Below are 70,580 nucleotides of genomic sequence, written 5' to 3'. Positions count from 1 at the left end.
ACTCCAGCACGGAGATGTGAAAATCGCGCAGAGATGGAAAGGGGGCACAATCTGAGAGACATAAGGTGCTGGGCGCGGCAAGAGGCGCGCCCTTCTCCTCATTGGCCGAGCCTTGGTGTTTAAAGCAGGAGAGAGGGAGCGGGGCTGCTGTCGGGGCAAGTCGCTGTTCGTGTCGGTTCCTCCTCTCTCGACACTGAAGTGGCGATGGCTGGCTTCACCTTCCTCCTCGTTGTGTTGTGTCTCTCGCCAGGTAGGGCACGGGTTGTTAATACTGCTTGCCCGCAGCAGTGTAACCGAGTCGGTCTCTGTTTACAACCAACTGGGATATTGTTTGCGTTCTTTACGCGGGATGGGCTCGGAGGGCAGCCCCACCCGACCCCGTCCCAATTCCCTGCGGTCACCGGCTCCTTCTGCGCCGGGCTTGGCTTCGATTAGTGACTGCGGCCTAAGGGCCGGCCTGGCTTTGTAAAACTCGCTTAACATCGCCGTCTTTCTGCTATTTCTTTTGAAAGGAACTCCGCATCCTCTCACCGAATTGTGCCGAGTGTGGGTCAAATTCAGCTTCATCTCATCCTCGCCAGATTTATCCCGATATGAACCCAATCCCTAAATTCCTTCCCTCCGGTAAGCGCCCCGATGCCGGTTTAGTTGAATTTGTTGGTATATAATTATATGTCAAAGTGAAATGTTAATGGAATGCAATACAGCGAAGAGTGCAATCCACTGATTTATTTAAATCCCAGGCGCCCTGCGTTGATGGCTTTCTGATTTCACCTGTGAGCCGAGTGGCTCTCAGTCTAACCACGAGAGGTGAGAGATCTTCCTGGCAGAAACCTTTTTATCTGTATTTCATCTGCCGTCTTGATGGAAGGGTCTCGGCTGTTTAAACTGTTTATTCCCGACCTGCCGAACTCCTCCGGAATTCTGTTCTATTATTTGTTATTCTCGATTGACGGTATCTGCAGAATCCTTTGTGTCACAAAGATGAGAGGTGCACTTCCTCAAGGAGAGGGACATTTTTGTGTACTTTTTGGTGCATTAACGATGCAAGTCATTGTGAACCATCTGACATTGTTGGAGGAGGGTGGTTTGAAAAGAAAGCGGGATTTACTGTTACCTTGCAGTGTTCGAGATATATTGATTGATAGGGTATAACACCCTGACTGGAGTTTATATACAATTTCGAAAGTCGTGAGTTTTATTCTAAACACGAGATTCTGTCGATGCTAGAAATCCAGAGTAACACACGCAGATGCTGGAGGAACTCAGCGATTCGGGCAGCATCTGTGAATTAACGATGGACGTTTTAGGTTGAGTTGATGGGTCTGGGCTGATGCATTTTATTCTGGTGTTTTTAAAAGTGGCTGTGAAAGAAAGGTCAGAGTGTCTTTAGATCACGTGGTCCTGGTGCAGTCACACTATGGAATTGATCTATGTTGATCTGATCCTAATGCAGATCAGGTCTTTCTTAAGCGCGATGCTGTGGATCCCGCGATACCAGACTGTACGGAATGAGCTGCCACTTCCAAGCATGCATTTTGTAACATGCTGGGAGCATATCTGGCTTCCTTTTCCAATGACTTTTGTAATGATCACAATTAATAAAATGTAATTACTATTCTTCCTCATTTCAATGTATTAATTGTATTAATGGTAAGACTCTTGGCAGTGTGGAGGATCAGAGGGATCTTGGGGTCTGAGTCCATATGATGCTCAAAGCAGCTGTGTATGGTGCATTAGCCTTCATCAACCGTGGGATTGAGTTTAGGAACCAAGCGGTAATGTTGCAGCAATATAGGCCCCTGGTCAGACCCCACTTGGAGTACTATGCTCAGTTCTGGTCGCCTCATTATAGGAAGGATGTGGAAGCCATAGAAAGGGTGCAGAGGAGATTTACAAGGATGTTGCCTGGTCTGGGGGCATGCCTTATGAGAATAGGTTGAGTGAACTCGGCCTTTTCTCCTTGGAGTAACAGAGGATGAGAGGTGACCTGATAGAGGTGTACAAGATGGTGAGAGGCATCGATTGTGTGGATAGTCAGAGGTTTTTTCCCCAAGGCTGAAATGGCGAGCACAAGAGGGCATAGTTTTAAGGTGCTTGGAAGTAGGTACAGAGATGTCGGGGCAAGCTTTTTCACGCAGAGAGTGGTGAGTGTGTGGAATGGGCTGCTGGTGACAGTGGTGGAGGCGGATACAATGGGGCTGTTTAAAAGACTCCTGGATAGATACATGGAGCTTAGAAAAATAAAGGGCTATAAGTAACCCTAGGTAAATTCTAAGGTAAGGATATGTTTGGCACAGGGCTTATATTCTGCTGTAGGCTTTCTATGTTTCTATGAAGTCAGCAGGTCAGGCAGCATGCATGGAAAAGAGTAAACAGTTGACATTTCGGCCTGAATTGGATTCCAGCATCTGCAGATTTTCTCTTATTTGTGATTGGACTACTACACTACGAAGTCTCTTCCAGGGCTGCCAAGCCTGAAAAAGTTTAAATCTCCCTTTCGAGCTGATGAAGGGTCTCAGCCTGAAACAGCGACTGTACTCTTTCCCATGGATGCTGCCTGGCCAGCTGAGTTCCTGCAGAATTTTGTGTATGTTACTCTTTAAAGCATACTACTTCAGTAAAACACTGCAGACTTTCAGCTTTTCTAGTGTTGCGAATATCATGATCGTGGGCACCTGTTTTTTTTTAAAGTTGTGTTTCAGTTTCTTCACATTATTCAACTGGTCAGCTGTCCGAGCTGGAACCAGTGTCACCCAAGCAAGAAGTCCACTGAAGTGCAGCCAAGCTGAGAGGAGCAATGGCTGTAAGAGACGCGTCTGGAACAAAGCACAAAACACTGCAACTCAACCCAAAACTTCATAAATGCTGCCTGACCTGCTGAGTTCCTCCAGTGTTTGTGTGTTGTACCAATTCCCAGCATGTGCAGTTCCTCATTCTGTATAATGAATTTGGATGGGACTTGACAACAACCATTAAAAATCTCTAAAATTGTGAAGGAAAAGTTTTTAAAGTTCAAAGTAAATTTTTAATCGAAGTACATTTATGTCACCATGTACAGCCCTGTGATTCATTTCTTTGTTGGCATACTCAATAAATCTATAGCATAATAACCATAACAGAATCAATGAAACACCACACCAACTTGGCGTTCAACCAGTGCGCAAAAGACAAGACTGTGCAAATAAAAAAGAAAAAATAATAATAAGTAATTAAGCAATAAATATCCAGAACGTATGAAATATCCAGACCTTGAAAGTGAGTCTATTGGATGTGGGAATATTTCAATGATGGAGCAAATGAAGTTGATTGATGTTATCCCCTTCGGTTCAAGAGCCTGATGGTTGAGGGGTAGTAACTGTTCCTGAACCTGGCAGTGTGAGTCCTGAGGCTGAAGAGTGTTGCGTTCAATTCTGGTCTCCGTATTTGAGGAAAAATATACTGGCTTTGGAGATAGTGCAGAGGATGTTCACCAGGTTCATCCTAGAGGTGAGGGTATTAGGATGAGGAGAGAATGAGTTGCTAGAATTCAGAAGAATGAGAGGGGATTTTATAGAAACATATAAAATTATGAAAGTGATAATTAAGACAGAGGTAAGAAATTTTTTCAACTAGTAACTAGAAGACATAGGCTCGCGATTCGGAGGAATAAATTTAGGACAGAGATGAGGAGAAACTTTTTCCCACAGAGTAGTGAATCTGAGAGTCTTTGCCCAGGGAAAAGCTGCACAGGTCACCTCATGAAATATATTTTTAAGATGCAGATTTTTGCATAACAGGGGAACTAAAGATTATGGGGAAAGGGCAAGTAAGTGGAGCTGAGTACACAGCCAGGTCAGCTGTGATCTTATTTTATTTAATGACAGAGCAGGCTCAATGGGCCAGATGGTCTACTCCTGATCCTAGTTCTTGGGTCTTTATGAAAGGATGGCATTACACTTGTACACAGTTCAGGCCACCTGAAATCCATGCAAGCTTGTGAGACGGACCAAGAGGAAAGACTAGTTAGGAAGAAAAGTTGTGTCAACTTAACTGCATGTGTTCACTGTTTTCAAAACTTACTGAACCCAAACTGACCATTTGGCCATGGGGAAGGATCTCAAACTGAAATGTTGACTGTCCACCTCCCCTCCCTCCTCGGATACTGCTGACCTGCTTTCTTTCAGCAGCTTGTATTTTTGCAGGTCAGCAAGAGATTGTGAGAAGTTTCTGCCGCAGTTTGCTCCGTGCTTACTTTGTGTCTTGGTCTCTGGCAGAAACCAGAGGTGATGTGCTCCACTCTGGGACTGTGCAAGTCTCTGTCACAGTTTCCCCAGCAGGAAGTGCGCTCCAACACCATCCCTGAGCAGCAACCAAGCCTGGCCCACCTGCTTCCGTCTCATCTGTATCCTGCAAGCCGGATACCTCAGCAGGTAAGATGAAGTTTAATCAAATGAATTGGGATTGAATTCAACTCTTGAGGAAATGAATGAGATTATTCAGGCTTCCACCACTTGGTCATCATAATGGAAGGGTTTATTTCACTTCAGACCATCTGGGGGAGAGGCGCAGAGTGTGAGAGGGACTAGCAGTTCTGATTGAGGCACAGATGTTTTGAGTTAAAGGTTTGCTCCCAAGATTTGAGCAAGTAATCTAGGCTGCTACTTCAGTGTGGCACTAGCAAATTATGCCCAGGAAGAAGCTGAGAACAATTTTCATTGATTGCCCATGCCTGCACATGATATCATTCATATGCCTATCTAAGAGCCTCTTAAACACCTATCATACTTGCCTCCACTACCACCCCTACTGCTGCATTCCAGGCACCCACACTTTGCCTTTATAATTAAAAAAAAAGCCTGTCCCATACATTACCTTGAACTTGCCCTCTCTCTCTCCTTAAATGCATCCCTTTAGTATTTGATTTTTCAGTGCCTGGGGAAAAGATACCGGGTGCCTTCTCTATCTTTGCCCCTCGCAATCACAATCTTGCACATTTCTGTTAGGTCTCCCCTCAGCTTCCACTGCCGCGGAGAAAAATCCCAAGTTTGTCCAGCCTCTCCTTATAGCATGTGCCCTCTAACCTAGCATCCTGGTGAATCTCTTCTGCAGCTTCTCCAAAAACGTCACATCCTTCCTAGACTGGGGCAACCAGGATTGAATGTAATATTCTGGATGTGGGCTAGCTGGAGTTTTAAGGCTATAATATAACTTCCCGGCTCTTGAAGTGAATGCCCTGACTAATAAAGGCAAGTGTGCTATGCGCCTTCTTTAGCACCCTATCAACCTGGGTAGCCACTTTCAGGGAGCCTTGGACTTGCACCCCAACGTCACTCTCTGCATCAGCACTGTTGCCATTAACAGTATGCCATCCCTGTATACCATCAACATATACTCGCTGTTCTCTGTGGCAATCTTTCACAATAATTGCTAACTGTCTCTTTAAGAGCATTACAATTAACACTTGGACCTTGCTATATATAACTTTTTACAGTACTGTAGAGGTCTGTCTGCTCTGTATCAATGAGGGTCGAACTTCCCAATTAGCACCCACTACTTTCGCAAGCTTGTGAGTGTTTGTTTATCATTATTCGATTGTTAGATCTAGTCTTTGCTGGCAAGTCCAATGTTAGTTGCTCCTCATTGACCTAGATGTCAGTTAGGAACCAACCACATCGCCATGGATTTGACCACAATTTCCTAACAGATGTCAGTAATAACGGATGGGGTTTTACAATAACATGGTCACAGCTACTGATGCTAACACTCGGGCTTAATTACTGGAATTTTAATACCTCCCCTCTTGCACTGGTAACTTGACTCTGTCTTTGGATCTGATCTCTGTGATACCTCATCCCCCGTGACTGGAGGATCTGAGCTGGGTATAACTTAGCAATGCTGTATCCTCCCAGCCTCTCACTTCATTCTCCTACCCACCTTCCCCCTCATTGGATCTCACCTATCACCCCCCTTGCTTCTTACTTCATCCCTCTTTCCCCCAAACCGTCCACTTGGGCCCTCACCTGGCTTCACCTGTCATCTGCCAGCTGGTACTCCTTCCCCTGCAACCCTCCCCCAGCCCTGAAAAAGGGTTTAGGCCCAAAACTTTGCGTGTTTATTTCCCTGCATAGATGTCGTCTCACCTGCTGACAATTCCGAGTTGTGTTTGTTGCTCTGGATTTCCAGCATCTGCAGAAGCTCTTGATTCTTTGTTCCTTGTCCAAACATAATCTAATTTTTTTTTTACAGTTTACTGGAATTCAAAGGTTTCAAAGGTACATTTAATGTCAGAGAAATGTATACAATACACATCCTGAAATCAACACGTACAAACAAGCTGGGGGAACATCCTGAAATAAGGTGTCTCCGTTTCACAGTGAGACGGGAGACATAACAAACAACTCACTGGTTTACAGTGTTAAAAGTCCTTTGCGCCACTTTTTCCGAGCTCTGTGCCCAAAGATCTCGGGTCTCTGGGCGCGCAGCCTTAGATCTTTCATCTGCCATGACAAACCGACCTCCTGTCCGGACACCGACCTTCGATTTGCCCGTCCCCAGAGCCATGAAATCTTGACCCTCCGGAGGCGAGCTAGGCTCTTAGGCCGAGCCCTTGGCGTGCCGAATAACGGCCAGTCGTGAAACCCGAGAACAGGTCCCAGTCCCGCAAAGAACTGTAGTCGGCGTGTAACTCCAGATCAGCGTCTTCAAAAGAACTCTGAAAGAGAAAAAATGGAAATAGAGCTGTTAGGCATCATTAATCCTCCTAAGCTCCTCCTCCCTCTCTTGCTATTAATGCTGTAACACATCAAAAAGTTTACTTAAAAAAACTGCAACCCTGCCTCATAGTTCCTTCGTTGGTCAGAGATTGAGTTCAAAAGCCTTGAGGTTATTTTGCAGCCTTTAAATTTCTAGATAGATCACATTTGGGAGTACTGTGTTGTGGTCAGATACGGAAGCTTTAGAGAGGGTGAGATGAGATTCACCAGGATGCTACTTGGATTAAAGAGCATATTTTAAGAGAATAGGTTAAGTATGTTAGAGCTTTTCTCAGTGGAGCAAAGGAGGATGGGAGGACATGCATAAGATGATAAAGAGGCATAGATAGTGAACAGCCACAATCTTTCTCCCAGGGTAACAATAACAAGAAGACATAACTTTAATTGAATAGAGGGAAGTATAGGGGAAATATCAGAGGTAGATTTTTTTTTACTCTAGAGAGTTAAGTGCATGGAACGCAACTGTTGTGGGTGATGGTAGAGGCAGGTAAGTAGGGGCATTTAAGTGACTCTTGGCCATATGGATGAATGAAAAACGGAGGGCTATGTGGGAGGGAAGGGTTAGATTTATCGTGGATTAGGTTAAAATGTTGGCACATCTGTGCTGTACTGTTCTGTTCTATAAAATGGGAGAGGTGGTTGGTCACTGGGCCCTCGAGCCCACCCTCCTAGCCACTGTGATGTGGCGACTCAACCATCCTTCTGCCTTCGCAGATGCTGCCAGACGCATTAGTTCCTCCAGCAGTTTGGGTTTTTTTAATGGAAATCCTTGGCTCGATGGTAATGGCAAAACATTTTGGGATCTGATGTTCCATGTTGTCCTGGAATATCTGGTTGGTTGAATTACTTATTTATTGATTGACTGAGATACAGCACAGAGTAGGCCCTTCCAGCCCTTCGAGCTGTGCTGCCTAGCAACTCCAGATTTCACCCCACCCTAAGCACAGGACAATTTACAACGACCAATTAACCTAACAACCAGTACGTCTTTGGAACTTGGGAGGAAACCGGAGCTCCTGGAGGAAATCTGCACAGTCACAGGGAGAATGACAGGAGTTTAACGCATTCACTGGTACTGTAAAGCGTTGTTCTAACCACTGTGCCACCCCAATTTTGAGCTGCTAAATCTATTCTAAATCTACCTGATGTGTACAATAAGAGTAATGTAGACGCCAATGAAAGTTGCCTTCAATGTGAGGATGAGAGAGAATCCAAAACTTGCTTTGACTGTCTTTCTACTAATACCACCTTCGACAACTGTATCAAATGACTCTGTCATACATTCTCCCTTTAGGATAGCAGCCCAGTTTGTTAATTTTCCTTCAGTCAATACTTCTGATGTTTAAAATAAATTTATTACAGTATGTGTATGTCACCTTACGGTCCCTCTATCCTCCAAGTGCTGTTAATAATTGGAGTGGTAAGCCTAACAAATGTTAGTTGGCAGATACTTTGTCAAAAGCTTGTTTGCTGAGGTCTTTGAGAGATCCCTTCCCTGAAAACTGAAGCAGTGTTACTTCAGAATCTTGCATTAGAGACCTTGGAACATAGAAGTTCGAGAAATTTGAAAGAAGTACAGTTGGCCCTCCTTATCTGCGGATTCCGCATGTGCGATTTCAACCAACAGCAGATCGGGAAAACCCAGAAGTTCTCTCTCCAGCACTCATAGTTTGAGCATGTACAGACTATTATTTCTTGTCGTTACTCCCTAAACAATACAGTGTAGCAACTATTTACATAGGATTCACATTGTATTAGGTATTATAAGTAATCTAGAGATTATTTTAAAGTACAGGCAGTCCCTGGGTTATGAATGAGTTCCATTCCCGAGTCCATCTTTAAGTCAGAATTGAAGTCGGAACAGGTACATCTGGTCTTATTTAGCGTCAGTTAGTCAAATGTTTTTCTTAGTATATAGTATATATTTTACCTTTCTATGCATATAAAACTTAAGAAATATATGTATTTCAATAATTAAACCACTGCATTGCTTAGTAATAATTGTAGTTTTCATCACACAGAACAACAGCAAAGCAAATCTCTCACCTCCCTCTCACCCACGTAGCCGTGCATACACACAGACAATCCTCTAACTCCAGGACAGCCCATCTCTGGACCTCCAGCCACCAATAGACTCCCAGACACTGGACCTTTAACTTTGCTAATGGATTCGCATATCCAAGGCTTTGGCCGCCAGGGCTCATCTTCCAAACTTCAATTGACCTTCAGGCTTCGATCTTCTGTACCCACCCCAGGACTCGCCAATTTTGACTACTGAAGGACCCCAAGCACCAGGCCTCAAACTCTGGACTTGAGCCAATAAATCTCGCAGATTTCTACAGATGTACCGTGGAGAGCATTCCAATTGCCTACATCACCGCCTGGTATGGAAGGGAGGAGTGCTAATCCACAGGATCAAAATAAGCTGCAGAAAGCTGTTGACTTATTTAATTACTTATTTAATTCAACTATTTAATATATATACATACTTACTATAATTCACAATTTTTCCTCTGTTATTATGTTGTGGCGGCTCATTTCCTAGCGTATGCGAACCGACTCACAATTAGATAGCCTACGGGGGTTTGCGAGCACAGAGCTTTGGAGCCTCTTCGCCATGGGGGGCCGGTTGACAGAGGTTTAAAAGTGAGGCTGAAGTTTTCGAATAAAGTTTTTCCTTCGACTGCAGTTACCGACTCCGTGTCGTAATTTTAGCGCTGTTTGTAGCACACCGCTACAATTGGTGACCCCGACGGTCCAAACGATTTTTGGACCAGAAATGACCGACGCCGCCTCTGTTCATGCGGTTTCGTTGAAACTGCCGGGTTTCTGGACACAGCGCCCGGACCTATGGTTCCAGCAAGCCGAAGCCCAATTCCACGTTCGCCGGATCACCTCAGAAGACACCCGCTACTACTACGTGGTGAGCTCCCTCGACCAGGACACAGCGGCCCAGGTCGCGGAGTTCGTACAGTCGCCCCCGGCAGACGGCAAGTACACGGAATTCAAAGCCCTGCTCCTCAGGACTTTCGGACTCTCACGGTGCGAGCGGGCTGCCCGTTTACTGCACCTGGATGGCTTGGGCGACAGACCTCCATCGGCTTTAATGAATGAGATGTTGTCTCTCACCGACGGACACACACCCTGCCTCATGTTTGAGCAGGCATTCCTGGAGCAGCTGCCCGAGGACATACGCCTGCTGCTGTCCGATGCGGATTTCAGTGACCCCCGGAAGGTGGCAGCCCGGGCGGACTTGCTGTGGAACGCCAAAAAGGTGAGCGGGGCGTCCATCGCACAGATCTCCCAGCCACGCTCCCGGCAGCAAACCAGTCCAGGCCCGGCCGCAGAGCCCACTAACCCCCGGCCCAATGACCACTGGTGCTTCTACCACCAGCGGTGGGGCGCAGAAGCCCGCCGTTGCCGCCCGCCCTGCAAGTTCCCGGGAAACGCCAGGGCCAGCCGCCGCTGATGGCTACGGCGGCTGGCCATCGGGATAGCCTCCTGTATGTGTGGGATAGCAGGTCGGGACGCCGCTTTTTGGTCGATACTGGGGCTGAGGTCAGCGTTTTACCTCCGACAAGTTACGACACCCGCAGCAGGGCACCGGGTCCCCCCCTGAGGGCCGTGAATGGCAGCACAGTAAGGACCTATGGCACCCGTCAGGTGCAGCTACAGTTCGGCCCCAGCCAGTTCACGTGGGACTTCACACTGGCCGCCGTAGCCCAACCGCTTCTGGGTGCGGATTTTTTGCGAGCTCACAGCCTGCTGGTTGACCTGCCCAGGAAGAGACTGGTACACGCCGAGACCTTTCAGACGTTCTCCCTGGGCGCGGCCCAGTTGCCAGCCCCTCACCTCGGCTCCATCACGCTGTCCGACAACGACTTCACCAGGGTCCTGGCGGAGTTCCCATCGGTTCTGGCACCGCAGTTCACAGCAGCCATGCCCAGGCACGGCGTACAGCACCACATCCCGACACAGGGACCACCCCTCCATGCCCGTGCTCGGCGGCTTCCCCCGGACAAGCTCCGACTGGCGAAGGAGGAGTTCCAGAGAATGGAGGAATTGGGGATCATCCGGCGGTCCGACAGCCCCTGGGCTTCCCCCCTGCACATGGTGCCCAAAGCGACGGGGGGCTGGAGACCGTGCGGCGACTACCGCAGGCTGAACGAGGCTACCACACCGGACCGCTACCCTGTGCCGCACATTCAGGACTTTGCGGCAAACCTGCACGGCGCCCGGATCTTCTCCAAGGTCGACCTTGTCCGAGGGTACCATCAAATCCCGATGCATCCTGACGACGTCCCCAAGACGGCTCTCATCACCCCGTTTGGCCTCTTCGAGTTCCTCCGCATGCCGTTCGGCCTGAAGAATGCCGCACAGACGTTCCAGCGGTTAATGGACGCGGTGGGACGGGACCTGGACTTCGCGTTCATCTATTTGGATGACATCCTCATAGCCAGCGGCAGTCGTCAGGAGCATCTGTCCCACCTCCGTCAACTCTGCGCCCGACTGAGTGAGTACGGTCTTACAATTAACCCTGCCAAATGCCAGTTCGGACTTGATACCGTTGACTTCCTGGGCCACAGGATTACTAAAGACGGGGCAACCCCTCTGCCCGCTAAGGTAGATGCGGTCCGCCACTTCCCCCGACCCACCACGGTCAAAGGCCTTCAGGAATTCGTAGGTATGGTCAATTTCTACCGCCGCTTCCTCCCTTCAGCTGCCCGGATCATGCGCCCCCTGTTCGCCCTGATGTCGGGTCCGAGCAAGGACATTACCTGGGACGAGGAGTCCGCCGCCGCTTTCGTTCAAACGACGGAAGCTTTGGCTGACGCCGCAATGCTAGTACATCCCAGAATGGACACCCCTACCGCCCTCACAGTGGACGCATCAAACACGGCAGTCGGTGGGGTGCTGGAGCAGCTCATCGCAGGTCGCTGGCAACCCCTGGCGTTTTTCAGCAAACACCTGCGGCCACCCGAGCTCAAGTACAGTGCTTTTGACCGGGAACTGTTGGCGCTCTACCTGGCAATCCGGCATTTCAGGTACTTCCTAGAAGGTCGGCCCTTCACCGCGTTCACGGACCACAAACCGCTTACCTTTGCGTTTACGAAAGCATCCGACCCCTGGTCATCCCGCCAGCAACGCCACCTGTCCTACATCTCTGAATACACAACGGATGTCCGGCACGTCTCGGGTAAGGACAATGTCGTGGCGGATGCGCTCTCTCGCCCTACCGTTCATGCCCTTTCCCAAGGGGTAGACTTTGAGGCACTGGCAGAGGCACAGCAGGTAGATGAGGAGATTCCGAGTTACAGGACTGCAGTCTCTGGTTTGCAGCTCCAGGACTTCCCCGTGGGCCCAGGTGAGAGGACCCTACTCTGTGACGTCGCCACCAACCAGCCCCGTCCGGTCGTCCCCGCAGCCTGGCGGCGACGTGTTTTCGACTCCATTCATAACTTGGCGCATCCCTCCATCCGGACAACTGTCCGGATGGTTTCCAGCAGGTTCGTTTGGCACGGACTCCGCAAACAGGTCAGTGAATGGGCCAGGACGTGCATGCACTGCCAGACGGCCAAGGTTCAGCGGCACACCAAAGCCCCACCGCAGCAGTTCCATCCCGCCCACCGGCGTTTCGACCACATTCATGTGGATATCGTGGGCCCCCTGCCAGTGTCGCGCGGAGCGCGGCACCTCCTGACTATCGTGGACCGGTTCACAAGATGGCCAGAGGCGGTCCCGCTCACCGACACCACCTCCGAATCTTGCGCCCGAGCCCTGCTCGCCACCTGGATATCCCGCTTTGGTGTACCAGCCCACATTACCTCCGACAGAGGCGCCCAGTTCACCTCCAGCCTGTGGTCAGCTATGGCCAGCCTTTTGGGGACTCAGCTGCACCACACCACTGCCTACCACCCACAGTCGAACGGGCTAGTGGAGCGTTTCCACCGTCACCTGAAGTCGGCCCTCATGGCCCGCCTGCGAGGAGCCAACTGGGCGGACGAGCTTCCCTGGGTCCTTCTCGGCATCCGCACAGCGCCCAAGGACGACCTGCACGCCTCGTCGGCCGAGTTGGTATACGGCGCGCCCCTGGCCGTCCCCGGGGAGTTCCTACCAGCCCCGAGGGGGCAAGAGGAAGAACCCGCTGCAGTCCTGGGCAGACTTCGCGAGAAGCTCGGTAACCTGGCCCCCATACCCACTTCACAGCATGGGCGGCACCCGACCTGCGTACCCAAAGACCTACGGAACTGTAAGTTTGTGTTTGTACGAAGGGGCGGGCATCGGCCACCGCTGCAGCGGCCATACGAGGGGCCGTTTACGGTGCTCCGGAACAACGGGTCCACGTTCGTGCTGGACGTTGGGGGGAAGGAGGAGGTTTTCACGGTGGACCGCCTCAAGCCGGCCCATGTGGACCTGGCGCAACCGGCCGAGTTTCCGGCGCCTCGGCGCAGAGGCCGACCTCCCAAGCAGGTTCTGGCCCAGGCTGTGGACATTGGGGGGTGTATCGCCGGTTCTGGGGGGGGGTTATGTGGCGGCTCATTTCCTAGCGTATGCGAACCGACTCACAATTAGATAGCCTACGGGGGTTTGCGAGCACAGAGCTTTGGAGCCTCTTCGCCATGGGGGGCCGGTTGACAGAGGCTTAAAAGTGAGGCTGAAGTTTTCGAATAAAGTTTTTCCTTCGACTGCAGTTACCGACTCCGTGTCGTAATTTTAGCGCTGTTTGTAGCACACCGCTGCAATGTATTGCATTGTACTGCTGCCCCAAAGACAACAAATTTCACGACAAATGCCAATGATATCAGACCTGATTCTAAATCTGATTCTCTTCCAGGATCAGCTGCACGGAATGGGCAGGCTCCTGGCCCATTGTGTATTGTCCTGCTCAGTCCCATTTTCCTGCTCAGTCATCATTTTCTCCTCCAGTTACTCATCTCATACCTTTATGCATGACAGACACATCACAAGTTTTGGATATGTTGCTCATTTATCTCTCACGGGCAGTCAGAGCAGAAATAATAACTGGAAAAAATGAGAAATACAAGAGATTCTGTGAATGCTGGAAATCCAGAGCAACACAAGCAAAATGCTGGAGGAACTCAGCAGGTCAGGCAGCATCTACAGAGAGGAATAAGCTGTCGATGTTTTGGGCCGAGACCACTTATCAGGAAACCCCTTTGTAGAAACACAAAGAGACGAGAGATCCCTTTGTAGGGGATCTATTCTGAGCTTAACTTATTGATGCCACCATGAAGAAGCCATGCTCAATGAGTAGTTTGAGATGTTGTATATAACCAACAACTCCAGTTATTTACTTCAGATGTATCATGGAGAGTGTTCTGACTGGTTGCATCATGGCCTGTTTTGGGTTCTCCAATGCACCAGATCAGAAAAAGTTGCGGAACAATAGCTTCCCCAATGATATGTTTTGTAACTCCAAAAACTAACCAAAAGAAAAACACAGGATCTGGGAAATAGCTCTACTTAGTTTTACATTAGTGAGGTTCACACATATGACCTGGTGGCATAATGACGTACGTCATTCACATACTTTTATAGTGCCTTGAAAAAATATTCAGCCACCACAACTATTTTCACACTTTACTATCTCGTTTTCTAAATTTAAAATATATTGAAGTAGGATTTTGAGCTGATGTACAAATTGTGCATCATGCCAAATCAACAGAAAAATTCCAAAACCTGTCAATAATTTAATAAAAATTAAAACCAAAATTGTGAGACTAAAAAGTATTCATCCTCTTTGTAATTACTATATTAACTTTACTCAGTTGCAATATACTATATTACCTTACGAAGTCAACCAATTTGTTGATGTAGAAAATTAGATCACCTGTTTTCAATGAAGTAGTGAAGGCTATCGGGAACACTTCTGGCCAATTTGTAGCTGCATCCACTACTACCAAGATATTTGTGCCCGTGAATGGTCTGGCAAAATCCACATGAATCCTTTGCCAAGACAGTTAAGCTGTTCCCAGGGATGAAGAGGCACTGTTCTTGGCACCTCTGGATGTGTTGGAACCCCAAGTGGTATATGGCAAGCTGCTTGATCTGCCGATCTATCCCAGGCCACCAGTCAAAGCTTTGAGCCAATACTTTCATTTTAACCATGCTCAGATGACCGACATGTAACTCTTCCAATACTTCAGCTATAAGCTTGGATGGTACAACTCTCAGTCCTCACATAAGGTAACATCCATCAAGGGCAAGTTCATCCTGGCATGGTAAAGATGGGGGAACTGGAATTCCTGCTGTACATCCCAGCCACTTTGGGAAGCTGGAGGCAGTGGGGGATCCTTTCATCGGATCATTCCTGCCATGATAGGAAGACTTCCAGTTTGTATTAGGAAGAATACGTCAAAAGGAACATCTTTTTAAAAATTTTCACCTATTTCCGTTTCGAAGAGTAAACAGGACAATCCATCAGCGTTTTCATGATTAGTTATCCTCTTGAGTTCGACCTTGTAGTTGTGTCCTCCAAGAAACAGAGCCCATCTCTGTATTTGTGCTGCTGCTGTTAGTGTCAAACCCTTCAGCGGATTAAAAATGAGCACCAGCGCTTGATGGTCAGTAATGAGGGTAAACTCTCTCCCATATGTTTTACATCAACCAAACTCAAGGCTTCTCTGTTAATCTGTTCATAATTTTTCTTGGCAATGGTAGGGACGGTACCTATACCGTAAAGCGAGGGGTTACTGGCAAGCTTCACTGGACAAGGTAGATCATAATGTGTGAGTACAGTGTCTGATGTCACCATTTCCTTTAACTTTTGGAAAGCCACCTCACACTGTTTTGTCCATTACCAATTCTTCCCGATCTGTGGTAATGAGTGCAGTAGCACAGGGGTGGAGCACAGTAGCCAGGTTTGGCAGGAACCCATCATAGTAATTGACACATCCTAAAAAGAATCACAACAATTTTCCAACAGGGCAGCGCGACGCAACTTGCAGCGGCCACTCCGGAACTGATTATCTGTTATTTGTGAAGTGGGGTGCCGTGCGCAATCATAATCGATTGTAAACCGACGTGGGAGCACGGAGGAACATCGGGAAATCTCCAGGAAGACCTTCTTCGTTGCTGCTGCTGTTGTGAGGTCCGGGACTCTGCCGGGAAGTACAGGCCCCCAGTCCTCGGGGTCGCGTTACCGATGGCCGTTGGCGGGCCGTCTTAACACGCTCGGCAGAGGATGGTGCTTGGAAAAACTGTACCGGAGGGGATGGTCGGAGGCTCGGAGATTCAACGGACTCGGAGTCCGCTGCGGACAGGTCGTTTTCGGTGTGTGCTGCGTCTGCGAGGCTGAGTCGGGCGGCGCCGTGGAAGTCCATAGTGGGGGTATTCCCTTTTGCCGCCGGCATGGAATGGCAAGTCTGTCAGGATCCTGGGGACTTGTGGAAACTGTGTGGTGATTTCTTTTGAACTTATAGTCCTTTAACATCTTTGGACTATTTTTACCGTGTCCATGGTCTGTTTTTTTTTTATCAATTATGCAATTGTTTGCACTGTTGTAACTATATTTTGTAACTATGTGGTTTTGTGCAGGTTTTGTAGCTTTAGTTTTTGGTCTTGTTTTGTCTGGGGAGCTCCTTTCCGGGGAACGCGCTAGATGGTAGCGCAATATTAATACGCAGCAGCCTCTCCGGACTCTGGATTGGGGATTGCTAAACGTTATGTGGATTTTCTGGTGTAGTCTGTTTTGTCATATGCTTTTGTGATATCATTCTGGAGGAACGTTGTCTCATTTTTTAACTGCATTGCATTTGTGGTTTCTAAATGACAATAAACTTAATCTGAATCTGAACTGTAGCATGCCCTTTGGCCTTGGGGCATCCACCACTGCTTGAATATTCTGAGCACACTTGTGTAATTCTTGTGAGTCAATAGTGTGACCACAGTTAGTGATGCTTGTTTTAAAGAATTCACATGAGTTGTGTAGTGCTCTGAGCCAATAAACTTATCGTCTTTTTAACACTGTCTTAAGATTTTGGAGATGTTCCTTGTCATCCTTGCTGGTAACAATGATGTCATCCAGATAATACTGAGTGCCTGAGCAGCCTTGCAGCAACAGGCACATAGCTTTCCACCATTTGCAAATGCTTATGCTACTCCAAAAAAAAACTATTATAGTGATAAAGCTGTCGTGAGTGTTTATGGTGAGAAACACTTTGGACTTTTCTTCTATCTCCATCTGTAGGTAGGCTTCAGTTAAGTCCACTTTGTTGAAATATTTTCCTCCAGAAATGTTTACAAAGATATTCTCTATTGATCTGCTTTCAGTACTGGGTTGATAGTGTCCTTTAAATCACCACAGATTTTGACAGACCCATTCTTCTGGACCACTGGGACCACTGGTGTTGCCCATGGGCTCCACTCAACCTTGGAAAGAATTCCTTCAGCCTCCATGCAATCTAGCTCACTGGCTAATTTATCAGAGATGGTATATGGAACAGGACAGGCTTTGTAAAACTTGTATATGGCATTTTCATTTAACATTATTTTACCCTTGAAACGTTTGTGTTTTCCATTGCCATCCTTGAACACTGCTGTGGCCTTAGCCTCATTCAGTCCCTTTCTTAATTAGCTTTCAGTTGACTCCATTGCAGGGAATGCGGCATGCAAATGGTGGATGGATCTCCAATCAAGTGTAGTTGCCTCAGTCACTAATGTTCCCACAACACGGTCCCTCCTGTTTTTACCCCAAAAAAATCCCAATGTGGCTTATTGTTTGTTGTATTTCACTGTTACAAATGTCATTCCTACAGGAGTTATCTTTTCTCCAGTACAAGTTCTAAGTTGGATATCTGCAAGTTTCAATTCAGTATTTTTGAAATGCCATTCAAATTTATTTTATGGAATGACTGAAACAGCTGAGCCAGTGTCAGATTCCATATTAATTAATTTACTGTTCACTTCTGGTGTTCTTTTTCACTTGTAAATCTCAAAGTTACTCAGTCCTCTGTCACTCTCTACATTATGAGATTTTTCATCAATAACATGCAGATTAATTCTCTTTTTGAAACTGCCACTTGACTTTTTATCTTCTTCTCTTCCCTGTGCAGTCCATTTATTTTTGACTGCCCAACATGCTCTTTGTATGTGTCTTACTTTGTTGTATTTTCTGCAATTTTGCATTTGAACCTGCATTGGTCTGGTGTATGTGAGCCCCTGCCACAATGGCAACACAATTTGTTTGGCCAAACAGATTTCTGTTTAGACGGTGCAATTTTGTTCATACTCACTTTCATTCCTGCCTGAGTGATGTGCTAATATTGAAGAAAGTCACAAACAAAGGCCAAAGATCCAATATATGTCCACCACAATCTGAGAGCAGTAGGGGTAGGGGAAGGGGGGTAAGGGAGGGGATATATATAGAGAAAGGAAGACTGTGGCAAGGTGTGTGACCTCATTGGGTAAACCCAGTGCAATGTGCTCTGGTTATGTACGTACATTGTCTGAGACACTTCTTGGGTAAGTTTGTGCGAGAATCTCAACTATTAATTAGTCCTCTCAACAAGCATCATCTCACACTTATCAGGATTAAATTCCATCTACCATGACTTTGTCTCTCTTACCAAATGTTCAAAACTATCCTGTAGCCTACTTATGATCCTCCTTACTACGAACAACACATGGGCCACCTACATTCCTACTATGTTATTAATATACACTTAGAGGCCACTTTATTAGGTACACCTGTTTGTGAATGCAAATATCTAATCAGCCAATCACATGGCAGCAAGTCAATCCATAAAAGCATGCAGACATGGTCAAGAGGTTCAGTTGTTGTTCAGACCAAACATCAGACTAGGGAAGAACTATGATCTACGTGACTTTGACTGTGAAGTGATTGTTGGTGCAAGACAGGTTGCTTTGAGAATCTCAGAAACTGCTGTTCTCTTGGGATTTTCACATACAACAGAGAATAGTGCAAAACACAAAAAGATATCAGTGAGCGGCAGTCCTTTGGGCAAAAAAGCTTTGTTAATGAGAGAGATCAAAGGAGAATGGCCAGACTGGTTCGAGTTGACAGAAGGGCGACAATAACACAAATAACCACACGTTACAACAATGGTGTGCAGAAGAGCATCTCTAAACATAACACATCAAACCTTGAAGTGGATGGGCTACAGGAGCAGACCATAAAGGTAAGTACCTCATAAAGTGGCCACAGAGTGTGTTTAACAGCCTCTTTCTTCTTGTTTTCTCTAACTTCTCGACATAGATGAACCATTTGTCATGTTGTGTTTTTATACTTCACAGGAATATTTGTTTTATGCAACTTATCATCATCATCATTATGTGTCGTGTCTTATGGGTAATCATGGTGACTCTGATTGTTCTTTGCAAATTTTTCTACGGAAGTGGTTTGCAATTGCCTTCTTCAGGGCAGTGTCTTTATAAGATGGGTGATCCCAGCCATTATCAATACTCTTCAGAGATTGTCTGCCTGGCGTCAGTGGTCACATAACCAGGACTTGTGATCTGCGCCAGCTGCTCGTACGACCATCCACCACCTGCTCCCTTGGCTTCACATAACCCTGATCAGGTTGCGGGGGGGGTGGGGTGCACTATGCAGGTACTACACTTTGTCCAATGGTGTCCTGTGGGCTAGCAGAGGGAATTAGTGCCTTACAACTCCTTTGGTAGAGACATATCTCCACCCTGCCACCAAACCTACTAAAATCCATGTAGATCACATCCACTGCACTACCCTCCTCTATATGCCTGGTTTCCCCTCATGTTCGCTTTAAACTTCTCACCTTTTACCCTTAACCCATGACCTCTGATTGTTGTCCCATCCAATCTCAGCTGAAAAAGCCTCCTTGCATTTACCCTATCTATGCACCTCATAATTTTGTATACTCTATCAAATTGCCTTTCAATCTCTATGTTCTAAGGAATACAGTCTTACTATTCAATCTTTACTTATAACTCAGGTCATCCAGACCCTGCAACATCCTGGTAAATTTTACCTGTACATTTTCAACCTTGGTTACGTCTTTCCTGCAGGTAGGTGACGAAAACTGCACACAACACAATCCAAATTCGGCCTCACCAACATCTTATACAACTTCAACATAACATCCCATCTCCTGTACTCAATGCATTGACTCATGAAGGCCAATGTGCCAAAAGCTTACTTTATGTCCTAACAACATGCAATGCCACTTTCAATTAATTATGGACCTGTAATCCCAGATCCCTTTGTTTTACCACACTCCTCAGTGCCCTACAGTTCACTTTGTAAGACCTACCCTGGTTCATCCTACCAAAATGGAAAACCTTGCACTTGTCTGCATTAAATTATTTCTGCCATTTTTCAGCCATTTTTCCCTCTGCAAGGTGTGATAGCTTTCCTCACTGTCCTCAATGACACCCCCAATCTTGATATCATCCACCAATTTGCTGATCCAGTTAACCACATTATCATCCAGATCATTGATATAGGTGACAAACAACAATAAACCCAGCACCGATCTCTGCATCATACTACTAGTCATAGGCCTCCAGTCAGAGAGGCAATCATCTACAACCACTTTCTGAATTTTCCCACAAAGCCAATGTCTAATCCAATTTACTACCTCATCTTGAATGCCAAGTCACTGAACCTTCTTGACCAGCCTCCCCATGCGGAACCTTGTCAAATGCCTTACTGAAGTCCACGTAGACAACATCCACTGCGTTGCCTTCATTCACTTACTTGTTAAGTTCCTCAAAAAAACTATAAGATTGGTTAGACAGGACCTACTACACAGAAGCCATACTGATAATCCTTAATCAGTCTTTGTCTATCATATACTTTTATATCCAATCCCTTAGAGTACCTTCCAATAACTTTCCCACAACTGGTCACTCTCACTGGCCTATAATTTCCTGATTTATGTTTAGAGCCTTTTTTTAAACAGTGGAACAACATTGACTATCCCCCAATCCTCTGGTACCTCTTGCTAAGGATGAGCTAATTATCTCTGTTAGGACCCCAGCAATTTCTCCACTTGCCTCCCATAGGTACACCTTGTCAGCCCCTGGGAATTTATCCACCCTGATTTGCCTCAGCACAGCAAATACCTCCTCCTCTGTAATTATATAGGGTCCATAAATACAGATGTAAAAATTTACTTAAGATCTGCCCAATTTGTTTTGGATCCACACGTGGATTACCATTCTGATCTTCCAAAGGACTAATTTTGTCCCTTGCAATCCTTTGCTCTTAATATATCTGTAGAATCCCTTAGGATTCTCCATCACCTTGTCTGCCAGAGCAACTTCATGTGTTCTTTTAGCCCTCCCGATTTCTTTCTTAAGTGTCCTCTTGCATCTCTAATACTCCGTAAGCATCACAACTAGGGAAAGGTTGAATAGATTAGGAATTTATTCCCTGGAATGTAGGAGAATGAGATGTACACAAAATTATGAAGAGTACAGAATCTAAATCAGAATCAGGTTTATTGTCACTGACATATGTCATGAAATTTGTGGTTTTAAGGCAGCAGTACAGTACAATACAAAAAATACACTATAAATTACAATAAGAAAAATACATACAAGTTAAATGTTAATTGGATAAGGTTGATGCAACCAGGCTTTTTCTATTGGATGCAACTGGAATTAGAGGTCATAAGTTAAGGGTGAAAGGTTAAATATGTAAGGGAAACCTGAAGGGGAACTTCTTTACTTAGGAGGTGGTGCAAGTGTGGAATGAGTTGCTAGCAGAAGTAGTGGATGGGGTGTTGACTGCAAAGTGGATAAGTACATGGATGGGAGGGGTATGAAGGGCTATGGTCCAGGTGTGGGTGAATGGGACTAGGCAGAATACAGCTCAGTGTGGACTAGATGGGCCAAAGCGTCTGTTTCTATGCTGTATGACCCTATCAGTCAGTTGTAATTCTGACTAATAGAACTATATAGAGACTTATCAATGATTCTCATTCTTATCCAGTCTATATCTTCTTGAAATCTGTCACTGTCATAGTTCACTGCAGCTCCATGCTCTATGTCGAGTGCAAATTTGGAAATGGTGCCACATATGCCCAAATCCAAAATGTGAGAAGTCTGCCAAGCAATGATCCTGGGAAGCATTCCAAGAATTACTGACCACATTGAATAGCTGCAGGATCTGCAGTCTGTGCAGGAGAGACATCTGTGGTAGAAGTTCACCCTCAGGGTCTGCAGAGTGAATGTCTATACACAAAAAAGGCATCCAAAAATGCTGAATTTTTAATCCCTGTAAATAGCGTCTCCAAATATTTTGTCCTCTTTCTTATTTTTTGAGACATTTTTAATTCATGAGAGGGAATTGCATTACGCTAGACTGCATACTAATGTGAATAATTAAATACATTTGCAGACTTAATGTCTTAACCAAACTTGTTTTCCACAGCAAACCACACAAAATGCTGGAGGAACTCAGCAAGACAGACAGCATCTCGGGAGACAAATAAACAGTTGATATTTTGGGCCAGGACTCATTTTTCAATATCCTGCTGTCCACGTCTTTATGAGTTGAAACTTACACTTAGTGGCCACTTTATTAGCTACACCTATACACTACTTGTAATGCAAATATCTAATCAGTCAATCATGTGGTAGCAACTCAGTGCATAAAACTATGCAGTCATGGGCAAGAAGTTTAGATGTTGTTCAGACCAAACATCAGAATAGGGGAGAAAAGGGATCTAAGTGATTTTGACCATGGAATGTTTGTTGGTGCCAGATGGAGTGGTTTGAGTATCTCAGAAACCGCTGATCTGGGGTTTACACGCCCAACAGTTTAGAGTTTACAGAGAATGGTGCAAAAAGACAAAAAAGCACCTAGAGAGCAGCGGTTCTGTGAGTTAAGAAGGCTTTGTTATCAGAGATGCCAGGGCAGAATGGCCAGACTGTTCAGGCAGGCAGGTCAGTGACAGTAACTCAAATAAACATGCGTAACAACAGTGGCATGCAGAACGCACAACACATTGAACCTTGAAGTGGATGAGTTACAGCAGCAGGAGACCATGAATATACAGGAGGTACTTACAAGGGGTGATTGATAAGTTCATGGCCTAAGGCAGAAGGAGTCAATTTTAGAAAACGTAGCACATTTATTTTTCGACATAGTCCCCTCCTGCATTTACACACTTAATCCAGCGGTCGTGGAACATATGGACCTTGGACCTCCAGAAAGTATCCACAGATGGGTGATTGATAGGTTCGTGGCCTAAGGTAGAAGGAGATGAGTTATACAGCTCTTGTTACATGCACATGCAGGTCAGCTCTTTGACTGATTATACAGGAAGTTTGAAGTTAATAAACTCATCTCCTTCTACCATAGGCCACAAACTTATCAATCACCTCTGATGAATTATTAACTGATGAGTTATTAACTTCAAACCTCCTGCATAATCAGTCAAAGAGATGACCTGCATGTGCATGTAACGAGAGCTGTTTAACTCATCTCCTTCTACCTTAGGCCACGAACCTATCAATCTCCCATCTGTGGATACTTTCTGGAGGTCCAAGATCCGTATGCTCCACGACCGCTGGACTAAGTGTGTAAATGTAGGTGGGGACTATGTTGAAAGGTAAATGTGCTAGGTTTTCTAAAATTGACTCCTTCGACCTTAGGCCACAAACTTATCAATCACTCCTCGTAATAAAGTAGCTACTGAGTGTATTGTTACAGACAAATTAGCTATTAATCAAGACATTGTACCAGGTCAGAAAAAGTTCAAGCTAATCAGGAAAATTGACATGATTTTGTAAAGGAAAACATACTTGATCTTATTTGAAGAATGTCATGTGGTGGGTGAGGGGCAGGAAGAGGGAATTTGTAGGTTTGATATATCCAAGAGGCACTTGTTAAGATGCTACATCAAATATTAGTGAGGAAATTAAAAGTGTTGGTGTACTTGCAGTGTGAACAGAAGACTGCTTGGTTAAAGCTTATGGAGTGTTAGCTTTCATAAGTCGAGGGATAGAGCTTAAGAGTCACGAGGTAATGATGCAGCTCTATAAAACTCTGGTTAGGACACACTTGGAGTACTGTGTCCAGTTCTGGTCACCTCACTATAGGAGGATGTGGAAGCATTGGAAAGGGTACAGAGGAGATTTACCAGGATGCTGCCTGGTTTAGAGAGTATGCATTATGATCAGAGATTAAGGGAGCTAGGGCTTTACTGTCTGGAGAGAAGGAGGATGAGAGGAGACATGATGGAGGTATTCAAGATATTAAGAGGAATAGATAGAGTGGACAGCCAGCGCCTCTTCCCCAGGGCACCACTGCTCAATACAAGAGGACATGGCTTTGAGGTAAAGGGTGGGAAGTTCAAGGAGGATATTAGAGGAAGGTTTTTTACTTAGAGAGTGGTTGGTGCATGGAATGCACTGCCTGAGTCAGTGGTGGAGGCAGATACACTAATGAAATTTAAGAGATTACAAGACAGGTATGGTGGGGGGGTTATATGGGAGGCAGGGTTTAAGGGTCAGCACAACATTGTGGGCCGAAGGGCCTGTACTGTGCTGTAGTATTCTATGTTAACAGGAATGATCTATCCTCGGCCCAGTACATTGATGTAATCAGAAAGAAAGAATGCCTGTGGCTCTATCATTCGGAGCAGAGCTTGTGGAGATTTGGTACGTCACTGAAAACACTTAAAAATTTCAGCAGATGTACAGTGGAGAACATTCAGTCTGATTACATCAGAGCCTGGTATGAAGCCTCCAATGCACAGGATTGTAAGAGGCTGCAGAGGGTTATAGTCTCAGCTCGCTCCATTATGGGCATGGTCCTCCCCACCATATCTACAAAAAGCACCTCTTCAATGAGGCAGCATCCATCATTAAAGACCATTATTGTCATCAGAGAAAATTGCCTCCTCTTCTTACTGCCTTTAGCAGGAGGCACAGGAGCCTGTTGAAGGGACTCAGATCAAAACATCAACTGTTTACTCCCTTCCGTAGATGCTATGTGGTCAGCTCACGCCAGCATTTTGAATGTGTTGCACAAAAGCCGGCAGACACCCTCCTTGATTCAGAAATAGCTTTATCCCCCCTGACACTGAGTGGTCAATGAACCCATGAACACTACCTTATTATTCCTTTACTTTGCAATACTTATTTATTTTTGTAATTTATAGTAATTGTATGTCTTTGCATTGCATTGCTGTCTCAAAACAACAAATTTCACATCATTTACAATAAGTCAATGATTATAAATCTGAGTTTGGTTCTGAAAAAAGGCATAAATGGGTTCTTTACTGGGTGCCAAGGTGTAAGCAGCTCACCAATGCTATGTTTTCAACACTTTAGTATTTACTCATAGGACTTGGAAGAAGCCAGTAAAGCCACAGATACTAAATTTACTAATAAACTAATGATAGGTTAGTTACAAAGAATGCATAAAAACACCATAAAGGGATAAAAATTAAAACCATAAAACAAAGGAGCAGAGTTGAGTCATTTGGCCCATCAAGTGCCATCATGCTGATTTATTATCCCTCTCAACCCCATTCTCCTGCCTTTTCCATGTAACCTTTGATGCCCTGATTAATCAAGAAACTATCAACCTCTGCTTTAAATATACTCCATGACTTGGCCGCCACAGCCACCTGTGGCAATGAATTTCACAGATTCACATCCCCCTGGCTAAAGAAATCCCTTCTTTTTTCTGTTCTATATGGACCTCCCTTTAGTCTGAGACTGTGCCCCCTGTTCCTAGGCTCACCCCCTAAAGGAAACATCCACTCTATCCAGACCTTTCAATATTTGATAGGTTCCCCCCTCCAATCTTCTGAACTCCAGCAAATACAGGCCAGAGCCATCAAACGCTCCTCACATGTTCACCCTTTCAATCCTGAAATCATTCCCATGAACCTCCCCAGATGTTCTCCAAGTCCAGCACACCTTTCCTTAATTAAGTGCCCAAAACTATTCACAAATCGCAAATTCACAATGCAGTCAATATAAAGCCAATATAAAGCCTCAGCATTACATCCTTGCCCTTATATTCTAGTCTGCTCGAATTGAATGCTAACATTGCATTTGCCTTCCTTACCATAGCCTTAACCTGCAAGTTAACCTTCAGGAAATCCCACACAAGGACTCCCAGGTCCCCTTGCACCTCTGATTTTTGAATTTTCTTCTAATTTAGAAAATAGTCTACACGTTTATTCCTTATACCAAAGCGCATGACATCTGCCATTTCTTTGCCATTTTCCCAATCTGCCTGAGTCATTCTGCATACTTCCTGCCTCCTCAACACTACTTGTTCTTCCACTTTCTTTATATCATTTTCAAACTTAGCATCAATTCCATCATCCAAATCATTCACATGTAATATGAAAAGAAGCAGTTCCAACACTGATTCTTGTGGAATACCATTAGTCACCAGCAGCCACCAGAAAAAGCCCCTCTTATTTCCACTCCTGCCTCCTGCCAGTCAGCAATCTTCTCTCCCTGGTGTTACCTTTCCTGTAACAACATGGGCTCTTATTTTCTTAAGCAGCCTCGTGCATGGTACCTTGTCAAAGGCCTTCTGAAAATCCAACGTTCACTAACTTTCCTTTGTCTACTTTGCCTGTTATTTCCTCAAAGAATTCCAACAGTTTGTCAGGCAAGATTTCTACTTAAGGAAACTTTGCTGACTTTGGCCTATTTTATCATGTGCATCTAAGTACCCCAAAACCTTACCCTTAGTAATGGACTCCCAACATTTTCCCAACCACTAAAGTCAGGCTAACTGACCTATAATTTCATTTCTTCTGCCTCCCTTCTTTCATAAACAGTGGAGTGATATTTACAATTTTCCAGTCCTCAGGAATGATTCCAGAATCTAGTAATTCTTGAAAGATCACTATTAATGTCTTGTGGTGAACTACATATACCTGTCTGGACACGCCCCCACCCCCCCCACCCCCGCTGACTGCTCCTGTGGCTCCTCCCACGGACCCCGGTATAAAGGCGATTGGGGCCTGAGCCCTGGTCTCAGTCTCCAGGATGTAGTATGGTGCTCAATTGCTGCTTGTCCTTTCTTCCAGCCAATAAAAGCCTATATCTCGCCTCACGTCTCGGAGAGTTATTGATGGTGCATCATGTCTCCATAATCTCTTCAGATACTTTTTTCAGATGTAGGTGTAGTCCATCTGGTCCAGGTGATTTATCTACCTTCAGACCTTTCAGCTTCCCAAGCTCCTTCTCCTTAGGAATTGCAGCTACACTCACTTCTGCCCTTAACACTCTCAAATTTCTGGCATACTGCTAGTGTCTTCTAGCATATTATATTTGTGCATAATTGGATATGTGAAAAAAACCTTTGCTATCTGTTTTTATATTATTAGCGAGCTTCCCTTCATATTTCATATTTTCTGATAGCTTTTTGTTGCCTTCTTTTAGTTTTCTAAGAGCTTCCCGGTCTTATAACTTCCCATTCATTTTTGCTATATTTTATGCCCTCTCTTTAGCTTTTATGCTGCTTTTGCCTTCCATTGTCAGCCATAGTTGCCTCATCTTCCTTTTAGAATACTCCATCTTTGGAATGTATCTATCCTTCACCTTCCGAATTATCCCCAGAAATTATCATTCTGCTATCATTCCTGCTAGTGTCCATTTCCAGTCAATTTTGGCCAGCTTTTCTTTCATGCCTCTGAAAATTCCTTTACTCCACTGTAGTACTGCTATATCTGACTTTATCCTCTCCCCCTGAAACTGCATGGTGAATTCTGTCATATTATGATCACCGCTTCCTAAGGATTCCTTTACCCTGAACTCCCTAATCCAATTTAGTTCATTACACAGCACTCACTCCAGAACTGCTGATCCCCAAGTGGGCATAACCACAAGCTACTCAAAAGAGCCATCTCGTAGGTATTCTACAAATTCCCTCTCTTAGGATCCAGCACCAACCTGATTTTCCCAATCTAACTACATTTTGAAATTCCCCATGTCTATCATAAAATTTCCCTTTTCTATCTCACATTGTAATTTGTATCCAACATCTTGGCAACAATTTGTAGGCCTGCATTTAACTCCCATCAGGGTCTTTTTAACTTTGCAGTTTCTTAACTCCACCCACAAGTATTCTACATCTTCTGATCCTATGTCACCTCTTAATAAGAATTTAATTTCATTTTTTTACCAACAGCACTACCCAACTTCCTCTGCCTACTTGCCTGTCCTTTTGATACACTCCTTAGATGTTAAGCTCTCAAATATGATCTTCTTTCAGTCATGAATCTGTGATGCCCATAATCTTTAATTGTGCTACATTATATACTGTGTGCATTCAAATATAATGCCTTCATTTCTGCATTCATCACCCTTTTTGATTTTGCCCTCATGTTGTACTTCATCTCATCCCATTGACTGCAATTTTGCCCTGTGATCTGCCTGTCAAGTCAAGTGACGTTTATTGTCATTTAACTATATACATGTATATAATATAGATAGCCATATAATGTATATAGAAACAAGATAATGTTTCTTCGAACCAGGGTGTAAAGCACACGATAACTCATGAAGACACGGAAAAAGTCTACAGATGAATCACATAAATAATAAACTAAAGTGAATTAATTTTAAATATTGGTAAGTACAGAACAAATTAGCCAGTGGCACTTTGAATACAATGCTGCCGGGAGTTCAGAACCCTAATGGCCTGGGGGGAGAAACCGTTTCCCATCCTGACTGTTCTTGTTTTTATGCATCATAGCATCATGTCTAATGGCAGAATGTCAAACAGGATGCTGGATGGATGGGTGGGATCCTTAATAATGCTAAGTATGCATCAGTCCTGATAAATGTCCCTGATGGATGGTTGGGAGACCCTATGATCCTCTCATCTGTTCTCACAGTCCTTTGTACGGACTTCTAGTCCAATGCTCAGCTGCTCCCGTACTAGATGGATCTGCAGCTTATCAGGATATTCTCAATCATGCGCCTGTAAAACACAGTTAAGATGGGGGGTGGGGGAGCCTTGATTGCCTCACTCCTTGGGAAGTGGAGGCACTGCTGTACCTTCTTGTTCAGGACGCTGTTAATAAGGGACCTAGTGAAGTCATCTGTCATGTGAACTCCCAGGAACTTGCTGCATTTAACTCTTTCTATGGAGTAGCCATGTATTCGTAGCTGTATCCTTCTTCACAGTCTCACTACTCACTGCATCTACTTGTATACAGAGTGCCTCATCCTCAAGGTTCCCATACCCCTGCCAAATTACCTTAAACCCTCCCCAAAAGCTCTAACAAATCTGCCCACAAGGATGTTGATCCCCCTTGGGTTCAGTTATAACCACGTATACCTTCCTATACCTTTATAAATATATAAAGTATCACTTTATATACCTATAAAGTATGACTTTATATACCTGTAAAGGTATACTTTATATACCTTCCCCAGAAGAAATCCCAATGATCCAGAAATCTGAAATCCTGCTCTCTGCACCAATTTCTCAGCCAAATCATCATGTTTTTACCGTCACTGGCAGGTAGCTCAGACAGCAATTCAGAGGTTACTATCCTGGAGATCCTGCATATCAGGTTTCTGCCTGACTCCCTATATTCTTTCTTCAAGACCTCTCCCATTTCATAATGTTATAATGTTTCATAATGTTCATAATTTCTCCCATGTCATTGGTAGCAATATGTACCACAAATTCTGGCTGCTTACCCTCCACCTTCAGAATACTGTGGACCTGATCCAAGACATCCCTGACCCTTGCACCTGGGAGGCAAACACAATCCGGTGTCTTTTCACATGCACAGAATCTCCCGTCTGCTCCCCTAACTATCATTAACTGATCAAAGATCTGGAAAATGGAGTATAAAGGGGAAAAATATGAAATTTTGGTAAGAAAACATTTTAAAAAGGAATATTCTTTAAATGGTGGGAGGTTGCAGAGCTCTGACGTGCAGAAGAGTCTAGGTGTCAAAGTCAAATTTACGTACAGCACAGGTGCAATGAAAAGCTTACTTCCAGCAGCATCGCAGATATCAGATAGACAACATTCACAAGAAAGACATAAATCAGTGGTCACATTATTTATTTCAAAATGGGAAAAAATGTGATCTAAGTGATTTTGACCATGGAGTGATTGTTGGTGCCAGATGGGGTAGTTTGAGTATCTCAGAAAATACTGACTTTCTGGGATTTTTATGCACACCAGTCTCCAGAATTTAAAGATAATGTTGTGAAGAAAAACAAGAAAAATCCAATGAGTGGCAGTTCTGTGGGCGAGAACATCTAGTTCATGAGAGAGGTCATGGGAGACCAGTCAGACTGGTTCAAACTGACAGGAATGTGACAGTAACTCAAATTATTAAGTACCTAGTAAGGTATCCACTGAATGTATATAAAATAAACTGAAATTACACAAGAAAGGACACAATTTGAAGAAATAAAGGCAAAGTAGATGATTTGCAAAAGGTTATTATGCAGAACAGGTAATTAGGAAACCCAGTAGAAAGGTGGTCAGCCTAAGTTTGTATTTCCCCACAGTTCGGAAGAATGGGAGGTAATTTTATTGAAACATGTAAGATCCTGAGGGGTCTTGAGGTGGATATGGAGGTGTTTTCTCTTGTAGAAGAGTCTGAATTAGCTGTTTAAAATCAAGGGTTGCCCATCTAAGGTGGAAAGAAGATGGATCAACACACACAAGACTGGAGGAGCAGAGAAGTCCTTTTCTCTCTTCTTCAAGGGTGATACATGTGGAGCCTATTTTTAAGGCAGAGATTTTGGTTAACCAAAGGACTGAAACATTCCCCTAGTTGGATAGAAGTATGGAGATGAAGTTACGGTCAGATCAGCCATGGATCTAATTCATGTATTCCTATGCCAAAACAGCAGCAGGCAAGTACAGCTGGCCTGCCTACTCCTCGAATGAATAGAATGCAGGCACGACACAGTGCAGGTAAACAATAAGGTGCAAGATCATAACAAAGTAGATTGTGAGGTGAAAAGTCCAGTGGGATAGAAGCTGTCCTTGAGCCTTGTAGCATTGGAGCCTTCTTACCAGCCTCTGATGCAGCCCGTCAGAATGTTCTCCAACATACACAAATAGAAATTTGTACAAGTCTTTGGTAATGTTCCAAATCTTCTCAGCCTCCCACTAATAGAAATAGCAGTGAAATTTAGTACTGCGGTGTTTGAACTCTTTCAAAATAATGAGACGAAACATTGTTACCTGGAGGGAATATTTTCAGAAGAGGTACAAGAAGAGAGTCATGGAGAAAAGATAAAAGGTTTTTAGCAGGGCAACAGAAGAGATTTACTTATATGATCACAGGGATGAGGGGCTTCAATTATGAGGTGGGACTGTTCTTTGAACAAGAAGAAGATCTAGTAGAGTGATTTAAGATTATGAAAGCAAGTTTGTTGATGGAAACTGCTACAGATGATATGGATGGGTGGGAGGGAGGAGGTTGCTTTGTTGCTTGTTGTATTCTGTGTTGTTCTGCCAAGCATTGGGGATATGAAATGTTGGTGCCATAATGTGTAAGTTATTAACACAAACAATGCATTTCACTGTATGTTCTGGACCTGAACAAAGACAGAGACATAAAATATAGGCAACTGACCAAAGAACCAAAAATAGTCTTATGCAGTGATTGATAAAAAAAAACTGGAAAGGGTTCAGAGAAGGATTATGAGGAATGTACCAGGTCTGGACAACTTGAGTTGTAAGGATAGTCTTGGGACTTTTTCCCCTAGAGCAGAGGAGATTGGATGAGGGGAGAAATGGTTAAGGTGGTGGACACGAGAGGGCAGATTCTCAGAGGGAAAGAGTGACTTGGTGCTGCTTCACCTGCTGAGTCCCTCCAGCCTTTTGTGGGTTTTGCCAGAAGATTTCCAGCATCTGCAGAATCTCGTGTGTTTATGTTTGTGACCGGTTCAGACAGGCATCTTGGAGAACGGGCATGGGACGCGGCGAAGGCCCTGTTTCAGCGCAACATGAGTCTGATGCAAGTAACAAGTTCAACATTTAATCTACTCCAGCACGGAGATGTGAAAATCGCGCAGAGATGGAAAGGGGGCACAATCTGAGAGACATAAGGTGCTGGGCGCGGCAAGAGGCGCGCCCTTCTCCTCATTGGCCGAGCCTTGGTGTTTAAAGCAGGAGAGAGGGAGCGGGGCTGCTGTCGGGGCAAGTCGCTGTTCGTGTCGGTTCCTCCTCTCTCGACACTGAAGTGGCGATGGCTGGCTTCACCTTCCTCCTCGTTGTGTTGTGTCTCTCGCCAGGTAGGGCACGGGTTGTTAATACTGCTTGCCCGCAGCAGTGTAACCGAGTCGGTCTCTGTTTACAACCAACTGGGATATTGTTTGCGTTCTTTACGCGGGATGGGCTCCGAAATAACTTTGCCGGGACTGAGCGATTCCATCCGGACAGACCCTGGCTAATTTCTTGGTTCACCGGCTCCTTCTGCACCAGGCACCGCTCCGATTAGTAATTGCGACCCTGTAGCGACGTGGGTTTGTCAAACTCTTTTAATAACAGGGGTTGTATTGAGAGCATCCTGAGCAGCTGCATCACTGCCTGGTTCGGAAATTGCACCGTCTCGGATCGCAAGACCCTGCAGTAGATAGTGAGGTCAGCTGAGAAGATCATCGGGGTCCCTCTTCCTGCCATCGTGGACATTTACACTACTCTCTGCATCCGCAAACCAAACAGCATTGTGAAGGACCCCACACACCCCTCATACAAACTCTTCTCCCTCCTGCCGTCTGGGAAAAGGCTCCGAAGCATTCGGGCTCTCACGACCAGACTATGTAACAGTTTCTTCCCCCAAGCCAACAGACTCCTCAATACTCAAAGCCTGGACTGACACCATGCCCTACTGTCCTGTTTATTATTTATTGTAATGTCTGCACTGTTTTTGTGCACTTTATGCAGTCCAGTGTAGGTCTGTAGTCTAGTATAACTTTCTCTGTTTTTTATTATTACGTGGTTTTTTGTTTTTTGTACTGTCATGTAACACCATGGTCCTGAAAAAAACGTTGTCTCATTTTTACTATGCACTGTACCAGCAGTTATGGTCGAAATGACAATAAAAGTTGACTTGACTTTCTGCTAATTTTTTTTTAAACTCCTGCTGAAGGAACTCTGCATCCTCTCACCGAAATTGCGCCACGTGTTGAGACAAATTCAGCTTCATCTCATCCTCACCAGATTTATCCCAACACGAACCCAATCCCTAAATCCAGAGCAGATTCCTTCCTTCCCTGTAACCATCCCGATGCCAGTTCAAGTGGATTTGGTGGTATATAATTAAATGTCAAAGTGAAATGTTAATGGAATAACATACAGAGAAGAGTGCAATCCACTGATTTATTTAAGTCCCTGGCGCCCAGGATTGATGGCTTTCTGACTCTACCTGTGAGCCCAGTGGCTCTCAGTCTAAGCATGAGAGGTGAGAGATCTTCTCGGTCAGTGGTATGCAGTATCAAACGTTCTCTTACGATACAGGGCACCTTGATGTACCATTGTTGCCTAATTCTTTACTGTTTACAATGGTTTGTGCTGTAAAATCTTTGTTAAAAGCTCATCTCTAGTTACTTTGCAGATTCACCTTAGGTGCTTTATGGTTCATTCAAGAACTGTGGTCTGTCCGCCCTATGAATTCTCAAAGATTCAATCCGCATTTATTATCAAAGAATCTATAAATTATACAACCTTGAGATTTGTCTGCTTTCTGGCAGCCACAAAGCAAGAAACTGGAATGACCCAATTTCGAAAAAACCACTGCACAGAGAAAGAGAAAAAACACAAATCATGCTAACAACAGGAGCAAGGCAACAGCATTCTGAACCAGACTGACTCCCTAGATCTACTCCCAAAACAACCGGAGTAGGCCCAAGCATTGGTCCCAACTCAGCAAGGCAAAAACGCACAGCAGCCGGATCAGTTCACAAGAGAGGGAGCAAAATCAGCCTGGCTCTCGCCTCTGTTTCCATCATTCAGGCAGTCTCTCTGTTGCAATGTTTAAATTATCCAAGCGCCCGGTAGTGCCTCACTCTAAGACCCAGACCCTGGCGTCGCAATACGCTTGGACCGTCCAGCCCGAAGCTATCCTTGATCTCACCAAATTAACTCAGCGCTTGGAGTAATCCATCCTCGCACCTGGGTTAAGTAGAAGGGCATTGAATCTCTTCTGCATTAACTCCTCTCCAAATCACTTGTTCCATCTCCGGCAGCAGTAACACCAACTCGGTCTATGACCCTAGCTTGAACATATTGCGATTCAGAATGTCCCTGGTCAACTTCTTTTGCACATTGGTTGTATGTTGGTCTGCTTTGTGTGGTTTCCCCTCGTTCCCCTTAACATTTCACCTTTTACCCTTAACCCATGACCTCTGGTTAGAGTCCCACCAACTTCAGTGGAAAAATCCTGTTTGAATTTACCCTGTCTATACCCCTTATAATTTTGTATAGCTCTACCAAACATCTTCTCAGTCTTCTTTGTTCAAAGGAAGACAGTCCTAACCCATTCAATCTTTCCTTATAAATCAGGTCTGCCAGACCCAGCAACAACCTTGTTTACATCAAATGAGAGAAGAAGCCATTGTGCCTGAGGCAAGATGCAAGCCATATGCCTCAGGGTTGCTTCCAGGTGTGGAAAATTGCAGATGCGAGATTGGCCAGTGTTGGGTTTCTATATAAGAAGCAAGTGTGAGTGGAGATTTGATAAAGGTGTATAAAATCATGGGAGGCTTGGACAAGGGAACAGGATTCACCAGTACTCCATGGTGGACTGTTCAGTAACTAGGGAGATTAGTTTTATGTTAATTGTTAAAAGGATTAGGGAATAGATGAGAGAAAATTATCTTGCTCAGTGAGTGAAGAGCTGGAACTTATTCTCTGAAGGGATCCTGCGAATGAAAGGGTTAACTTTTGCGGAGCATTTGAAGACTGTGGGCCTGTATTCACTGGAGTTTAGAATCATTGAAACCTACCAAATATTGAAAGACCTAGATAGAATAGAGGTGGAGAGGATGTTTCCTATAGTGGTAGAGTCTAGGACTGAGAAAAGAACATTCCTTTATAACATGAGGAATTTCTTTAGCCAGACTTAGTGAAATTCATTGTCACAGATGTCTGTGGAGGTCAAGTTGTTATATTTAAAGCATAGGTTCTTGATTAATAGGGGAAAGAGCATCAAAGGTAATAGGGAGAAGGCTGGAAAATAGGGTGTGAGGAGAAAATAAGTCAGCCATGATGGAATGGTGGAGCAAACTGCTTCTATGTGATATGGTCTGAGTGTTGTGAAACCAGAAGCCTGACGCCATTTAAACTATTTGTTCTTTATGAATATTTATTTATCTTTAAATAAATAAATAATATTCAGTGACTCTTTCAATATTTTTTATTAGTTTCTGCATAGAGGAATACAGAGTACAAGAAAATATATATTATAAGTCAAAAGAAAAAAATAAAATAGTACCAAATACATTGTATTAAAAATACAGTTACAATCACAAAATCCTGTATTCATAAAAAGTAAATTAAATCATAATATTGAAATATAATAATTTTGTTATACAGAAAAAAAAACTTAAACCCACTACCAAAGTCAGATCTGTTAGGAAAAGCAAGAAAAAAGTGGGGGGGAACCCTTATCATATAATAAAAATTATTATTAACCATCATCTGTACTTTTACAACAAATCATAGGTTTTGAAAATAACTCAAAAATGGCCCCCACGATCTATGTAAGTCTTGGCTAGATTCAAAAACTGAACATCAGATCTTCTCTAAATTTAAGCATGACATAAAATACCGTAACCATTCAGCATGAGTAGGTGGAACAGCATCCTTCCATTTAAGCAAGAGTGCCCTCCTAGCTATAAGAGAAGTAAAAGACAAAATATGCAAATCAGGTGTCTCCAAAATAAAGTCTTTTCCTCCAGCAATACCAAATAATGCGGCCAAAGGGTGAGGCTTGAAATTTACCTTGAAAAGTACCGAGAAAGTTTTGAATATTTCCTTCCAGTATCTTTCAAGGCTTGGACATGTCCAAAACATGTAAATTAATGAAGCTTCTCCATTATTACATCTATCACAGAAAGAAGATCTATCCAAATAAAAATGAGATAGCTTATCTTTAGACATGAGAACCCTGTGAACCATTTTAAATTGTAAAAGGGAATGACAAGCACATAATGAGGAAGTGTTCACCAATTAAAAATTTTCATTCCAAGTTTCCACGGAAATTGAACTCTGTAAATCTTGTTCCCAAAGATTTTTAATTTTGTCTATAGGAACGTTTCTCATTCCAAGCAACATACCATAAATATTGGATATTGAACCATTATAAAAAGGTTTTAAATTAAAAATTATATCTACTAAGTCCTTATCAGAACTTATAGGAAATGTATATAGTTGAGAACGCAGGAAGTCTCTAATTTGTAAATAACTAAGAAAATGAGTTTTGGATAAGCTATACTTAACTGACATTTGCTCATATGAAAGAAGACTTCCTCCAACAAACAACTCCTGTAAGCATTTACAAACGTTTGTAATACCCAATCTATCCCATTCTTTAAAAACTGAATTGGCCATCAAAGGTTTAAAAAAATAGTTAAAACAAATGGGACTCAACAAAGAAGATCTCAATAGACCAAAGAATTTCCTAAATTGTACCCAGATCCTTAAAGTATGTTTAACTACCAAATTTTCAGTTAGTTTACTAAAAGATAAAGGGAGTGAGGATCTGAGAAGAGAAATAATAGAAAATTTGTTAACAGAGTTAGCTTCTAAAGAAACCCATATCAGACGGTTCTCACGGTTAATATAATATGACCAAAATGTAAGATTTCATATATTGACTGCCCAATAATAAAACCTAAAATTTGGTAAAGCTAAACCTCCATTCTTCTTAGATTTTTGAAGATGAGCTTTATTTAGTCAAGAACGTTTGTTTTTCCATATATAAGAAGATAAAATAGAATCAAGAGAATCAAAAAAAGATTTAGGAATTAAAAACAGGTAATACCTGAAAAGGTATATAAATTTAGGTAAAATGTTCATTTTAAGAGAGTTGATTCGGCCAATCGAGGATAACGTAAAAGGTGACCAGTTTGATAGTGTCCTTTTTACAAAATTCAGTAAGGTAAGAAAATTTTCATTAAATAGGTATTTATAATTCTTGGTAATTGTTACACCCAAATAGGTAAATTTCTTACAATTTTAAAAGGAAGGTTAATATTAATAAATTATTCAGAGGAAATGTTCACTCTTATGTAAATTCAGTTTGTATCCTGAAAACTGGTTAGAACAAGAAAGTAGAGAAAGCACAGGAGGTAGTGAAGCCTTGACATTAGAAATAAAAACCAATAGGTCATCAGCATAAAGCAAAACTTTCCCTCTCCTTAGAATACCAATAACATCATTATTTTCTCGAAAGGCAATGGCTCAGGGTTCTAAAGCCAAATCAAAGAGCAAAGGGCTCAGCGGACAAACTTGTCTAGTTCCACGTTGAACTTTAAAAGGTTTGGAATACTAAAAATTAGTAAGGACCCTAGCAGAAGGAGATAGATACAGTAATCTAATCTATTGAATAAAATCGGGCCCAAAATTAAATTTTTCTGAAGTTTTAAGTAATTCCATTCAACCCAATCAAAAGCCTTCTCAGCATCCAAAAAAATCACACATTCCGATATCTCCTTAGAAGGGGAATAAATAGCGCTTAATAAACAATGAATATTAAAATGGGAATATCGATTTTTCTTCTTTCTTTATCAATTTTTTATTGGTTAAATAAAAGAGTATGTTTTGATTATTATAACTAATAATCAAAACTCTTATTTTAGGTTATACAGAGGTACCTGGCAGGGTTGCCCTCTTAGTCTGTTGTTATTTAACCTGGCTCTGGAACCTCTTGCTATTGCTCTTTGAGCCTCCAATAAGGTATTGGGTATTAAGAGATCAATTTTAATAAATCCCATCTGATCATCAGAAATGATAGATGGTAAAATAGTTTAAATTCTACGGGCTAGAACTTTAGATAAGATTTTAGTATCAACGTTACATAAAAAAATTGGTCCGTATGAAGAGCATTCAGTTGGATTCTTATTCTTTTTAAGAGTGAGCAAAATAGAAGCTTCATAAAAAGATTGTGACAACCTACCCAACTGAAAGGAGTCCAAAAAAACTGCACATAAATGAGATATAAACAGTGAGGAAAAAGCCTTATAAAATTCTCCAGAAAATTCATCAAGACCCAGAGCCTTCCCTGAGTGCAAAGAATGTACAGGCTCGGAAATTTCCTCATACAAAATAGGTTGATCCAACCATTTTTGGTTATCAACAGAAAGTGTAGGAATGATTAATTGATCTAAAGAATTATTCATTACAGTATTATCTTTGGGAGAGTCAGAACAATAAAGTATAGAATAAAATTCTTTAAAAATATCGTTTATTTCTAAATGGTCAGTTGTCCTATCACCAATTGGCTTTACAAATTTCTTTAATTTGCCGTTTAGCTATAAAGGTTTTTAATTGGTTAGCCAATAATTTACCTGTTGTGTTTCAATTGGATATGTTAAAAGAAGATCATATTTAGTTCAAATTTCAACATGCCTTTTATATAAAACAGGATCTGGAGCCAAGGCATGTTTTTGGTCTAATTGTTTTAACTGATTAGCTAACAGTTCTCTCTTTATTAGCTTTTTTTCTTGACATTTGCAGTATAGGAAATAATTTGACCTCTAATAAAAGTCTTAAAGGCATCTCATCTAATAAGACTAGAAGTTTCTTCCGAAGTATTCTCTTAAAAAAAGAATAATTTGTCTCTCCAGAAATTTTAAGAAATCTTTATCGGATAACAAAGTTAAATTAAAATGCCAAGATCTGTTTATTTCAGGAAGACCAGGTAGATTTAAAGATAAAAGCACCGGAGCATGATCCGAAACAGCAATTTCTTTGTATTCACAGGATCGAACTAAAGGAATCATTTGACTATCAATAAGAAAGTAATCAATCCTGGACTGAGTATGATGGACATGAGAAAAAAACAAATACTCCCTACCTAGTGGATGTAAGAAAAGCCATATATCAACAATGCCGTATTTCATTTAAAAAGATTGAATAAACAAAGCTGATTTATTCAGTGTTGCTGTTTCAAAAGATGACCGATCTAAAACTGGATCTAACCAACAAATAAAATCTCCTCCCATCACCAATGAGTGAAGGCTCAAGTCTGGCAGAATCGAAAAAAAAAAACACTCAAAAAAACCTGGATCGTATGTATTCGGAGCATACAGATTGGCAAATACCATTAATTTATTATCTAATTTTCCTGACCCTATGACAAAACACCCATTATTATCAGGCACTACTTTATGTTGAACAAAGGGAACTAAATTATCCATAAAAATTGAAACTCCTCTAGACTTAGAGATGGAAAGAGAAGTAAAAATGTAGTCCTTTCCATCTACAGAAAAGACCCAAGTTGTCTCAATTACATACATGTGTTTCTTGTAAAAAAATATAATTGGGGGCCTTAAATTTTTTTAATATATAGGCAAAAATCTTATTCTGCTTCACAGGGTGATTTAGTCCTTTCATATTAAGACTGGGTCAGTTAATAGTATGACCCATTATTCTATTTAATAGAGAAATTAAAGTAATAACCAGTAAAATGAACATTAAAACCAAAGAATAAGCCTTGAAATAGGGTAACCAAACAACAGATTTGGCTAACGTCCCAAAGAAAGACACCCATCCCTCCCAAAGTCAGAAGGCCAGCCAAAAGAAGGCTGGCAGCTACAGCTAATGACATCACCCTCCCAAAACAACCTGCTGATTTGACTCCAAATTAATTCCAAGATCAACTGTATTCCAGGCTAGACTAAATAATGGCCATAAAAAACTTAGCCCTCATAACACAAATAGATTAATTATTACAGTTTCAAAACAAAAGAATGAAAATTACCCAAAAATGAGCCATATTGATTTAAAAAACCTTTAGAAAAGTGTATAAAGTAATAAAAAACTTATCAAAAGTCATAACATATAATCACACTTGGCATTAACTCATTAAAATCTTATTCTCTAAGTAAAACATTTAAATCACAAGGAAGTTTAGCTGTGAAGGTTCACCAAAAGTAAGAGAAGCGATTATTCTTATAACAAGGTACTAAACAGTCAATCCATTGTCTTTAAAAAATCCTGAGTTTCTCCACTCGAGTGAAACCATTCTTTAGAACCATCTTATGGAGTGATTCGAAGATGAGTAGGATAATGAAGAGATGGCTTTAAACCTTTGTTTAAAAAGCTCCGACATAACCTCTTTGAACTTAGCAATGCTCATTCATGACCTCAGGTGAAAAACCCTCAAGAATCCTAATCTTTATTTTTAAATTTCTTATTGTAACCTATAGCATTTTTTTCTCTTGCTCTATACTGCTGCCACAGAACAACAGATTTCATTTCAAATGTCAGTGATAATAAACCTGATTCTGACTAAAGATGATCCTTTCATTAAGAGCCAAGATTTTGGACTTGGGATTAACCTGTTATCAATTATTTTTTCCAGCATGGTTATAATGGGCTGAATGGTATTATTCTGTGCCACAAATAATCTCTACACACTCTAGAGAAATCACATCCTTCCAGACAGAACTGTATGCCATGCTAACATGGTGGTCTTTCTGAGGTATTATTTGGTCTAGCGTGACACACCCTGTTCTTGTATTTAATGTTTTAGCCAGTAAAGGTAAGTATATTATCTGCTGCCTTTGCCACCTTATCTATCTTTTATCTTTCCCAAATCAAATACAGAGAAGCAATAATAAAATAAAAGCAGAACTCTTCCTGCTGGGAAAAACACAGCAAGTTAGGCACAACATTGGAAAGCTTGGACTCACGAACCCATGACACCCAATTACACCCATGTGACCAATGAACCTACTAACCCATACGTCTTTGGAATGTGGGAGGAAACCCATGCATTCACAGGGAGAATGTGCCATCTCCTTACAGAGAGTCGCCAAATTGAACCTGGATTACTGGTGCTGTAATAGTGTTGCACTAACTGCTATACCACCATGCTTTCCCTTTGTACTAACATTTTGGGTTTGCAGATCTATTATCAAAAATTCAAAGTACGTATATGTCACCATATACAAACCTGAGGTTCATTTTCTTGCAAACTTACACAGTAGATCCAAGCAACACAGTAAAGTCAATGAAAGAATACACCCAACAGGACAGACAACAACCAAAGTGCAAAACACAACAAACTGTGCAAATAGAAAAAGAAAAAGATAATAATAAATAAATAAGCAATAAATATAAAGTACATGAGAGGAAGAGTCCATGAAAGTGAGTCCATAGGCTATGGGAATAGTTCAGTGATGGGACGAGTGAAGTTATCTCCTCTGGTTCAAGAGCCTGATGATTGAGGGGTAATGACTGTTTGTGAACCTGGTGGTGTGGGTTCCAAGGCTCCTGTACCTTTTTCCTGGTGGCAGCAGTGAGAAGGGACCATGGCCTGGGTGGGTGGTGGGGTTTCTTGATGATAGACGCTGTGCTCCTATGACAGTGCTCCATGTAGATGTGCTCAGTGGTGGAGAGGGTTTTATCTGTGATGGAGTGGTCTATAACCAAGAACCTTTCTAGGATTTTTCAGGAGGTCAGTGATGGTGCTACAGAGTCTCTGTTGGTGATGTTGTTTCCCATCCATGGTTCACTGTTGTTATTGATTGTCTGTGAGAGATTGCTGATTCATCAGCTGGGGTTGGTGGGTGCTCATCAGCAGATTTCCTATCTGCGTTTAACCTGTCTGTGAATGTTTCCTAATCTATTGAGTGCATCTGAGATTTTGTGGATTTCAGAGTGCCACCAACTTGAAAAATTCTGCAGATGCTGGGGATCCAAAGAAACACACACAAAGTGCTGAAGGAACTCAGCAGGCCAGGCAATGTCTATGGAAAGGAGTACAGTTGACGTTTCAGGATGAGACCCTTCTTCAGAACTGGAAAGGGAGGGGTGAAGTCAGAATAAGAAGGTGTGGGGAGGGGAGGAAGAAGTACAAGGTGGCAGATAATAGATGGAACTGGGAGAGGGAGTGAAATAAAGAGCTGATTGGTTTGTTAAAGGGCTGGAGAAGGGGCAGTCTGAGAGGAGTGGACAGAGGACCGTGGAAGAAAGGGAAGGAGGAGGAGATGAGCAGGTGAGGAGATAAGGTGAGAGAGAGAAACTGAAATGGGAAATGAAGGAGGGGTGGTTGGAGCAATTACCAGAAGTTCAGGAAATCTGATTAATCTCTGTTGCAGTTTTAACCCTCAATGTCAAGTTCCATCAATCTATTGAAATTAGTCTTTCTCCAATTAATGACTTTTACTTTGCATTGCTCCTTTTCTAAAGATAACTTTAATCTCATGATGTTTTCTTCACTGTCTCCTAGGTGTTCCCCAACTAAAAGCAGCAGATTTGGGCAAGGCCGAACATTTTCAGCTGCGCGGGCATGGTAAGTGTCAGCATCAGATGCCTAAACTCAGCTGCAAATAAAAGGAAGGTAGGCTTAAGCAGAGCGGCCATTGTTTGAATGTGCCAGTGACAGAGTGGGAAGGCTTTGGTGTGAACAGGCAGATTTATAGTTAAGGAGAGGTAAGCCTTTTTAGGTCAGAGTAGTCAGAAAGGAATGCTCCTCCTGTCAGATATGGAAATTTTGGATACCTGACTGTTTCCCTGATGACTACATCTGCAGGAAATGTACCCAACTTCAGCACCTGGCTGACTGGGTTAAAAAGTTGGAGCTGGGATTGGATGTGCTCCGGATCATTCATGAGGCTGAAGACATTAATACGTATATGAGACTTTTGAATAGGTGGTGAGACACAGAGTCAGGCTTTGGACTGTAGATGGGTGACCACCAAGGTGCAGGATTCCCCTGTGACCATTCCCCTCAGCAACAGGTATACCTCTTTGAATACTGCTGGGTGGGGGGGGAGGGGGGCAGTAACCCATCAGATCACGGCAGCAAAAACCAGCCCTGGTGGTAAAGTCGCTGACTCTGAGGCTCAACGGGGAGGGTAAAGTCGGGCAGTGCGGTAGTTATAGGGGACTTGATAGTTAACAGGATAGAAAGTAGATTCTGTGGCCACAAAAGAGATTCTGTTGCCTCCTGGGTGCTAGGATGTAACAGAGTGGCTGCAGGATATTTTTAATGGGAAGGATGAACAGCCAGGGATCGTGGCACATATTGGCACCAATGACATGGGCAAAAAGGGGGAAGAGGTCCTACTCATTGAATATATAAAGTTAAGAATGAGGCCAAAGAGAAGGACCTCCAAGGTAGTAATCTTCAGATTACTCCCAGTACCACGGGCTAGTGCAAGTAGGACTGGGGTGAAAGCAGAGATGAATAAGTGGCTGAGTAGATGGTGCAGGGACAGGATTTCAAGTTCTTGGAACCTTTTCTGGGAAAGCAATGACCTGTACAAGAGGGACAAGTTGCACCTGAAATGGAGGGGAGTCAATATCCTAGCCGGGAGGGTTGCAAGTTCTATTCATGAGAGTTGAAACTAGTTTTACAGAAAACTGAGAACTGGAACATCAGGTTGGTAAGGGAAGGATCGAACCAGAGGTAGACATCAGGGATAGTATTGAAAGGCAAAATCAAAACAACAGATATGATTGGTTGGATAGTTTGGAGTATTATATTTTAATGCTTGGAGTATTATAGTAGGGAAGGGTGATGACCCTAGAGCATGGATCAGTGCGAGGAACTATGATGTTGTGGCCATTACTGAAATTTGGTTGAGAGAGGGGCAGGAATGGGTGATTAATGTACCAGGTTTGTAAAGTTTTAGAAAAATAGAGCAGGAGGTAAAAAAGGGGGTGGAGATGCGCTATTAATCAGGGACAATGTCATAGCTGCATTCAGAGGAGACATAATGGAGGGGTCAGATACTGAGTCCATTCGGGTTGAACTCAGGAACAGGAAAGTGCAATCACACTGATAGGATTGTCCAACGGATCCCCTGATAGCCTCTGGGACATTGAGGAACAGGTATGTAATCAGATTAAGGATATGTGTAAACAAATAATGGGGCTGTTTTCATGGAGATTTCAACTTCCCTAATATAAGCTGGGACCTTATTAATGCAAGGGGTCTAGATGGGGCAAAATTTGTTAAGTGTATCCAGGAAGGTTCTTAAATCAGTATGTGGGTAACCAACGAGAGGACCTAGCATTGGGTAATGAGTGTGCCCAGGTTACTGACCTTTCAGTTAGGGAACAGTGACCACAACTCCTTAACTTTAGATAAAAATAGGTATGGTCCTTATGGGAGAGTTTTAAATTGGAATTGGGCAAATTATGAGGGCATTAGGCAGGAACTAAGAAGAGTTAATTGGGACCACCTTTTCTTGGCAAGACCACAGAGAGCTGATGAATTTAGTCCAGAAGAAAAAGGGAAAGTATGTAAAGATTCAGAAATTAGAATCAAATGGAGCAGATGACGAGTATTCAGAAGCCAGAATAGAACTAAGGAAGAGAATTAGGGAAGCCAGTAGAGGCCATGAAAAGATCAAGGCAAATACCAAGGCATTCTGTACATACATCAAGAGCAAGAGGATAACATAAAGCCAAAGAGAGAGCATGTAATCGAGCAAAAATTAGTGGGAAGTTAGAGGATTAGGAAGCCTTTATAAACCAACAGAAGGTAACTAAAAAAATCATTAAGAAGGAAAAGATAGAACACAAAAGTAAACTAGCCAATAATACTAAAGAGGATACCAAAAGTTTCTTCAGATACATGAAGTGTAAAACAGAGGCAAGGGTGGATATCAGTCCATTAGAAAACAATGCTGGAGAGGTAGTGATGGGGGACAAGGAAATGGCAGGTGAACGGAATAAATATTTTGAATTAGTCTTCATTGTGGAAGCCAGTAGCAGTATGGTGGAAGCTCCAGAGTATCAGAAGTCATGAAATGTATGAAATTACCGTTACAGAGAGAAGGCTCTTGGGGAAAATGAAAGGCCTGAAGGTAGATGAGGTCACCTGGACCAGATGGTATGCACGCCATGGTTCTGAAAGAGATGGCTGAAGAGATTGTGGAGGCATTAGTAACAATCTTTCAAGAATTATTTGATTCTGGAATGGTCTGGAAGACTGGAAAATTGCAAATGTCATTCCACTTTTTAAGAAGGGAGGGGGACAGAAGAAAGGTAACTACAGGCCTGTTAACCTGACCTCGGTGGTTGGGAAGATGTTGGAGTTGATTGTTCAGGATGTGAACACATGATAAAATAGGCCAGTCAGCATTGTTTCCTCAAGGGAAAATCTTGCCTAACAAACCTGTTGGAGTTCTTTGAAGAAATAACAAGCAGGTTAGACAGAGGAGAATCGATTGCTGTTGTGTCCTAGGATTTTCAGAAGCCCTTTGACAAGGTGCCACACATGAGGCTGCTTAACAAATTAAGAACCCATGGTATTACAGGAGAGATTCCAGCATGGAATCCAGCAGTGTATTTTGTGAATAAAGCAGTGGTTGTTTGGCAGGATACAAAGAGTGGGAATAAAGGGAACCTTTTCTGGTTGGCTGCCAGTGACTAGCGGTGTTCCACAGGAGTCTGTGTTGGGACCACTTCTTTTTATGTTGTATGTCAATGATTTAGATGATGGAATTTGTAGCTTTGTTTCAAAGTACATTTATTTTCAAAGAATGTGTAAATTATACAACATCGAGATTTGATTGCTTACAGGTAGCCACAAAGCAAGAAACCTGAAAGAATTTGTTACAAGAATCACCCCTTGTAGGCACAAGAGAGAATCTGTATTTACCGCCAAGTACCTTTATTGTCTCAACGGAAGAACATGTGAACTTAGACAACCAATACCTGTGTGCAAACCAGCTAAGTTTTCCTGACCTTCCATGAACAGTCAAAGAACAGAAAATATAATACCGGTTAAAAAGGAGTTTCTACTGCTGGCCACATGTTCCTCATCGTCCTTTTACAAATCTCCAGGTGTCAGCAGGGCACCTCGCATCCCCGATAGCTGTTCTCCTACAGAGTTAAAGTCACTAGCACTGCTTTTATATTCCTTTCTTACCAATTCAGATATTGCATTCCAGTGTCATTGGCTGTAGGTCATGTGTCTGGCCTTTAACACAGCTAGTGGCTCTGCTGCAAGCCAGCATCCATCTATTGCCTTCTTCGCAGCAAGTGACAATCGGTAATTTATTTCTCTTGTCACAAGGGGGCGTTGGGAATGGACCCAAATGCAAATCACAGACACTGTAGTTGTCTGAACAAGACTATGTCTATTAACAATACTAGGGAAGCCAAGGAGCGAGGAAAAAATATCAACCTGGACATGAGTGTAAAATAACAAACTGGAAAACCTGGACTAGGACTTGAGACTTGAACTTGACTGAGAACTCGGGTCTTGGCCGGGACTAGGTACCTGCATCTTGACTTGGCTCTTGACCTGGAACTCGGACTCAAGCTCAGACTCAGACTTGACTAGACTTGACTCTTCTTGGACACAGGACACAGAGCCAGGACTCTTTTTGGACACAGGACACAGAGCCAGGACTCTTCTTGGACACAGGACACAGAGCCAGGACTCTTCTTGGACACAGGACACAGAGCCGGGACTCTTCTTGGTATGAGTTTCTGATGCTGAGCTTCCAGATGTGGGTTTCAGACGCCAAGCTTCCTGGTGCGGGTTTCTTGACAGGGATGGTCCAGAAAAGGAATAGATGGACCCCTGAGCTATTTATGTTGCAAGCTCGAAATGAGGATCAGTTGCCTCAATTAAAGGACCCAATGGAACAAGGAAAAACAGAAACAACCAGAATACAGAATCCACAGACCGGACCGTGACAGTACCGCCACCCCCCGCCCCCCCTCCATGGGAGCCTCCTGATGATCCAACCAGCTTTCCCAGATTATCGATGATCCAGGTGAGTTGGAGGGGGGTGGTTTCAACAAGGGGGACCCCCGGCTGACCAGAGTTTAATGGCAGTGTCTGTGTTGCTGGGTCCATGTTTGGCTGGACCGTTCTGTCACAAGGGGGCGTTAGGAACGAAACCAAATGCAAGATGCAGACACTGCAGTAGTCTGAACAAGACTATGTTTATTAAGAATACTAGGGAAGCCAAGGAGCGAGGACAAAATATCAACCTGGACGCGAACATAAAGTAACAAACCAGAAAACCTGGACTGGGACTTGACTGAGAACTCAGGTCTTGGCTGGGACGCTCTTTGACTAGAACTCGTGCTTGGCTTGACCAGGAACTCAGGCTCGTCATGAGGCATATGAAGACCCTGCTGCCCCCCTCACTGGACCCCCTGCAGTTTGTGTACCGTCCCAACCGCTCAACAGATGATGCCATTGCCACCACCCTCCACCTGGCCCTAACCCACCTGGACAAAAAAGACATATGCATTCAAATGCTGTTCATAGACTTCAGTTCAGCATTCAACACAATCATCCCTCATGATTGGAAAGCTGAGCCTACTGGGCCTGAACACCTCCCTCTGCAACTGGATCCTGGACTTCCTGACTGGGAGACCTCAGTCAGTCAGGATTTGGAGCAGCATCTCCAGCACCATCAGTTTGAGCATGGGGGCCCCACAGGGCTGTGCGCTCAGTCTACTGCTGTTCACTCTGCTGGCCCACGACTGTGCTGCAACACACAGCTCGAACCACATCATCAAGTTCGCCGATGACATGACTGTGGTGAGTCTTATCAGCAAGAACGATCAGTCAGCTTCCAGAGAGGAGGTGCAGCGGCTAACGGACTGGTGCAGAGCCAACAACCTGTCGCTTAATGTGAACAAAACAAAAGAGATCGTTGTTGACTACAGGAGTGCATGGAGCGACCACTCCCCACTGAACATCGACGGCTCCTCGGTAGAGATCGTTAAGAGCACCAAATTTCTTGGTGTTCACCTGGCGGAGAATCTCACCTGGTCCCTCAACACCAGCTCCATAGCAAAGAAAGCCCAACAGCGTCTCTACTTTCTGCGAAGGCTGAGGAAAGTCCATCTCCCAAACCCCATCCTCATCACATTCTACAGGGGTTGTATTGAGAGCATCCTGAGCAGCTGCATCACTGCCTGGTTTGGAAATTGCACCATCTCGGATCGCAAGACCCTGCAGTAGATAGTGAGGTCAGCTGAGAAGATCATCGGGGTCCCTCTTCCTGCCATCATGGACATCTATACTACACTCTGCATCCGCAAAGGAAACAGCATTATGAAGGACCCCGTGCACCCCTCATACAATCTCTTCTCCCTCCTGCCGTCTGGGATAAGGCTCCAAAGTATTTGGGCTCTCACGACCAGACTATGTAACAGTTTCTTCCCCTAAGCTATCAGACTCCTCAATACCCAGAGCCTGGACTGACACCTTGCCCTATTGTCCTGTTTATTATTTATTGTAATGCCTGCACTGTTTTTGTGCACTTTATGCAGTCCAGTGTAGGTCTGTAGTCTAGTGTAGCTTTCTCTGTGTTGTTGTTTTTTTTAACGTAGTTCAGTCTAGTTTTTGTACTGTGTCATGTAACACCATGATCCTAAAAAACGTCTCATTTTTACTATGCACAGTGCCAGCAGTTATGGTCGAAATGACAATAAAAGTGACTTGACTTGACTTGACTTGAGATTCAGACTTGACTAGACTTGGACTTTTCTTGGACACAGAGCCGGGACTCAACCGTGGACACAGGACACAGAGCTGAGACTCTTCTTGGACACAAGACACAGAGCCGGGACTCTCCTTGGACACAGCACACAGAGCCGGGACTCTCCTTGGACACAGGACACAGAGCTGGGACCTTTCCTGGACACAGGACACAGAGTCAGGACTCTCCTTGGACACAGGACACAGAGCTGGGACCTTTCCTGGACACAGGACACAGAGTCAGGACTCTCCTTGGACACAGGGCTTGACCCTTCTTGGATGCCGGACACAGAGCCGGGACCTTTTTTGGCCACTGGACACAGAGCTGGGACCCTTCTTGGTATGAGTTTCTGACGCCGAGCTTCCTGATGTGGGTTTCGGATGCTGAGTTTCCTGGTGCAGGTTTCTGACAGGGATGGTCCAGCAAAGGAATAGCTGTACCCCTGAGCTATTTATGTTGCAAGCCTGAAATGAGGATCAGCTGCCTCAATTAAGGCACCCAATGGAACAAGGGAAAACAGAATCAACCAGAATACGGAATCCACGGACCAGACCGTGAACCGGAATGCGGACCTTACGGACCGTGACAGCTGCTTGTTCTCAATCAGTAACATGTGTGAATCAGGCAGAACAGATACAGACTCCAACAGTCAAAAATCTGCATGTTCCATCCAACCAAAGGACATCTCACAAATAACTTCTTATCTGGAAATGACCTCTAGTCCAGCAGATTACCTGAGGCATCATTATATTGACTTTAAAACACTGATCAAGCCAAGAGACTCTCACAAAATGGAGAATCTCTTCATAAAATGGTAACCTCCATCTCCTCCCTCCTGGCAAGAACAAAGGTAATTGGTCTGTCTGCTTCCACTGCCCTTAATTCATTTGAACTCACTGCTTTGCTGACTGTAGTTCTTTCTGGCCAACAAACCCAATCAAAAGATAATAATAAAGACCAATACCCAGTGCGCAAGAGAAAGAGGGAAAGAACACAAACCATGCAAACAAAAGAAGCGAGCATCAGCATTCTGAATTGGGTTGAGTCCTCAGATCCAAACCCCACAGTAGGCCCAAAGCCTCAGTATATTATCAGGCACAGAGCACAGCAGCCTGGGCAATCTTCATAGCCTCAGCACCATGATGAGAGGAGTGAATATCGCAGAGAGTGAGTGAAATTGGCTCTCAACTCTGATCCCAAGATGCCTGGCCAGTGTGCAAACTGTCCAGACAGCTTAATGTACCTCGCATTAGGACCTGGAAACCACTGCTGCGAAGGGCTCCGGGCCAAGACCATGCCGCCCAACAGCTTGCTCCGGGCTCAGATTTTGCCACTCTCAAACTCTTAAAATCGGCTCGGCAGCCAGACTATCCAACCTCGCACCCAGGCCAGTTGTACAGGCATCAGAACTCCTCCGCCCAACTTCTCCTTTCTGAATGGCGGCTCACTCCGTTTGTGTCAATTCTGCAACACACCAGCACAGCTCATCCCCGAACTTGTTTCGCTTTCACTTGCCACTTCATTGCTAGTGGTGATAATTTACAACAATTTACTACAGAAAAGGTGTTGTTAGTAATGTTTTTAGTCAAATTTCTTGCCTTTTGAACTACCAGTGGAATGTCGCATACGCTCAGTAGTGCCATCTTAACCGGAAAGTTTGCAAACAATATGAAGAGAGGTGAAGGGGCAAATAGTTTTGAGGAAGTAGAGAAGCTGCAGAAGGACTGAGACAGATTAGGAGAATGGGCAAGGAAGTGGCAGATGGAATACAGTGTTAAGAAGTGTATGGTTGTGCACTTTGGTAGAAGAAGTAAAAGGGTAGACTATTTTCTAAATGGAGGAAATACTTGGAACTCCTTGTACAGGATTCCCTAAAGGAAAATTTGCAGGTTGAGTCTGTGGTGAGAAAGGCAAATGTGATGTTAGCATTCATTTTAAGAGGATTAGAATATAAAAGCAAGGAGGTAATGATGAAGCTTTATAAAGCACTGGTGAGGCCTCACTTAGAGTATTGTCAGCAGTTTGGGCCCCATATCTTAGAAAGGATGTGCTGAAACTGGAGAGGGTTCAAAGGAGGTTCACAAAATGATTCCAGGATTGAACGGCGTATCATATGAAGAGCATTTGATGGCTCTGGGCCTGTATTCACTGGAATTCAGAAGAATGAGGGGTGACCTAAGAAGGCAGAACGGAGTGGTGATGACACTAAATGGCGACTCCTTTGCTTGCATGTTCGTAAACAGTTCCATTTCCATCTTTAATATCTTCATTTTTCCCTTTCAGGGTTCTTTTGAAGACCCTGTCCTGGAGTTACACGCTGACTACAGTTCTTTGCGGGAATGGGATCCGCTGTCAGGGTTTCATAAGCAGCCGTCGTTGTTCGGCACACTGAGGGCTCGGCCTAAGAGTCTGGCTCAAATTTGGAAGCCTAGGATCTTGGGGCTCTGGAGATGGGCGGATTGAGGGTCGGTGTCATGACAGGACACCCATGTGTCGTTGGGGGTTTCGGAATATCTGCGGTTGAGTGCCTAGTTTTTAGGGTACAGAGCTAAAAAAAAGCGACGTGGTGGACGTAAACCATCGTAAACCAGCGAGTTGTTATGTCTCCCTGCTCGCTGGGAAAATGGAGACATCTCTTTCTCCTTTATTAAGGAGAGAGAGAACCTGTGGTATGTTGAGTACGAGGTGAAACGCAAAGCCTTTGGGATAACTGCAAGTCAGTGCCTTTGCTGTTGCCTTGTTCACGCTTGAGTGCTCAGTGGTGGGTGCCATGCTTTTTCTTGCCGGTGGGGGTTGTTTGCTGCTGCTTACACATGGGAGAGGGGAGTTGGGGGTTACTTTGGGGTTCTAACATTTGACTGTCATTCATTCTTTAGGACACTCCTCTGTTTTCATGATGGTTTGCGAAGAAAAAGCATTTCAGGATGTATATTGTATACATTCCTCTGACATTAAATGTACCTTTGAAACCATTGAAACTCATCGAAACCTATCTACCTACTGATAGAATTGGTGTGGAGAGGATGTTTCCTACAGTGGGACAGTCTAGGACCAGAGGACACAGCCTCAGAATAGAGGGGTGTCCTGTTAGATTAGAGATGAGAAATTACTTCAGCCAGAGAATGGTCAATCTGTGGAAATCATTGCTACGGGCAGCTGTGGAGGCCAAGACTTTATGTATATTTAAGGCAAATGTTGATAGATTCTAGACTGGTCAGGGCAGGAAGGGAAATGGGGAGAAGGCAGGAGATTGGGGCTGAGAGGAAGAATGGATCTGCTATGATGGAGCGGTAGAGCAGACTCGATGAGTCAAATGGCCTAATTCTGCTTCTATATCTTATGATCTCATAACTAGGGAGAGGGCAGGACCACTCAGGATAAAGAGGGGAACATTTGTTTGGATCCTGAGAATGTGAGCAAAGTAATCAGAGTACTTTGCTTCAGTACTTACCAAGGAAAAGGGTATGGAGAACCAGAGCTGAGTGCATAAATACATTAGGGCATTTAGAGCTCAAGGAGGAGGAACTGTTGGGCCTCCTAATGAGTATAAAGTTGGATAAGTCCCAAGGACCCAATAGGATTTACCCCAATTTATTGAAGGAGGCAGGAGACGAGATTGCTGGCGCCTCATGTCCTCTGTAGTGCGGGTAAGGTCCTGCAGGACTGACGAGTGGCTAAGACTGTACCTCTATGTAAGAAGGGAAAATCCTGTGAACTATAGACCAGTGAGTCTCACGTCAGTTGCAGGACATTTGCTTAAGAATATTCTTAGAGATAGAATATATGAGCATTTGGAAACCCATGGCCTAATTATGGAGAGTCAGCATGCCTTTGTGAGGGGCAGGTCATATCTTACTAACTTCATTGAGTTTTTTCTTAAGGTGACAAGAGAGATTGATGAAGGCAGGGCAATGGACGTTGTCTACATTACTTAGTTAGGCATTTGACAAAGTGCCTCATGGGTGACTAATCCAGAAGATGAAGATGCAGTGAATTAGCTCTTTAGATTCAGAACTGGTTTGCATGTAGAAGATGGGAGAAGTTGAGGGGACTTATTTGAGCTGGAGGTCTGTGATTAGTGGAGTTCTACATGGATTCGACTAATGTAGATGGATGCGTTAGTAAGTAAGCAGATAATACCAAGATTGGTGGAGTTGTGGATGGTGTAGAATCCGGGCATAGAATAGAGCATGACAGATTTGTTGCAGATATGGGCAAAGAAATGGCAGATAGAGTTTAACCCAGATAAATGTGAGGTGATCCACCTTGGTAGGGCAAATGGAAGGAGACAGTACACAGTTATGGTCAAGATTCTTAACAGAGTTACTGATCAGAGAGATCCGTAGATCCAAGTTCAACGCTCCTTAAGGTCGATAAGGTGGTTAAGAAGGCTGATGGAATTATTTTATTAGTCGAGGCATTTTATTAGTGCTTAGGCCACATCGGGAGTATTGCAGACAGTTCTGGTTACAGCACTATAGGAAGGACATTGAGGTTTTGGAGGGGGTACAGAAGAGGTTTACCAGGAGGCTGTCTGGTTTAAAGGGCATGTGCTATTATGAGAGGCTGGATAAATTTGTGTCATTTTCTCTGGAGCTCAGGCTTAATTAAGGGAGATCTCATAGAAGTCTATAAGATTATGAGAGGCAAAGATAGTGTAGACCGGGACTATCTATTTCCCAGGGCTGAAATGTCTAATACCAGATGGCATTGAATGTGAGAGGGCATAGGTTCAAAGAAGATGTGAGGGGTAAGTTTTTTACTCACAGAGTGGTGGATGTCTGGAATGTGCTGCCTGGTGTGGTGGAAGAGACGAATATATTACAGGCTTTTAAAAGACATTTGGATGCGCATATGAACGTAAGGAAGATGGAGGGACATGAACATTGTGTAGGTAAGAGGAATTAGTGTTTGGGTATTTCTGAATTGCTTTTTAGTTGGTTCAGCACAATGCTGTGGGCCGAATGGCCTGCTCCTATGCTGTGCAGTTCTATATAAAACTTACTTCCCCGTATTCTTCGATCCAGCAATTCCTCCTGCCTCACCGAACTAGAAATGTATTGCTCCAGAAAATTATCCTGTACACTCTGTGCTTAGTGATATTAATCTTCTAGTTTATAACACAGGCTTTTATTTCTCCAAAGCAACCACTACATAGTTTTCACAAATATCTGTAATCTCTTTGAATGCTGTTCCTTCTGTCCTACTCATCCATCCATAGAAATACATGGCATAAGTAGGCCTTTTGGCCCATTGAGCTTGTGCTATCCATCAACCAATCATATCAACTAATTCTACTCTTGTTTTTTATTCTCAGCACTCCATCATCAATTCCCTCAGATTTCTACCATTCAGCTACACGTTAGGGTTAATATAACTTAACAACCTGCACACCTTGGGATGTAGGAGGAAGCCGGTGGGCGGTGGGGGAACCAGAGACCTTGGTGCCTCACCTACTCTTGGGGTTCTTGCAGGTAGAGTGATAAAAGACCAGTAGCCCATTCCTAGAATGAGAGGCTTGTTGAGAAGGAAGGGGGAAAGTTGGGCCTCCGGAGCTTAGAAATACAGATCGAAAGGTCTTTGGAAAGATAATGCTGGGAAGAGTTCAATCAATGGTGGAGTCTCTACCACAAAACCAAAATGAAGAGTTTCTTCCCTCCTTCCTCTAAAGTTGTGAATCTTGAGTTTTCTCTATGCCAATGAGCTTCAAAGACAGAGTCATTCAGAACTCAGCTGTTTTCTTAGATTACAGGGCATTAAGATATAGCAAGTAAATCAAGGAGAGTCTGAGATTGTCAGTTGACATCTTACTGTTCAATCTCACAGGTCTGCCTCTCCATCTCCTCTTGTTTTCTGATCAATATTACCTCAAAATATCCTGCAGCCGCTGCACTCGAGGAGCTGAAATATGATCTCACCACTTCTCATGAGGAAGTGGCTTGAATCTACTGAACAAGTAGTTCATTGCCATGGTAAAGCAGAACTGGAAGTTCACCGTGTGTTTCTAAATACAAGTATAGAACTATAAGGAGAAATATACAATTTCCATCAGACCAGATTGACTTGCTTCTGTACCTTCTGTACTTACACAATTAAAGGCTTGATATGCTGTAACAGGTAGCTAGCCTCCTGACTCACCAAAATATCTCTGCACAGCCCAAGTCAGGAGTTTGATGGAATTCTTGCCTCTTTAATCCCAACAATATTCAGCCTATTTGTAGATTGCTGGGATTGTGCGTTAACAAGGAGTGAAGCTAAAGATCAGCAGATTCAGATTCTGAGGGATATGGGTGGGTGGCTAAATTGTTGAGATGGAAATCATGAAAGTATTGAATGCTGAGGTAAACATGGACCCAATATTTCCTCCTTCAGTTATAGTCTTATAAAAGGAACTAAAAATGGATCTAATTGTTGGATATTCCTGGGAAGAAAGTGGGGAAAAAAGGAACGATGGTGGAATTTGTGAATGAGAAGTGATAGGTATTATGACTTAATGGTTTCATTCAGTTCCACAATATTGGGGCAGCACAGTAGCATAGCAGTCATCATAATACTTTACAGTGCCAGCTGTAAGTTCAAGATTTGCTATCTGTAAGGAGCTTCGTGCATTCTCTCCACCGCACCACGGGTTTCCTTCAGTTTCCATTTCAAGTTAAGATTAGTAAATTATGAGCATGCTATGTTGGCACTGGAGATATGGCAACACTTGCAGCCTGCCTCCAGTCCAGTCTGAACACAAACAATGCATTTCACTGTATTTCCATTAAAGTGTGACGTTCACACCATCAGGCTGGAGGTTATCCAAACAGATTGGGGTGTCGCTGCTGCGTCATAGGAGGAGACCCTGGCCTGATACATTGGAATGGGAAGTCAAATTGAACAAACTCAATGAGTGAGCCTCCACAACTCCAAACTCAAGAATTCCAAAAGTTCACCACACAGTAGTTTTTTTTTTCCTAACTTTCTAAATCCCCACAGTAGGATCACCAGTGCAAGTGAAATTTTTATAGTTGGATTTCTCCATTATTGCAGTTATACATTATAAAGATCAATGTTGCCCTGATAAAATCTGTAGCCTATCTAATACAAATCCCTCCACAATCCAGAACTTTTGTATGAACAGCGGGATATCATATCCTGTGATGCATGTGACAGCATTGCGCAACATCTCAGACAGGCTCAGAAGAGTGGTTCAGAAGTGAAGACACTGCTGGAGAAAGGTTGCAACTCCTTGTCTGGAACCCAACGTTCTCTGGTGAGTTAATGGGGATGTGAAAGTGTACGTTTGGACTCCAACAGCAATGATGCCAGAAATTCATCTTCACTCAGAATTTCACTAAAATAATTTGTTTTTAAAGGTGTCCAGCAAACGTTCAAACACCTCCAGATTCTGCCCTTCCAGGGTGACTGGTGGAGATGCTGGGTTTGGTTGATGCGTGTGCGACACTCATGTTAAGAGTGAGTCAGCACATTGAAATGTCTGGTTACATTTTCCCAAAATATATTTGTTCAGCAAGAAGTCATGGATGGAAGATCCATCCCAGCTTCTCCAAGGCTCTCACAAGCCAGTCTTCTGATGCTTTAGATATCAAGACAAAACTGATAACTCGGAAAATAGAAAAGGCTTTCAAATTTGACAACGTCCCAGTGGTAGAACTGAAAGTCTGCTAACTTGAATAGTCGCATCTCTGGCCCCATTTCCATATTCAACTACTAAACTACTAATATGCACAATTGCCTAGGAAGTCCTTTTAATAAAAAGGCAAGAAAATCCAATCTAATCACTGCCTAGTAGGTTCACTCTGAGTTCTCCACAGAGTCTCAGAAGGAGAATTCAACAGCATTTTTCAGCAAACCGGACTCACCAACATTCAGATTGGGTTTCACAAGGACTTCACAAGCCAATACTGAGCTTGTCCAGAGAGCTGAATTCGAAACAATCTTCCATTGTAATGCCACAAGACATCGCAAAATGAGGCCATGCAGTCTGTTGGGTCTACTTTGACAATTTCCTGGCGTGACTGTGACTGGCAGGATGATCTCTCCTGGCTTGTGAATTGATGTAGTGGGGATTGGAAAAGCCAGCAAAGGAGTATCAGTAATTCCCAAACCTTCCCTGCGGTCTCCATACAGGAGCCTGCTGGTCAGAAGGATACTTGCTGCAGGATGGACAATGTTTAAATACATGTGGAACTGCCAAAGCTAATGAAGCAGTCTGTGCAGGAGATCTCCACAATCTATAAAATGCAATTCAGTTACGCACCCTGGCTACTCTGACAGTGCCACCCAAACCTGCATCTCCACTGACCTAGGCCAAGGTGCCTGAGAACGTCTGGCTTGGAAATACTGCCAGTCCTTCATTGTTAGTGTCTTTGAACACCCTGCCCAACTACATTGTGGGAGTACTGACCTAAAATAAAACCAGCCATGATCAAATAGACTTGATTGGCTGAATGACCTAATTCTGTTCTGGTCTTACGGTCTTGCCAGAGGAACGTTAGCACTTAAAAGAAGGGACAAGCAGTAAGTGTTAACCTTGCATCCACTCCCTGATTACAGAAAATATTTGTGCAACAGAGTGAAATGACTGTTAAAATTGAGAAGAAATCAAAAGTAGGTAGGAAGTCTCAAAGTGAAGTCTGGGCCCAGAGTGAATTGTTAGGCAGCATGTTCTAGGCCCTGAGCCTTTTGCTGCAGTGGTACCTGGGTCCTAATGTGAGGTATGATCTGCTGGCCCAGGTAAACTGGAAAGACAGGGTGTCAGAATTGGAGGGAGAGCCAATTTTGCTCATTCTTCTGTGATGTTCACTCCTCTCTCCATGGCGCTGAGGATATGAGACTGCCCTGGCTGCTGTGTTTCATGAAGATTTGTCCCGCTAATATGATGAACTGAGACTGAGGCTTTGGGCCTAGTCCGGGCTGCTCCAAGGATTTGGATCTAAGGACTCAACTTGATTCGAAATGTTCTTGCTCGCTCCTATTGTTTGCATGAATTGTTTTTTTTTCCTTTCTCTATGCATCGGGTGTTGGTCTTTTTTTTAATTGGGTTATTTCAGGTATTTTGCTTTGTGCCTGTTTGTAACCAGACAAATCTCGAGGTTGTATAATTTTTACATTCTTTGATAATAAATGTACTTTGAAACTTCTTTATAGGAAGGATGTGGACCTTTGGAGAGCGGAGAGGGTGCAGAAAGGATTTACCAGGATGATGCCTGGACCAGAGGAAATGTCATATGAGGATAGGTTGGGTGAGCTAGGGTTTTTCTCTTTGGAGTGAAGGAGGATGAGAGGTGACTTGCTAGAGGTGTGGAAGATGGTGAGAGGTACACATCAAGTGTATTGCAAGAGACTTTTTCCTAGGGTGTAAAAAGCTAATACAAGGAGGCATAATTTTAAGCAGATTAGAGGAAAATATAGGAGAGGTAACATCTATATTTTTTTACACAGAGAGTGGTGAGTGCATGGATTGCTCTGCCAGAAGTACTGGCAGTGGCAAGTACATTAGGGGCATTTAAGAAACTCAGGTAAGGAGCCATTTGGGATGTCAGAGCAGATGCGGGTTCGGAGATGCAGACCTGGCTGCAGAGCATTTTACTGCCTGCTACTCCAAGGCATCGAAGTTGGTGCGCAAAGGTGGCATGCGGTATAACGGTAGGAGATTGTCTCGGATATTTCACTCTCTATTGAGCAATGATAATGTAGGCTGCCACAGCCTTTTACCCTTGTCTGGTGGCGTGACAGGCGACATGGGAGCTGTGCAGCCTCCATGTAGTGAGGACTAAGCCTCAATGATCAGGCTTGCCTGCTGCTGCTGGACCAGGTGAGAAGACGTGTGAGTGTTGTAGTGTGGCATCCGAGCTTGGCTGGGGACTGGCCTCTCCCGTTAGTGCCACTCTCCTGTGTTCGAGCAATGGAGTAACAGGCTGGACTCCGTGCGTTTGTGGACTGCTGGGAGACTGTACCATCTGAGTCTTGGGCTATCTATATTATCTTTAATGAATATGCTTTTTTGCTTGCTATTTTGTGTGTTTGCACCTTGGCCTCAGAGGAACATTGTCTCATTCAGCTGTATCTATGTTTGTTTGAATGATAACTAGAGATGATTTGATTTGATTTTGATTAGGACCTCTAGATAGGCACATGAATGATAAAAAAATGATTATGTCGGAGGTAAAGGTTAGATTGATCTTAGAGTAGGTTAAAAGATCGGCACAACAATGTGGGCTGAAGTGTTCTATGTAATACTTCCCCATGCTCATCTGTAACTGTCTCATTTTGCTTTCTGGTAGTTGGTGTACACTGTACTGATGGTAAGAACAATGTACAGCAGAATTTGTTACTTCTACCTGGATGGAACTGATTTTCTTTGTTTGCTTTGGTCTTCTCAGTGTGAAAACTTCGTTCAATCTTACAAAAAAGAGCTTAGCAAATTGCTTCAAAAGTCCCAGGAGGAAAAGGACATTTGTCGGGTAAGTTTAAATGATATCCTTCAGGTATTCTCCACGTTTGCAAAGAGGGATATTTTGTAATTACTGTTCAGATATTTCTTTATGGAAATGTTTAGTTGAAATAATGACTGCTTGCATTCACCATTATGAATCGTGAGACTGGTAGGTGATAATATGGAGGGAGCACAGGGGTCTTTGCTGCATGACAAGTTATGTGAGCTGCTGATCCTGTCTGCTGTGGCTCACACTAATTTGGGCTGTTTAAAATATCGCAGATAGTTAATGTTATTATTCCACGAGGATGTATCCCCCTTATTTTACAAAATGCCTTTGGAATTACAAATGGGCATGATTGATCCATTTGGAAAGCTAAAAAATCTGCAGATACTGGATCTCTGCACAACTGCAAAACGTTAGAAAAGCTCAGCAGGAGGAGAGGTAATATCTGGGGTCAGTGACCTTTAATCAGAAATGGGTAACTATTGTGGCTGAAGTTGGAGAGAACAAAGAACTACTGTAATAGTGGGAGCCAAGTGAGTCATGCAAGTAGTTAATAGGCTGAATTTCATGAAGCGAGTCCACAGCCACGAAGACGGTCGCGGCTTATCCAGGAGCCCATTAGTTGCAGGCCACTGCCTCAGTTCGGCACAGAGATGAGTAAGCTTCATAGAGCAGCGAGCTGAACACCAGCCCATAGGTTGCCTCCCGCCCCAACACCCTCACCATTTCAATTCAGCCCGGCGCTAAAATTGGCCAAACTTCAGTCTTTCCTCACTCTTGAATCGGGTCCCAGTCACTTCAGTACACTCTCAGGCCCAGAGCATGCTGCCTTAAGCTGGCCCATACCTGACCTTTTCAATTCTGCCTGGCACTTAAATCGGTTAGACCTCGGCTTGTTCCTCATTCTCGGGCCAAGGCCCTGCTGACTCAACTCTGCCTTGCCTATGTTCTGCTTTTTCAAATCAGCTCCAAGTCCGTCCAAGTATTGGCTCATTCCCTGCCTTTGGGCCTGGGTCCCCCTGTCTCAATTCAGCCCATACATGCCATGCTGCAACTGTCCAGCAGCTTCGAGAATTCAGTTCACACCTCAAAAATGCCCAGTTGTACAGGCAGTTCAAAAGCTCAGCTCTGAAACGTAAGTTATAAGCTATTGATTGCAGTGATCATTTGAGAAAAAGTGTAGTTAATAATATAGTTAATAGTGTAGTTAATAAAATGTAGTTAATAGTTGTGTTTGATGTCAGCAAATTGTTGCTGTACTTCACCAACGCCATCTTAAACTGGAACACGGCTACCTCAACTGCATCTCCTCCCATCTTGCTTCCCTCTGATGGCTCCATTCACCTGTTCTTAACCAAGGAAACTTACCCACCCGTGCTTCCATATCCACAGCTTCCTTCCCCTAGGGTCAACTACATCTGTTCCATTTCCTCCTTTTGTGCTTTTACACCCTCTCCCCTCCCCACACCAAAAATGGTTTCCCTGTCCACTTTGCAATGGTTTCCTGGTAATTTCCATTACCTCGGATGTCATGTTATCAAGAGACATCACCTTCCCATCCAGCATTCCAAAGGGATCATTCCTAACATAGTGGTTTATTCATCCACCTCCTGTCCTATTCACACCATTTTCCCTACAGCTGCAGGAAAAGTAACCCCTATCCATCTACTTCCTTCCTCACCAAAGGCCCCAGACATTCCATCCACAAGGGAGTGATTCCCATTTCCTTCCCCCAGACTTTGCTCATTGGGTGCTCACATTGTGGTTTCCTGTATATTGAAGAAAGCAAAGATGAATTGGCTGACCACTTCAGAGAACACGTCTGAGACGTCTGTAAGGACATCCTGAATTTCTGGCTGATTATTGCTTTAATTCTCCATCCTGCTCCAACTCTGAACTCTCTGACTTTGCCTTCATTTCTCCAATGTAACCCAACATAATCTTGGGGAAAAGAACCTTATTTTCCCATAGCTGTGCTACAGTCATCAGGGCTGAATATTGAATTCAACAATTTCAGGTAGCCAGCCAATATAGTTTGTGTCAAGACTGGCCAGTTGTGATGCGGCTTCATCAAATATAACATTTAATTCAAATTTCAAAGTAAGTGTATTATCATTGTGCAAATGTTAGAATGTACTCGCAAACACGAGAAGGGCTGCAAATGCTAAAAATTCAAAGCAACACACACAAAGTGCTGGAGGAACTCAGCAGGTCAGGCAGCACCTATGGAAAAGAATAAAGAGTCGATGTTTACTCTTTTCCATAGATGCTGAATTCCTCCAGCATTTTGTGAGTATTACCTTGATTCATTTTCTGACAGGCATTTACAGAAAAAAAAAGACATAATCAAATTTTACAAAAAGCTATCCATAAACAAAGGCCAGCTATAAACCAATAAGTAAAAGAAGATAAACTATGCAAATAAAATTATAAAGAGCCCTTGAAAGTTATAGAATCAGTTAGGAGCAGTAGAGAATTTCTCACATTGATTTCTATCTTATGTCTAGATGGCCCATTATAGGAAGGATGTAGAAGCTTCAGAGAGGGTACAGAGATTTACCAAGACATTGCCCAGATTAGAGAGCAGGCCTTATGAGAATATGTTGAGCTAGCTAGGGATTTTCTCTTTGGAGAGGAGGATGAGAGGTGAAATGATAAGATGCATAGATTTAGTGGACAACCAGACTTTCCGAGGTGGTGGTGGGGGGGGTAGTTGGGAATAAGCTAATATAAAGGAATCAGAATCAGGTTTTTTACCAACAGCATGTGTCATGAAATTTGTTAACTTAGCAGCGGCTGTTCAATGCAATACATAATGTAGAAGAAGAAAAATAATAATAATACTTAATATAAAGTAAATCAATTATGGTATACATATATTGAATAGATTAAAAATTGTGCAAAAACAGAAATAGTATTTATTTTTAAAAGTAAGGTAGTGTTCATAGGTTCAATGTCCATTTAGGGATCGGATGGCAGAGGGGAAGAAGCTGTTCCTGAATCACTGAGTGTTTGCCTTCAGGCTTCTATCTCTCCTACCTGATAGTAACAGTGAGAAAAGGGCACGCCCTGGCTACTGGAAGACCTTAATAATGGACGCTGCCTTTCTGAGACACCGTTCCTTGAAGATGCCCTGGGTGCTTTGTAGGCTGGTACCCAAGATATAGCTGACTAAATTTACATCCCTCTGCAGCTTCTTTTGGTCCTGTGCTGTAGCCCCCCCCCCCACCCCACCCCCCATACCAGACAGTGATGCAGCCAGTCAGAATGTTCTCCACGGTACATCTGTAGAAGTTTTTGAGTGCATTTGTTGATGTACTAAATCTCTTCAGACTTCTAATGAAGTATAGTTGCTGTCTTGCCTTCTTTATAACTGCATCGATATGTCGGGACCACGTTAGATCCTCAGGAATCTTGACACCCAAGAACTTGAAACTGCTCACTCTCTCCACTTCTGATCCCTCTATGAGGATTGGTCTGTGTTCCTTCATCTTACACTTCCTGAAGTCCACAATCGGCTCTTTTGTCTTACTGACATTGAGTGCCAGGTTGTTGCTGTGATACCACTCCACTGGTTGGCATATCTCCATCCTGTACACCCTCTCGTCACCACCTGAGATTCTACCAACAATGGGTGTATTTATGTTATTATATTACATTATTTATATAAATTCAGCAAATTTATAGATGGTATTTGAGCTATGCCTAGCCACACAGTCATGTGTATATAAAGAATAGAGCAGTGGGCTAAGCACACACCAGAGGCCCAGGTTCTGTAACTTCTCAATCAAGATTGTGGGAATGATGGTATTAAATGCTGAGCTATAGTCAATGAACAGCACACTGACATAGGTAGTTGTGTTGTCCAGGTGGTCTAAAGCCGTGTGCAGAGCCATTGAGATTGCATCTGCCATTGACCTATTGTGGCAATAGGCAAGTTGCAGTGGGTCCAGGTCCTTGCTGAGGCAGGAGTTCAGTCCAGTCATAACCAACCTCTCAAAAGTATTTCATCACTGTATATGTGAGTGCTACTGGGTGATAGTCATTAAGGCCGCTCACATTATTCTTCTTAAGCACTGGTAAAATTGTTTCCTTTTGAAGCAAGTGGGAACTTCTGCCCAGAGCAGTGAGAGGTTTAACTTTAAGGTTTAAGGAGGAAAGTATAGGAGGTGAATTATTTTAACAATATTGAGTGCATGGAACACAATGCCTGGGGTTCTGCTAGAAGCAGATTAATTTGGGACATTTAAGATGGATGATGGAAAAATTGAATGCTGTATGGGGAAGGAATGGTTAGATTGATTTTGTCATAATTAAAAGGGTCAGCACAACATGATAAGCCGAAGGACCTGTACTGTTTTAAGTTCCAATGTTCCAAATCTTATTGTCCCAGCACATACTTTTGTCTGCCATTCCCTTTATTTACCTCAGTTCACATCTACAAACAGGTGAGCGACAATCAACAAACTGTGTCCACGGTCATTCTGCTCTCTACCCTTTGTTCTCTCAATAGGTTCAATAGGTACATTTATGTCAGAGAAATGTATTCAATATACATCCTGAAATTCTTCTTCTTTGCGAACGTCCACGAAAACAGAGGAGTTCCTCAAAGAATGAATGACTGTTAAATATTAGAACCCCAAACGCCCCTGAGCCCAACACCAAGCACTCAAGCATGCAGCAAAGCATCAATAAAGACACAGACTTGCAGTACCCCAAAGACAACTCATTTTCCTGGTAATTTGATCTCTCTCTCTCTCCCTCTCTCCCTCGCCCTCTCCCTCTCTCCCCCTCTCCCCCCTCCCTCCCTCTGTCTCTCTCTCTACCCCTCCCTCTCCCCCTCCCTCTCCCCCTCCCTCTCTCTCCCCCTCCCTCTCTCTCTCTCCTTCTCCCTCTCTCTCTGTCCCTCTCTCCCTCTCCCCCCTCTCTCTCTCCCCCTCCCTCTCTCTCTCCCTCCATCTCTCTCTCTCTCTCCCCCCTCCCTCTCCCCCTCCCTCTCTCTCCCCCTCCCTCTCTCTCTCTCCTTCTCCCTCTCTCTCTGTCCCTCTCTCCCTCTCCCCCCTCTCTCTCTCCCCCTCCCTCTCTCTCTCCCCCTCCCTCTCTCTCTCCCTCCATCTCTCTCTCTCTCTCTCCCCTCCCTCTCCCTCCCCCTCTCCCTCCTCCTCCTCTCCTCTTCTTCCTCTCTCTCTCTCTTCCCCCCCCCCTCCAATAAGGGAAAAAGACAGGCTCACCTTTCAGGCCATTTCCTTGAGATATTGAAAAGCAGCCAGTTTTAAGCCCTGAGAGCGGGTCCCATTCCCACAGAGAACCAAAGTCAGAGAGTAACTCCGGGCCAGAGTCTTCAGAAGAACCTTGAAAAGGGAAAAGAGAGATATCAAAGATATAAATGTTTCTGAAGATGCAAACAGAGGAGTCGCCACTTAGCGCCATCTTGACTTCACTCCATTATTTTCCCAGTTGTTCTCTAATTAAATTACACTTGCTTCCAAACCTTTACTAGTTTCGGCGAAAAGTAATTTTAATCAACCTGAAGTGATAGTTTTGTTTATTTCTTCAGCTGCTGAATATTTCCAGCATGATCTTTTGGAGTTGTACAAACCCATAATGGTTCAAAATAATTTTAACTAGTGTAATGTTGCACATTTAGAACCATAGAATACTACAGCACAGTACAGGCCCTTCAGCCCTCCATGTTGTGCCAACCCATATAATCCTTTAAAAAAAGTACTAAACCCACACTACCCCATAACCCTCTAATTTTCTTTTATCCATGTGCCTGTCCAAGAGGCTCTTAAATACCCCTCACACAAGATGCTGGTGGAACTCAGCAGGCCAGGCAGCATCTATAAGGAGAAGCACTGTTGACGTTTCAGGCCGAGACCCTTCGTCAGGACTAGGGTCTCGGCCCGAAATGTCGACAGTGCTTCTTCTTATAGATGCTGTCTGGCCTGCTGTGTTCCACCAGAATTTTGTGTGTGTTGTTGTTTGAATTTCCAGCATCTGCAGATTCCCTGCTCTTTAAATACCCCTAATGTTTTAGCCTCCACCACCATCCCTGGCAAGTCATTCCAGGCACTCAGAACCCTCTGTGTAAAAAAAACTTATCCCTGAAGTCTCCCCTAAACTTCCCTCCCTTAATTTTGTACATATGCCCTCTGGTGTTTGCTATTGGTGCCCTGGGAAACAGGTACTGACTATCCACCCTATCTATGCCTCTGATTTACTGATAGGAACTGGACCTCTGTGTAAGGAAACAGACTGAACGACTGCTTGGAGAGAATGAATGTACTTGGGGACCAGCACAGTGGTGTAAGGACCGAAAAACAGCTGACAAGTGTCATGTAAGTAAACGTCATTTTTTGATGTGATACAGGAATAGTCTTAGCAGCCAGAGATACAAAAGAAGACAGTGGGTGACAAACAGATCTGATTGTTTATTTTTCCTCCTGGAGTATTGCACTGAACCAACAAAACTGGGATCCGAGAGCCTGCCTTTCACACTGTGGTCGCATCCAACTTAAAGACCTTAATATAATTTATACCAATATCAGGGGGGCTGCACTAGAGCCACCATGACTACAACAGGAACAAGGTATTCTGCAACGGTTATTTAGTGATAAAGCACAGAGTAGGCCCTTCCAGGCACCGGCCCCGCAACCCCACGATCCCAATTAACCCTAACCTAGTTACAGGACAATTTTTGAATGACCAATTAACCTACCTGCTATGTCTTTGGAATGTGGGAGGAAACCGGAGCAACGAGGGAAACCCCACATATTTCATGGGGAGGACATACAGAGACAGGACAGCTCTGGAAATGAACTTTGGAATGCATCGAGCTGTAATAGTGTCATGCTTACCACTATACTATCGTGACATCAGATAGATAATGTATTATTTACTCTTTTCCAATGAAGCCCAATGCAATCTCAGGGAACAGAACCTCATTCTTCCACAAGTGTGTTACAGCTATCAGGAACAAAGATCAAGGAACGACTGCGCAGGCGCATGGATGCCAGTGAGTTAGACCAGCAGGAACAGTTTTAAAATAAGACAGCTTTATAGAGCGGGAGACAGAGTAGAGGGAGTCAGAACAGGAGGGCTTTGGCATTAATGGGGCTTCAGCGATAACAGGTTGAGGCAAGGTAAGTTACTTGTGAAGAATAGGAATAGAAAGTATGTCTGTGAGGCCGGTGTTCTGTACTGGGATGTGTTCAGATGTGGGATGTCCGGGAGACTGCCAGCATCCTGGACGGCAAGACCTGTGCCAGGTGCGTCGAGCAGCAGCTCCTTAGGGACCGTGTTAGGGAACTGGAGATGCAGCTCCATGACCTTCGTCTGATCAGGGAAAGTGAGGAGGTAATAGGAGCTATGGGCAAGTAGTCACACCGGGGCCTTAGGAAACCGATAAGAGGGTAACAGTCAGGAGAGGGAAGGGCAAGAGTCATATACTAGAGAGTACCCCTGTGGCTGTCCCCCTTTACAATAAGTACTCCTGGACTTCCCACATCTGACCTGGGGGAAGCAGCAGTGGCTGAGACTCTGGCACAGAGTCTGGCCCTGTGGCTCAGAAAGGTAGGGAAAGGAAGATTATGGCAGAAGTGATAGGGGACTCTATAGTTAGGGGGTCAGTCAGGCAATTCTGTGGACGCAGGAAAGAAACACGGATGGTAGATTGCCTCCCAGGTGCCAAGGTCCAGGATGTTTCTGATCATGTCCACGATATCCTGAAGTGGGAAGGTGAACAGCCAGAGATCGTGGTACATGTTGGTACCAACAACATAGGTAGGAAAAGGGAGGAGATCCTGAAAACAGACTACAGGGAGTTAGGAAGGAAGTTGAGAAGCAGGACCTCAAAGGTAGTAATTTTGGGATTATTGCCTGTGCCATGTGACAGTGAGTATAGGAATAGACTGAAGTGGAGGATAAATGCGTGGCTCAGGGATTGGAGAAGGGGGCAGGGATTCAGATTTTTTGATCATTGGAACCTCTTTTGGGGCAGGCGTGACCTGTACAGAAAGGACAAGTTGCACTTGAATCTGAGGGGGCTAATATCCTGGCAGGGAGGATTGCTTAAGCTATTGGGGAGAGTTTAAACTAGAATCGCTGGGGGGTGGGAACAGAACTGAAGAGATGGAGGAAGGGGTGGTTTGCTCACAAATAGAGAAAGCTTGTAGACAGTGTGAGAGGGAGGATAGGCAGGTGATAGAGAAGGGATTCGCTCAGACTGATGGTTTGAGATGTGTCTATTTTAATGCAAGGAGTATCATGGACAAAGCGGATGAGCTTAGAGCATGGATCAATACTTGGAGCTGTGATGTTGTGGCCATTACCGAGACTTGGATGGCTCAGGGGCAGGAATGGCTACTTAAGAGTTCAAGGCTTTAGATGTTTCAGAAAGGACAGGGAGGAAGGCAAAAGAGGTGAGGGCAGGGTATTGTTGATCAGAGATAGTGTTACGGTGGCAGAAAAGGAGGAAGTCATGGAGGGATTGTCTACAGAGTCTCTATGGGTGGAAGTTAGGGACAGGAAGGGGTCAATATCTCCACTGGGTGTTTTTTTATAGACCACCCAATAGTAACAGGGACATCAAGGAGCAGATAGGGAGACAGATTTTGGAAAGATGCAATAATAACCAGGTTGTCATGGTAGGAGATTTTAATTTCCCCAGTATTGATTGGCATTTCCCTAGAGCAAGGGGTTTAGATGGGGTGGAGTTTGTTAGGTGTGTTTAGGAAGGTTTTCTGACACAATATGTAGATAAGCCTACAAGAGGAGAGGTTGTACTTGATCTCCTTTACCATAGCATTGGAGAGGAACAGGAACAGACAGGTTTAATTGGAGTAAGGGAAAATATGAAGCTATTTGGCAGGAACTTGGAAACCTAAATTGGGAACAAATTTTCTCAGAGAAATGTACGGCAAAAATGTGGCAAATGTTCGGGGGATATTTGTGTGGTGTTCTGCATTGGTACATTCCAATGAGACTGGGAAAGGATGGTGAGGCACAGGAACCATGGTGTACAAAGGCTGCTGAAAATCTAGTCAAGAAGAAAAGAAAAGCTTATGAAAGGTTCAAGAAACTAGGTAATGATATGAATCTAGAAGATTATAAGGCTAGCAGGAAGGAGTTTAAGAATGGAATTAGGAGGGCCAGAAGGGGCCATGAGAAGGCCTTGGCAGACAGGATTAAGGAAAACCCCAAGGCATACTACAAGTATGTGAAGAGCAAGAGGATAAGTTGTGAGAAAATAGGCCCAATCAAGTGTGACAGTGGAAAAGTGTGTATGGAGCCAGAGGAAATTGTGGAGGTACTTAATGAATATTTTGCTTCAGTATTCACTACAGAAAAGGATCTTGGTGATTGTAGGGATGACTTACAGTGGAATGAAAAGGTTGAGCTTATAGACATTAAGAAAAAGGATGTGCTGGAGCTTTTGGAAAGCATCAAGTTGGATAAGTCACTGTGATCCTTCCTTGGGTAGGGAAACTGAACCTGTATGTAATTCAAATGCAGTCTCACCAGGGATCTAAATAATTAGAGGAAGACATCTCTATACTTGTACTCTGACTTTTTTTTCGCTGTGGGCTAAAGTAACATTTATCTTAATTACTCGGTATGCCCTCACGTTAACTTCTTGTGTTCTTTCACAAAAGAAAAGTTAGGAGGGGTAGTAGGACACTCCATTTCTCAAGCCTGCCCCACCGTTCACTATGATATATGCCCGCCTCAACTCCTTTTCTGTGCCATTTTCTTGATCTTTCAGATACACCTTGCAGTTATCTCTCTACTTAAAAAAACACATTTCCATATGCAGCCAAAATGGTGACAAGACACAGTAGCATAGCAGTTATCCTAATGCTACTACAGTGCCAGTGACCCAGATTCAATTTCACCATTGTCTACAAGGAGCTTGTACATTCTCTTCATGACTGCGTGAGTTTACTCCAGGTGTTCTGGTTTCCCCACATTCCAAAGACCTGCTGGTTACTAGATTAATTGGGCGTATGGGTGCAATTGGACAGCATGGGCTCATTGGGCTGGAAGGGTCTGCTACCATGCCGTATCACTAAATAAAATTAACAAACATAGAAACATAGAAAACCTACAGCAGAATAAAGACCCTTCGGCCCACAATGCTGTGCTGAACATGTACTTAATTCAGAAATTACCTAGGGTTACCCATAACAGGTTATAATCAATCTAGAGGAACTTAAGAAAAATGTAAGCAATTTTAAAGATCAGGTGCTTGTAAAATGAAAGAGTATTGTGAATTTGATAATACAAAAATATCTTATTTCTATTTGGATTTTTTTTTAGGCTGTTGATTACTGTAAGAAACACCGCTGGAAACAGGGCTAATTTCATATCACTGGTGGAAGGCAACAGAAATTGAATACTTAAAAAAATGCAAAGGCTCTTCCTTTAGTACCAGTTAAATGATGATTCTGCTTGTGTGTTTGCATGTTTCCTTTAAGCAATTTTGTGTTGCTGTAGCTTGTGCATTCAATGCAATCTCTTTTATTGTGAGATGTTACAGAGACGAGATTATTGGTAATCCTTTACTTCCATCGAATCAACATTGCCAGATGCTATATACGCAGAGTTTCAATGACAAATATTGATTGGGGTTTTGATTTCATCAACTGTAAAAATTCAGCAGACTAAAGTGCTTTAAAATCATGTTCTGTTTCTTAAATAAGCTTTTAGAGTTGTGGTTCATTCTCGTACCCTTCAATATCTGGCTGCTGAACCTGCCTCAAGTAGTCAGTCATACAAGGCTCAACACTTCCCTGCTGTAGAAGGCATCATAAACAAATCAACTTGAGAACACAGCCTTTCCTACCCAAACAAAACATGACACCACAGCAGATATATCAACACAGCCCTGTGGTCAGCCCTTCCATCATTTGAGGTTCCTATATGCAAACATTTTCCTCAAAGTGGAGTCCAGTGACCCAGAGGGACAAAATTGGTACTCTGGAAGATCACAATGGTAATCCATGTGTGGAGCCAAAACAGATGGAGGAGATCTTAAATGCATTTTTTGCATCTGTACTTACTCAGGGGATGAATACAGAGGCAAAGCAACATCAACTTTATGGACCCTGTACAGATTACAGAGGAGGAGGTGTTTGCTACCCTGAGGCAAATCAGGGTAGATAAATCCCCAGGGCCTGACAAGATGCTCCTTCAGACCCTACGGGAGGCAATTGCGGAAATTGCCAGAGCCCTTGCAGAGATATTTTAAAAAGGGAACATGAGGAGAAACTTCTTCACTCAGAGGGTTGTGCGAGTGTGGAATGAGCTGCCAGCACAAGTGGTGCATGCAAGCTCAGTTTCAATGTTTAAGTGAAGTTTGGATGGGTACATGGATAGTAGGGCTATGGAGGGCTTTGGTCCCGGTACAGGATGGAAGTAGGCAGTTTAAGTGGTTTCAGCATGAACTAGTTGGGCCAAAGGGCCTGTTTCTGTTCTGTACTTCTCGATGATTTGATGTCAAAACACAATGCCATAGCAAAATGTCAACACAACCCAACAGTCCGCTTCTTCCTCATTTGACTTTCCTATAAGGAATCCATCTTCCCCGCTATAGAATGCTGGCCAGTGACCCAGATTTTAACCTAAACCTCCGACCGTTTGGAGGTTACATGTTCCTGCTGTGACCATGTGGCTTTTGCTCAGGTGCTGTTAGTTTCCTTCCACATCCCACAGATGTTCAGGTTTGTAGGTTGAAGTCCCCAGTAAA

The 70,580-nt window shown here is 43.6% G+C and overlaps 1 long non-coding RNA gene across 1 annotated transcript; it reads left to right on the top strand.

The window, feature by feature from the left end:
* Positions 1-40,000: 40,000 nt before the first annotated feature.
* On the top strand, positions 40,001-70,364 carry LOC132391231 (uncharacterized). The gene is made up of 5 exons (XR_009511130.1): positions 40,001-42,211; positions 50,667-55,638; positions 58,772-58,852; positions 65,062-65,172; positions 69,152-70,364. It is a non-coding gene; the product is annotated as an uncharacterized LOC132391231 (long non-coding RNA).
* The last annotated feature ends 216 nt before the right edge of the window (positions 70,365-70,580 follow it).

Source organism: Hypanus sabinus, chromosome 1, assembly GCF_030144855.1.
Source record: "Hypanus sabinus isolate sHypSab1 chromosome 1, sHypSab1.hap1, whole genome shotgun sequence".
Taxonomy (NCBI): Eukaryota; Metazoa; Chordata; class Chondrichthyes; order Myliobatiformes; family Dasyatidae; genus Hypanus; species Hypanus sabinus.
The sequence above is the reverse complement of the archived record's forward strand: the minus strand, read 5'-3'. Positions and strand labels throughout refer to the sequence as shown.